This window comes from Narcine bancroftii, chromosome 13, assembly GCF_036971445.1.
Source record: "Narcine bancroftii isolate sNarBan1 chromosome 13, sNarBan1.hap1, whole genome shotgun sequence".
Lineage (NCBI taxonomy): Eukaryota > Metazoa > Chordata > Chondrichthyes > Torpediniformes > Narcinidae > Narcine > Narcine bancroftii.
The window spans coordinates 7534810-7606898 of NC_091481.1; the positions used below are offsets into that span (position 1 = coordinate 7534810).

General features: G+C 43.8%; 1 protein-coding gene and 1 long non-coding RNA gene across 3 annotated transcripts in view; one reads left to right on the top strand and one right to left on the bottom strand.

Moving 5' to 3' along the window:
• The first annotated feature begins 310 nt into the window (after positions 1 to 310).
• LOC138748655 (uncharacterized) lies at positions 311 to 25702 on the top strand. Its single transcript, XR_011348206.1, has 3 exons — positions 311 to 495; positions 1772 to 1903; positions 24917 to 25702. It is a non-coding gene; the product is annotated as an uncharacterized lncRNA (long non-coding RNA).
• A 28330-nt stretch (positions 25703 to 54032) lies between these two features.
• Positions 54033 to 72089, bottom strand: part of LOC138747953 (ankyrin repeat and SOCS box protein 13-like) — a 24630-nt gene continuing 6573 nt past the window's right edge. Inside the window, exons 2-7 of one of the 2 annotated variants that reach the window (XM_069907613.1) lie at positions 70635 to 70813; positions 67430 to 67617; positions 60092 to 60242; positions 57889 to 58023; positions 56978 to 57169; positions 54033 to 54537 (exon numbers count right to left, since the gene is read on the bottom strand). In XM_069907613.1, the coding sequence (XP_069763714.1) occupies positions 54410 to 54537; positions 56978 to 57169; positions 57889 to 58023; positions 60092 to 60242; positions 67430 to 67617; positions 70635 to 70674 (834 nt within the window). In that variant the 5' untranslated portion in view covers positions 70675 to 70813 and the 3' untranslated portion in view covers positions 54033 to 54409. The remainder of the gene's footprint in view (positions 54538 to 56977; positions 57170 to 57888; positions 58024 to 60091; positions 60243 to 67429; positions 67618 to 70634; positions 70814 to 72089) is intronic. The other variant, XM_069907612.1, reaches the window with a different exon arrangement.

The following is a 72089-nucleotide window of genomic DNA, read 5'->3' on the forward strand; positions in this document are numbered from 1 at the left end:
TGTGATGGTTTGTGGTCAGGCCATCGTGAGCTTGGATGGGTTGGTGGTCGGGGCCACAAATAGTGGGGGGGTGTCAACGTTTACACAAAATATACAGAAAATACACAATTTTGGAGCTAAAAAGGGGATTGACTTTTACATGGGATCAACTGTTGCATGAGTATATATGGTATAACTCCACCAGCAACAAAATGGTATAATAAATATCTTCAACCTGAGAAGTCCACTCTTTTTCTCTGTCCGCAGATGCAAGATGACCCACACAGAGCTTCCAGTAATTTTTAAATGTTTGTTTTTATTCCAGTATCTGCAGTCTTCAGTGGCATGGGTTTGGTCTTGCCATGGACAGGTTGGGATCAGATTTAAATTTTAGACCCAAGTGGACTTCTACAATATGGGATGCTTCAAAACCAGAAAAGTGAGATGGTAACTTTGAACCAGTGGATATATCTGCAAAGAAAGAATTACCAATGTTCTTGAAGCACAATGTTAAAGGTGATCAACTCTTATTACGTTAGTTCTCAGTTCATTCAGGAGTCCCGATGGTCATACAATTTGGCGATTAATTTATGCCTCTCCATCCTTTTGAAGATTTCAATGTTAAGGATATTGATCCTGCATTTAAAATACATTTCTCTTTTCCCCAGGGTGCTTTGGGCAAATAATTTTCTTTTTAAAAAAAAATTTAGACATACAACATGGTAACAGGCCCTTGTGTCCTACAAGCCTGTGCCACCCAATTGACCTAGAACCCCATACATTTTGTTTTTTCAAATGTTGGGAGGAAACCGGAGCACCTGGAGGAAACCCACGCAGACATGGGAGAACATACAAACTCCTTACAGACTGCGCCGGGTTCTAACCTGGGTCGCTGGCACTGTTTAGCGTCATGCTAACCGTGCCGGCCTTAGTAATCAATTAAAAACATCGGTTCATGTTTTGAAACCTGAACAATATATTGCGTCACATTTTACAATTTCATGCTAAAATTTATAAATTTTAGCAAAACTGGAAAAATAATGTGAAAATGTGAGCATCAAATCATACGTTTTGAACACTGAATGTTAAATCCATCAAACCAAATTAATCTGGCGCACAACTTACACCTGTGTACAAGACAATAACTCTTTCTGAGTTCCTTCCTAAAATGACTCAGAATATGGACTTGTACACATATTTTCACTGTGGAGATTTATGTTCTTTACAATTTTAACAGGCAGTAATATAATTAACATTTCTGCTTAGAAATCCACTTAGCAATTTTATACAGGTAACTTTCAATATTTATTGCATGACTGACAAATTTAATGCGCAACAAACAAACAAAGAATTGCTGGAGGAACTCAGCAGGTCAGACCGTACCCATGAGTAGGAATGGTCAGTCAGTGTTTCAGGTCAAAACAAAGATAAAATAGGTGAAATTATATATATATATATATATATATATATATATATATATATGTAAAGGGGGAAAGAAGCTGGGGGAATGGCCCGAGGAGACAGAGAAAATGACAGGAGGTGTGAGAGGTGGAGAGACCGTTCGGATACAGATTTGTGAGTGAAACACCCTGTTGTTAGTTAGACACCAGCTGAAATAAATCAAAGGTTGACCTGGCTGTTATAACAATACAGCATGGAGAAAGGGTCTTGGGTTTGTTGAGACTAAGACTAATATCAAATACATTTGCATTTATCCTACATACTAATCCCATTTTATTTTGTCCATATTTCCACCAATTTCCCACGGATTCTACCACTCACCCACCCACAGGGGGCAATTAACAGCAGACAATTCATCGATAAACTTACATGTCTTGGGATGCGGGACTGAAACTGAAGCACCCGGAGGAGACACAGGCAGTCACAAAGAGAATGTACAAACTCCACACATACAAGCCCAGAGGTTAGTACTGAACCCAGGATGCTGGAGTGATGAGGTACCACCTCTGTTCCACTGAGTTTGAAATGCAGTCAAATCAAGGGTCTGCTGCTCAGGAAATTAGGACCATAAAAGCATACTTCAAGAAGAGTTGTGCGATACTTCATTTTGGCTATGAAATTTTCTCCTTCAATTGCTCAATAGGTGCTGGAAAATCACGGTAGTTGAAGGTCACCTCAAATAACGGAAACTATGCATCAACCTTTAGAAGGAGTGGCTGATTGTCTATAAACTTTATCTGCTTCATTGGAGATAGGACATTTCGACCAAGCTGATGTTTCTCTCACTCCAGCCTTTCTACAGAACAAATCTGAAAAATGTCTTCCAAATGTGACCAGATTTGGATAAAAGAACTGGGGAAATATCAAAATTAGTCATAGAGGATGCAGGCCGTTGCATGGATTGGAGATGCTTTGATGGGCCGAGTTTTCATGAATATTTAGCTATGAAAGTAAAGTTCAGGTTTGACATCCATTTGTACAAGGGCAACCGACAAAACAGCGTTCTCCAGTCAAAACGTGTACAGTCATAACACACATACAGACAAATGATACATGTACATAGTGCATATGTACATATATTAAAGTAAATAAATATTCTTAATACATATTAGAGTCACAGAGAGTTGTTTTAGCGTCGTTCAACATTCTCACTGCCTGTGGGAAGAAGCTGTTCCTCGGCCTGGTGGTGCTGGCTCTGATCCTCTTTCCCAACAGGAGTAGCTGGAAGATACTGTGTGGGGTGGTAGGGATTCTCACTGATTTTGCAAGCCCTTATTGAAGAATGATCCCAGTAAATCACATTGATGGGTGGGGGGAAAGGCAACCCTCATGATCCCCTCTGCCACTTCCATGGTCCTATGAATTGATCTCCGGTCCATTTCTCTGTAGCCACCATACCACCCTGTAACATAGCCGGCCAGGACACTCTCAATAGAGCTCCTATAGAAGGATGACATAATGGTGGCCGGTAGCATGAGTGTATGGGGAGCACAGCAACTCGCTTGTGGGGGTGGAATGTCCATGTATTCCCCCCCTTGGCGCCAACCCTGTGTTCTCCACTTGCTCCAATACCAAGCTATTAATGTGTAGTGGATTGAATTGTGCGGCGAGCAGCTGCAGTTAGTGTAGCTATCTCATGGCTCCAATAAACCAGGCATAATCCTGACCTCAGGTGCTCTCTGTGAGGAGTTTGCGACCGTGAGGGTTTCCCACAGGTGCTTCTGTTTCCTTCGACACCCCAATACGGCCCTGCCTGGCTCCAGCACATCACAATATTGGTGTATCCGTACATTGTACTTATGTATATGACAATAAACTCTTAATCAGTAAAGCAATCAGTCAATTATGTTCTGGTTGGTGGGTCACTTGGCCATTGTAAATTATCCCTAGTGTCAGTGAGTTGGTGTAAAAGAGCATGTGGTGGAGAATAGAAAACAAGATAATACATGGGACCATGAGAATGCAATGCCAGGTGATGAAGACTTGATGGGCTGACATAACTAAATTTGAGCAGATAAGACAATATAGTAGAATTAATTTAATTTTAAATTTTAATTTAGACATACAACCTTTAGACCCTTTAGACATAGAGGGTCCATGAGGCCCTTCCGTTCAATGAGCCAGTGCTGCCCAATTACACCCAATTAACCTACACCTCCCGTACATTTTTAAAGGGTGGGTGGAAACCAGAGCACCCAGAAGAAACTCATGCAGACCTGGGGAGAATGACAAACTCCTTTCAGACAGTGCTGGATTCGAACCCGGGTCGCTGGTGCTGTAACAGCGAGGTGATAACCACTACACTAGCTCCTAAAGCTTGAATACACTTTCCTTTATATATTCATAGGACATGGGGTCACTTCCAAAGCCTCCATTGCCCCTATCATAATCACTTCAGAAGATGGTGGTGAGCTCCCATGTGGTCACAGAGTTATCCAACAGGGAAATAAGCCCTTCAGATGAACTTCTCCCTGCTGACCAAGTTGCCTACCTGAGCCAGTCCCATTAGCTTGCATTCAGCCTGTATCCTTCTAAACCTTATCTATCCATGTACCTGCCCAAATGTCTTTTAAATATTATGGTCCCTGGCTCTACAGTTTCTGTCTGGAAGCTGGTTCAATGCACGCACCATTCGCTGCATGAAAACCTTGCCCCTCTTGTTCCTTTTAAGCCTTTCCACTCTCTCCTTAAGCCTGTGCCAAATAGTTTTAGGCTCCTCTACCCTGGGGTGATCTTATTAGCCGGGGCTAATTTCTAAGTGCTATCTTTATTATTGTGAGGCTACTATAGTACCTGCTACCCCAGCCTGCATAGAGTACTTTGTAACTATGCTGGAGAAAGTTAGGCCTATTGTACACCTGTTCCTTTCCTCTGGAAGTGAGATGTGGGTATCAATCTTATTTAATTCACACCCAAAATAGTGTTCCCAGGTGCTACTACAGGAAATCCTGGACAAGACTAATTTCAGCTCATAGCCCTTAAAAACACAATGCTGGAAAAACTCTGCAAGTCGAACAGTGGACTTTATATAGCAAAGGTAATGATACATGACCAATGGTTCGGGCTTGAGCCCTTCATCAAGGGATGAAAAATTGTGGGCGGGCATCCGAACAAAATGGTGGGAGGAGGAGGGGGCAGGGGTAGGAGCACGGTCCAACAGGTAGGATGTAATAGGTGGATAAGGGAGAGAGGGCACTGCAGCTACAAGGAGAGGGGGATGGCTCTGTGAATGGAGAGGGAAGGGGGTGGAGAACTGAGGAAAGAAGGCAAATGGATGGGGAAGAGAGGGAGAACAGGGAGTAGATCAGCAGAAACCGGAGAAGTCAACATTAATGCCATCCTATTGGAGACTGCTCAGATGGAAGATTAGGTGTTGCTCCTCCATTATACAGGTGGTCATGGTTTGACAGTCCGTGAGGCCATGGACAGGCATGTCAGTGTGGGAATGGGATGCAGAATTGAAATGGTTGACCACTGGGAGATCCCTGTCACTGATGCAGAGAGATCAAAGGTTCTCAGAGAAGTAATCTCCCATTCCAGTCTCTCTGATGTAGAGCACTGGATCCAGTAGATGACTCCCGCAGATTCACAAGTGAAGTGTTGCTTCACTGGAAGGACGTTTTTTGTGGCCACAAATGGTGGTGATGGAGGAGGTGTGGGCTCAAGTATGCCACTTGCTGTGTCCACAGGGGAAGGTGCCTAGGGGGTGACGATTGTCGAGGGAATCACGGAAGGAGCGGTCCCTATGGAAGGCTGAGAGGGGAGGAGAGAGGAAGATGTATCTGGTGGTGGGATCATGTTGTAGGTGACGGAAATTACAGAGGATAATGTTGGATACGGAGGCTGGTGGGGTGGTAGGTGAAGACAAGGAGAATCCTGTTTTTGTTGCATCTGGGAGGGGGGAGAGGGGGACAGGGCAGACTAGTGGGAAATGGAGGTGATGTGGGTAAGGACTGAGTTGATGGTGGTGGTAGGGGAACTCTCAGGAAAGTGCACTTCTTTTTAAAATATTTTTATTGAGTTTAATAGAGAATGTAAACACATAATCATCTAAAAAATTATATAAACCATATCATACACATAAAATAGATAAATACATAGAATGCAGATCGTAAACATATCAATAATGCTTTTCCTAACTTATCTAAAACATTGAATCTAGGATTGAATTGAATTAACAATTTACACATTCTCCATTGCATATCTAAAGGTAATATTTAAAACTTGAGACAAAACTTTTAAAGTAAGTTATAAATACTTATCAAAAAAGGAAATTTATACCATAACCATATAACCCTCAGAAAAAAATCTTCAACTTGTTTCATATGATCTATCATTACAATTTTGTTAAACACATCTTTATAAACTGCACTTCTGAGAAGACTGAAGCGGCCAAGGCTACCGGCCACCATTATGTCAACCTCCTGTAGGAGCTCCATCGAGAGCATCCTTACCGGCTGCATCACAGTGTGGTACAGTTGCTGTAGAGAGCGGCAGATAGGATCCCTAGAGTCTCCCTTCCCCCATCGATGTGAGCTACTGGGATCGTTGTCTGAAAAGGGTGTGCAAAATCATTGAGGACCCCTTCCACCCTGCACATAGCAACTTTCAGCTGTTCCCAACAGGGAAGAGATACAGGAGGATCAAAGCCAGCATCACCAAGCTGTGGAACAGCTTCTTCCCACCGGCAGTGAGGATGCTGAACGACCAAAGGAACTGCTCACAATAACCATCCGAGACCTTCAGATTCATGAAACAATATTTATTTATTTATATGAATACTTGTCCCGCATATGGATTGTTTGCATGTGTGTTATGTCTGGTTATGTGTCTGCATGTTTTGCACCAAGGATCGGAGAAGGCTGTTTTGTCGGGTGGTACTTGTGTAATCAGATGACAATAAATTGGGCTTGACTTGAAGCCATGTTTTTGGAAGAAGGAGGACTTCTGTGTGTCATTCATTTGCTGCTCTTAAAGCACGACAAAGCCTTTAAGATCTCTGAAGTGTCCCAAATATACATAAAACAGAAGATAATTTCAATTTCTTCCTTTTTTAAAAAAATCAAAGGCCTAATTATTCAGCAGGAACAGGTGTATTTTCCACATTTTAGACTGATTCTGAGTATTGAGCACCATTTATTTTCTATCTGCGGTGATACGGTGGCACTGTTCCCCTTTTTGTACTTCTTGTTTTTTGACATCCGCTGCTACTTCATGTTCCTTGGTCAGACCAGTTCTTCAAATTCCAAACCATTTCCATTTTTATAAAACAAGCCCTTTTTTCGAAAGTTGAGTCATTTTTATGCTCATGGATGTAAAAGATAGTATTTTAAAGAAGGGCGAGGACCATGTCTTCGAGGTCCTAGGCAATATTTATGATGGTGTTATTAGTATATGTTTAAAAAAATTGGCACCGCTGCCGGAGATGCTGTATGGACAGCACTGCTGCTGGTGTGGGCCGGCGGGGAGCTGAGACTCAGTGCTCGGGTCAGACCGCCCAGTCCTAATGCCAACAGCCCTCTACAGGCTTTAAATGGTGCTTTGTTTTATAATCCTCCGACTTCAAGGACAGGGCCCAACATGGCGGTGCCTACGATTGGCAGCAGTCACAAGGGGTTGCAGACTCCAGGGAAGCAGAGGACTGGCGCAGGGCACCGGAAAACAGAGAGACCACCTCCTCCCCCGCCCCATTTGAGAAGGAGAAGCAGAGGACACGACCCACAGACTGGTGACCACGACGGCAGACAAACGAGGTACTCTGAGGCTGAAGAACACAAGGTCAAAAGACTCACACCAGGCTGTGGACTGCAGGAGACTGGGTCAAGACTGGTCGAAGGGGTACCAGATATCGGAACTGGGTCACGAGAGGGTGCCTAGGGCTCTGCAACCCTGACAGAGAGTCTGTGGGCCAACTCAGAATCGTAGTGGAAATAACTCCACCCTTGCTTCTGCACTAGTGATCCTGAGGGACTCCCCAAGAAGGAGGAGATCAATACAAGATTTTCTTTTGAGGAGATCAATGGAAGATTTTCTTTTGATGCTGTTGCAGTCCTGCAAATGCATAGAATCTATTTGCATCTGTTAAATAATGTATTATGTGATCACCAAAGAGGCTCAAAGCAAGAGGTTCCCAGGATACAGTTTATCTGTTTCGACTTGTATCAACCTTACCATTCTTTCATCAAAAACATTAAGAGCAGGAACCATTGTGTAAAAGGCTATCACCTATGACTGATTAGATATTAGGTGATTTTTTTTCCACTGTGAGTTAATGATCACAACCTTGTAAATCACTCTAGTCAAGGAGAAAAATACATAGAATGCAAACGCTTTTAAGACTAATTTATGAATCGCAGAATGGCAATTTCAATTTTACTGGGATAATTTACTCGGCAGCTGGCAATGGATTGTGGAGGAACAGCTCTCACCGTGTTGTCAAGCCAAAATGTAATAATTACAGTCTTGGTTTCCCATCACCTGAAAACTAATAATATATTCTGGGGTTCATTTAATCAACTCATTATTTGCTTTTGTGGCAGAAATACTTGAGGAACAAGCCAGGTATTTCTTTATAACATAGAAAGAGGCCATTCAGCCCATCACATCAATGCCAGTTCTCAGAGCAGTCCCATTCTTCAGGTTGCCCTACACTCACGTGCGCATCAACCTCCCAGTTACCCTGCCACTCACTGAGTCAAGGGGCATTTTGCAGTCAACAGCCGGTCTACTAGCCTGTCACTGGGAAGTGGTGGTGTGGGGGGAGGGGGGGCGAAAGCCAGAGCACCGACTGAAAACTCCCATGGTCATAGAAGATGCATGCAAACACCACATGTGCAAGATCCCAGGGCAGGATTGAATCTAGGGCACTGAAAGAGGGCAGAGAAGCATTAACATTGTATCATTGCGTCTCCCTGCATTCTCACAAGAAGGGAAAATGGGAACATCATAAAAACATAACAAATATTCATTGTTCTTTTTTTTTGTTTGGACTTCTACCGACATTTTGCTCACACCTTAATGAAGGGCTCAAGCCAGAAACGTTGGTCATGTATCTTTACTTTTGCTACATAGAGTACACTATTTGACCGGCTGAGTTTCCACTGGCATCACTAGGGAGGTCCAGAGTGGGGGATGCAGACCGCACCGGGTGACACCATCAGATGGGGTGACACCAAAATATCCAGTGTTTCAGCAGAAATTTATTATATTTTATAAAAAATATCCCTGCCATTAGTTATAACAACAAAAATATTTTTCGTTAGCCCATCTTACATGTATCAGTAGATCTACGAGGCTAAAACTCGATGCTCATTTACTTTTTGAACCTTCTAATGCACTGCAGTCCGAGCTGTCATTATTACCCAATGACAACGATACTTCGAATCACATGGTTTCATCTACTCGCGCCACCAGCACTCGCTGTTGTTTTCATTGTTGCTGGTGCTTTTATAGTCACTGCTTTTTGTAAAATTTTCTAGTGTTTTAGCTGCAACATTGCAGTAATTAGTATTTACGAATCTATATCAATAACTTTTTTGAGAGTGAAGTAGTAATTAAGAAGGAGAAAAATCAAAAAAAGGTTTCCGCATGGTTACTAATAATGTTGTAATTCAATGTTTATGGTGGGGGAAGGTGCGGGGGGGTGGGGGGGATCACTATGAGTTACTGTACTGGGTGGCACCAACCCCAGGGACTCCACTATGAGTTTCTCCAGCATTGTGTTTTTACTTCAACCATGGTGTCTGCAGACTTTCGTGTTCTACTCCTTTCTTTTAAAAATATTTTTTATTAATTTTCTTTTCTTTGGCTTGGCTTCGCGGACGAAGATTTATGGAGGGGGTAAAAGTCCACGTCAGCTGCAGGCTCGTTTGTGGCTGACAAGTCCGATGCGGGACAGGCAGACACGGTTGCAGCGGCTGCAGGGGAAAATTGGTTGGTTGGGGTTGGGTGTTGGGTTTTTCCTCCTTTGCCTTTTGTCAGTGAGGTGGGCTCTGCGGTCTTCTTCAAAGGAGGTTGCTGCCCGCCAAACTGTGAGGCGCCAAGATGCACGGTTTGAGGCGATATCAGCCCCCTGGCAGTGGTCAATGTGGCAGGCACCAAGAGATTTCTTTAGGCAGTCCTTGTACCTTTTCTTTGGTGCACTTCTGTCACGATGGCCAGTGGAGAGCTCGCCATATAACACGATTTTGGGAAGGCGATGGTCCTCCATTCTGGAGATGAGACCCACCCAGCGCAGCTGGATCTTCAGCAGCGTGGACTCGATGCTGTCGACCTCTGCCATCTCGAGTACTTCGACGTTAGGGATGAAAGCGCTCCAATGGATGTTGAGGATGGAGCGGAGACAACGCTGGTGGAAGCGTTCTAGGAGCCGTAGGTGATGCCGGTAGAGGACCCATGATTCGGAGCCGAACAGGAGTGTGGGTATGACAACGGCTCTGTATACGCTTATCTTTGTGAGGTTTTTCATTTGGTTGTTTTTCCAGACTCTTTTGTGTAGTCTTCCAAAGGCGCTATTTGCCTTGGCGAGTCTGTTGTCTATCTCATTGTCGATCCTTGCATCTGATGAAATGGTGCAGCCGAGATAGGTAAACTGGTTGACCGTTTTGAGTTTTGTGTGCCCGATGGAAATGTGGGGGGGCTGGTAGTCATGGTGGGGAGCTGGCTGATGGAGGACCTCAGTTTTCTTCAGGCTGACTTCCAGGCCAAACATTTTGGCAGTTTCCGCAAAGCAAGACGTCAAGGGCTGAAGAGCTGGCTCTGAATGGGCAACTAAAGCGGCATCGTCTGCAAAGAGTAGTTCACGGACAAGTTTCTCTTGTGTCTTGGTGTGAGCTTGCAGGCGCCTCAGATTGAAGAGACTGCCATCCGTGCGGTACCGGATGTAAACAGCGTCTTCATTATTGGGGTCTTTCATGGCTTGGTTCAGCATCATGCTGAAGAAGATTGAAAAGAGGGTTGGTGCGAGAACATAGCCTTGCTTCACACCATTGTTAATGGAGAAGGGTTCAGAGAGCTCATTGCTGTATCTGACCCGACCTTGTTGGTTTTCGTGCAGTTGGATAATCATGTTGAGGAACTTTGGGGGACATCCGATGCACTCTAGTATTTGCCAAAGCCCTTTCCTGCTCACGGTGTCGAAGGCTTTGGTGAGGTCAACAAAGGTGATGTAGAGTCCTTTGTTTTGTTCTCTGCACTTTTCTTGGAGCTGTCTGAGGGCAAAGACAATGTCAGTAGTTCCTCTGTTTGCGCGAAAGCGACACTAGGTATTATTCTATTTAGTAGAATCCTAGCGAAGATTTTGCCTGCAATGGAGAGCAGCGTGATTCCCCTGTAGTTTGAGCAGTCTGATTTCTCGCCTTTGTTTTTGTACAGGGTGATGATGGTGGCATCACGAAGATCCTGAGGCAGTTTTCCTTGGTCCCAACAAAGCTTGAAAAACTCATGCAGTTTGGCATGCAGAGTTTTGCCGCCAGCCTTCCAGACCTCTGGGGGGATTCCATCCATACCTGCTGCTTTGCCACTTTTCAGTTGTTTGATTTCCTTATATGTCACATCCAGGGTGAGGACTTCATCCAGCTCTAGCCTTAGGGGCTGTTGAGGGAGCTGGAGCAGGGCGGAATCTTGGACTGAGCGGTTGGCACTGAAAAGAGATTGGAAGTGTTCTGACCATCGGTTGAGGATGGAGATCTTGTCACTGAGGAGGACTTTGCCGTCTGAGCAGGATCCGGGCAGGAGCAATGGGGAGACGGCGGCCCCGGCCTCGGTCGAGTGAGGCAGGCAGAGGCCCCGATCCGGGCAGAGAGTGGGAGGCGGCGGCCCCAGTACGGGCACAGAGAGAGCAGCAGCGGCCCCGGCCCCGGTCCGGGCGAAGGGTAGGCGGCGGCGGCCCCGATCCGGGTTATTAATTTTAATTAAAAACAAAAGGTACAATTTAGTAAGATAAATATGAACAGTTACACAAACTAGATAAGACATTCTGTAGATCACTAACATACATAAATTGTAAATCATATCCATAATTCATATTCTAAATAATATATATCTTTTTAGAAAAAGCCTCTAATATGTAAAAAAAAATGAAAATAGTAGAGGAGAAAACTTTTAATATAGATTTAATACCGAATCCTTTAGCTCCTCTTCGTACAATGGGAGGGAATGATTTTTCTTTGTCTCCAGTTCAGAGTCATGCTACCTCTTTCACCACTCTTTTAGTGAGAAGGGCGATTTTACTGAAATGGAAGGATGCTGCCCCCCCACCTACTCGTGACCCAGCGAGACATCACGTCCTGTTTGAATTTGGAAAAGATTCGTTATTAATAATTTGTGTTTTATTCCATTTACGTTACGTGAGGTGAAAAGAAACGAAGGCTCTTTCGTAAATGTGCTGTGCCCCCCCCCCAGGGGTGGGGCCTCTGTTGAGAATTACTGCTCCAGGGCAAACAATGTCATTGAAATATGGGTGAACGTAAAAGTGGGCTGATTCAAAATAAAGCCAAACAAGAGCTAGGGAGATACTCAGAGAAGCACATGAGATGAAGTCAAAGGGGTTGGAGAGATTGTGTGCAGGTTTGTTTGCCCAGATGGTCATTCAGCTGGGAAATGGTGCAGAAAAGGGGATTCAGAAGACTGAAGGGCTTGAGCTATTGGGACAGACAGGATAGGTAAGGGTGTTTTATATCTGGAGCTTAGGAGCAAGAGGGGTGATCCTTGTGGAGTTGTATGAAATCGTAAGGGACATAGATAAAATGAATAATCCCAGCCATTTTTTTTGCAATTGTACTGTTGAAAAGGTGCTCAGTCAGGTACAGTAAAACCCTCATTATCTGGAATTCAAGTAACCGACAGCCTCAAGAGAGTGGCAAAAAAAAACTGTGAAAAATAAATAATTGAAAAAATATGGAAGTTTAAAATTGGTCCAACCTCCTATTGGTTCGCCAATCACGCAACACACAATCTCAAGCAACCGGAAAATTCACTTATCCAGCATCTACCAATCCCCATAGGTGCCGGATACTAGGGGTTTTACTGTACATCGATAGGATGGGTTTGGAGGGTATGGGCTGAGCGCAGACAAGCAGGACTACCTTGACTATACAACTTGGTCAGTATGGGCAAGTTGGGCCAAAGGGCCTGTTCCCATGCTGTATCTATGTGAAACTATGAACTCATTCATATATATTGAATTTTAATGTGTTTTAAGCCAAGCCCATTGACCACACAGATGGATAAAATCTTGACTCAGTTTATTGTATGATAATTCACAGTTGAGAGTGAAAATGTATGGATTTAATTTTCTATTGATTTGCTTTGTGGAGCATAAGAAACTGAAACAAAATTGGCAGTACTAAGAATTGTGCCTCCAACTCTTAGTGAGATCTTCTTGAGCCTTTAACAAAGTCCAGACATACCCCTACAAGGACTGATAACTGGAATCCAGGTCATGGGCCACTCAATCTTCCGCTAGCAGCACATTGAAGGCTACGTTAATTGTGGTGGGGGGTGGGGGGGGGGTTCCAAAGACAAAGGATGGCTCATGGAAAGAATAATATGATTTAACAAATATTCTGGTCAAAGGCATGCAGATGACAGGAAATGTAGATCATTGCTGTAACCATTTCAGACTAATTCATATGGTTATTTCTGGGGTACAAAGGCTTTTTTTTAAATTATTTTTCACAATATGAACCATATTAACCAAAATACACACAAACATTTCCCTCTTGAATATACACAGTGTCATTTTCTCCCCTTTACACCCCCTCCCTTCCCTCCCTCCTTCCCACCCCCCTCCAAACCCATTAAATGTTCAACATACACAATACAATAAACCGATTAAACAATGTCATCACACAATGGAAAATAAACAAGAAAATTGTGTCATCTACTTTTACACACTGGATCAGTTCATTTTGTCTTCTTCTCTTTCTGTCATTTTAGAGGGTGGAGGTCCGCTTATGTTCCATGTACGGTTCCCAAATTTGTTCAAATACTGTGACGTTATTTCTTAAACTATATGTTATTTTTTCCAATGGAATACATTTATTCATTTCTATGCAGTACAAAGGCTTGAGGACTTTCTTGTAAATGGATTCATAACACTAGACAACAATATTTTTCAAAACGTTTGATTCCAGAAAAAATTGGGGAATTTTGATAGACAACTTCAAGCTGATTTCAGATTTGCTGTTTCACGTAGGAAGTTGGAAAAACATTAAATGAACTTCTTGTGGCGCCCCACCGCGGTGGCAATCGAGCCGGCACTCGAGGCAGCGAGCGCAACCAAAGGCCAGCAGCCCACACAGCAGCACTGCCCCCAACAAGCGAACCGACGGTTGAATGGCAAGGGCAGCTTAAAGGCCAGCAACCCCAAAATGGCGCTGGCCTTGCTGCACAGCCAACTGACAGGGACAGTGTGGGGGAAGAAGGGCATTGTTATGCAGAAAAGTACCCGTGTGCAGGAAACCCGCTTTTGTTATGCATGTTGTGACGTTAGCCAAGGGGAGGGGGCCATGGCAGGAACAGTGCAAGTATAAAAGTCAAGCCTGAGCCCAAATAAAACTCAGAGCTTAACCTGACTACACTACGTGTGTGTGTCTTCTTTCGAGTAGCACCCGGCTACATTCTATTAAATTTAGTGTGTTTAATCACATAAAGATACTGACATGTTGCGTTAGTTCAACTGACCTAAAAATGTTTTGCCGCTGATCTTCCTTTGTACTCAGCATCTGACGCCTGGTCCAACAATGGATGGCCACCATTGATGGATTCCAGTTGCCCTGATACGGCTTCTCCATGGCCGCAATGTCCTGGTGAAATCTTTCACCAAGATCAGCAGGGAAGAAGTTCAAGTGCGAATAGAGAAAATGAATTTTCAACGACATGTTGCTTTTCATGATTTTGTCTGCTTGTCGAAATCACCAAAAAATAGGTTACACCTAAAAAAAAGGTGTGTGATAGGAAGGTTTTACGGCAATTTTTGTGACCAGCAGCCCCAAATCCATAAAATACACCCAAAAGTGTTCAGGAAGCAAAATCTTCATTGTCCAGTGTAATTAGAAAAATAATCAGTTACCCGCCCTCTGCCCAAAGATGTAAATGGAACCTGATCCGTCAGCATGTTATTTGACGCATTAATCAGATTCAGCTCTCCGGCTGCAGAAACCATTGCCTGTGCTCCTGCAACCTCAAACCTGATTGTCCTACCACCCTCCTCTCTTGAACCTCTGGTCCCATGTCCGAAACGAGGCCCCTTTCAGCTCTTTGCTTCTATGAGCTATGTTAAGCAGCTTTTTCATTTTCAAAATCCCTTTTTCATCGTCCCTATCTATTCCTGTCGTCTCCTCCAGCCCAATAACCCTCCTGATTGCCATACTCGTCTGATTCTGGTCCATTCCAGAGTTCATCTCTCCATCACTGGGCAGCCATGTCATCGGCTTCCACTACATAGTTTGATCTAAATTTGTGAACCTCTTGACGTCTCTCTTTTTTTCCCAAGACACTTGTCATAACCTCTCCAAATGACTTTTGGTTGTCAGCCCAAATAGGCAGCTCTGTGTCAAATCTTAAATTTTCCAGCTGTCCTCCAAATCTCCATTGGATATTGTAGGTGTGATCTAAATGCCAATTATTGTTATATAGTTTGTTAATGTGCAGCACAGAAGATATGGCAGAGATATATCTTGGTGCAGGCACAGGCTCTTTACCCATGAGGCATTGCCCAACCTAATGCTCAAATTAAACTGAAGCTTGCTGCTTGCACAGTATTTCACTGAAGAGACATTTTCTGAAAGGGCTTTTTTCTCTTAGCTTCATATTTTTTCTTTGGAGGTGAAGGAATATAATGCAAATGGTTCTATCAAAATATAAACATGCACACCTTCCACAGGAACAGCACCAAGATTTTGGTCTGTTACTTGAGGTCTTTGCAAAGTCCCTGATGTGGACCAGCTGGTACACACTCAGGCTTGCTCCTGGTGTTTGTTTAGATGGGAGGATAATTCAAAGTGTTTTGATTTATTGCTGAAACCGCTCCAATTTTTGAACATGTAATTAAAGGGATCTTTCATGGCCATCCAACTGCAAAACATTCATTCCTTGACCTTGCCATAGAGTTTAAGGTGAAAATGACTCTGGTGAGTTTTGACTATCAAGAAAGTCCACTCCTTGGGCTGTGTGGGTACTAAAAGAGTGTCAGCCAAAATCCTATCTGGTTTCTTTCCCTCGTTCTGCGACCATTTTCTTGGAACTTTTCCTAACATTGTTTTCTAAAATTGTCATGAATACTGTGCCTGAACACACTATCTTTTAACCAAAAAATAGACTTAATTCTCAATAAATAATGTACAAAAGGAAAACTATTCAATGTCTCTAAACACACCGAAATGCTGGAGGAACTCAGCCAGACTTTTCAGTGTCTATAGGAGACAAAGATATTTTGCTAACGTTTCAGGCCTGAGGCCTTCTTCAGGGAAAGATCAGAAAAGGCAGAAGAAGGATGTATCAGAAATTCTCGGAATTCAAGCCAAGGGGGATGAATCCAGACTGTCACTTCCCACCCTTAGTTTCGATACCATACATTTCCATCACTGTACATTGTTACGTTCATTTCTATTTACACCTTTACCACAGATTGCACAGGAATTTGTGTCATCTGTCATTATTCTCCCCTCTGTTGTTTGAGGGGCTTCCTCTCAGTCTCAGCCCCTCAATGCCCAGTAATTGAAGGATTCTAACACTCACAGACCAGTGAGTGGCTATCATTGATACTGCAAATTCAGCAAGGAAGTTGTGGTAATGTGGGGCAGTCATCACAGCTCTGTGTGACATTGCCTTTATTCAACGTTAAAGCACAACCCACACACTTTAGTTTTCCCCTACCCTCAAGCTCCTTGGGTGTTGTAAAGTTTTTAAGTTGTCACACCCTGTTGTGATCGTTTCAGCTAACACCAAGAACCTCACGGAGTACCTGCAAGGAGGGCTCCCGAATGACCTCAGGCTTCCTGATCATGTCGGAGGTTTCGATCTGGAGCTCAGGTTGCCAATGGATCGCACAGCGGTCTGTGCGGCTGCAGGGGCTATCAGAGCCCTGGAGGTGAATCCACGGACACACAGTGACTCTGAAGGAGCACTTTTGCTTCCCTTTCTCTCATACTGTAAGGGGCCCTGGGCGACGCTAATGTTAGACAGAAGGCAATTTCCTGTAATGTTATTGTGATAGTACAGATCTATCACCAATGTACATAGTGTATATAGTTACTGTATCTAGACTGTGCTTACAGCGATTGGCTGAGAGCTAAGCCACGCCTATTGTCTGGGCCTTAAAGGGTTGTGTCCCTCGCCAGGTCGGATCATTCCGGACTGGTCGGCCACCTGTGAAGAGCTCCTGTCTTTTGCTAATAAAAGCCTTGGTTTGGATCAACAAGTCTTTGGTTCTTTCGAAGAGCTCTACAGTTACATGTTCTTTGCTATATGACGATAAAGGAATCATTTTCACCTTGAACTGTACAGCCAATGGAGGAACCTCAGTGACCTCCCTTCCTTTCTGCAGGGTGGATTCCTTCAACTTGCTTTCCTTTCCAAAGTTTTCTAGAGAACATGGACATTGTGTGAGGTGACACTCATCAGATTGAGAGTCCTTCCTGCTGTTTCACAATGGACATGTATCACAGATCTACAATTACCTCCAGAAACCTATGGAAGTAATATGTAGTTCTTGTTTAAATTCAAATATTCAATCCTGACTTTAATACAACTTTCTCCCTTCAAAATTCATTGTCAGGAGCTGAAAGGTTGTGTTGATTCCAAAGTCTTTGATCTGATTCATATCTGGACTGCTCCAATGATTGTAAACCCAGTGAGGTGCTATGTTTTCTCCTTGTACATTATTCCCTACCTGTATGCTGTTGTATGTATGAGGTTGGCCTGCCCACTAGTGACTCATCTCCTATGTCTCCTCCCCTTATGACCTGGCCATAAAGGTCGACCTCCCTCCCCCCTTCTGGGCATTCCTGTACCCGGATTCAGGCCAGCCAAAGTAGATCATTCCCCCTGATCTCTACTTCGTGGTTATTGATAGAGCCTATCACTCAGCCAGTGCCATCACTGGCATGAGTCTTCACTCCATTCAGGACATCTACAAGAGCTGGTGCCTCAAGAAAGCAACCTCTATGATCAAGGACCCTCATCACCCAGGCCATGTCCTCTTCTCACTGCTACCATCAGGAAGGAGGTACAGGAGTCTGAAGTCACCCACCCAAAGTTACAAAAACAGCTTCTTCCCCTCTGATGGACAATGACCCACAGACACCACCTCACATTTTCTCTTTTGAGTTATTTATTTTTAAAATCTTGCATTTACAAAATTGTAATTTATAGTAATATGTGCACCTTGTTCCGCACAATACAGCTGTTCACAAAACAACAAATTTCATGAGACATGTTTATGACAATAAACCTGATTCAGAGTCTAATTTAAACTCCACACTTTAAAATATAAGGAGAGATTGCACAAACCAATTGCATTCCCTGGATTGAGAGGGTTAATAGACAACCTGATTGAATTCTGAAAAATGTTAAGTGGAACTAATGTTTCCAGATTAGTAACTGAATATAAACACCCAGCATGGTGTCTGTGGAATTTCAGTTCAGTTGCTTGTCTGGAATTTAAAACCAAACTGATCTTAATAAACGATATCTACAAACCTACTGGAATATTGTTAAAATCCTGGAAGACTGATGTCCTTTGGGGTGGAAATTTGCCATTTTTATCCAGCCTGGTCTAGATTTTAATCCAATGCAAGTGACTTTTAAATTCCTTCTGAAATATTGCTGTATGCCACTCCACTCAAGGGCTGTGGAGATGGATTATGAATAATTAGATTTTCCAGAAATGCCCAAACTCTAAAAACTGAATAAATGAACTTCTGCCATGAATGTTTTTGATTACACTGGACAATAGCATTTTTTTCAACAGATTTCTTCCTGAGAAGTTGAGGATTATGAAAGGCAACTTTAAGATGAATACAAAGATAATTTCAGATTTGTTGCATCACACAGGAAGTTGAAGAAACATTAAATTAACTTTTATTGAATTGAGCATGTTCAGTCACATAGACACTGACACGTTGCGTTAGTTCGACCGACCTAAAAATGTTTCGCTGCTGATTTTCGTTTGTACTCAGCATCTGATGCCTCTCATGTCAGTTTCATATAATAATCATCAATCATTGATGGATTTCAGTTGCCCTGATACTGCTTTTCCACGGTCGCAATGTTCTGGTGAAACCTTTCACCGTGTTCATCACTGACTGAACCGAGATGAGCAGGGAAGACGTCCAAGTGAGAAGGCAGAAAAATGAATTTTCAGTGACATGCTACACTTGATTCTTTTTTGTATGCTTGAAGTAGACTTAAAATATGACAAGAAATTATAAAAAATAGGTTATATTTTAAACAAGCTGCATGTGATAGAAAAATTTTAAGGTGAATTTTGTGATCATTATTCCAAAATCCATAAAACACACCCAAAGGTGTTCAGGAAACAAAATCCTCGTTGTTCAGTGTTACCAAAAGTGTTAAAGGATATGGGTTGGTTTGTGGTGTTAAGTCACAACTTGGCCATTCGATGCCAGAATAAGCTCAGAGGGCAGAATGGCCTCCTTCTGTCTCCCTATTCATCCGAGGAGAGTGAGCATTTGGCCGTGTTGCTGGACAGTATTCGAGCATAGTGGAAGAGGGCCAGGGAATCAGAATATCACACCAGGCAGATGACAAACTGTTGCTAGAGGAATTTGACCAAATGGCCATTGAAAGATTTCTGGTCTGGATTGCTGCAACAGATGTTCGATGCTTCGACCAACAAGATCTCTGAAGAGCGAAAGGCAAATAATGAGCAAAAGGACAAATCCCATACAGAAAACACTAAAGAATCAAGGACAGATTTTTTTAAAGCTAATTACAAATAGAATATATTAAAATTAGGAGTAAAACAAATGTCTGCTGACATCATGATTGAAGTAAAAACCCAATGCTTGAGAAACTCAGCAGGTCAAACAGTGGACTTGATATAGCAAAGGTAAAGATACAGAACCAATGTTTCGGGCTCGAGCCCTTCATCCAGGTATGAACAAAATGTGGGCAGTCACCAGAACATTTCCTCAAACCTTGATGAATGGCTCAAGCCCAAAATGTTGGTCATGTATCTTTATCTTTGCGACATCAAGGACACTGTTTGACCTGATGAGTTTTTCCAGCATTGGGATTTTATTAAAATTAGGAATCAGTTGATCTAAACTCTGAAGATATACCACTAATTTAGGTACCTGCTGCTCCTTTTTGAATATTCTTTCAACTTTTCCTCTTGATTTTTTAAAAATTCTAGTTCCATCTGAGAGCATACGTCTTAATAGAGGTGTCACTGTTCAAGTGAATATCGACAAGCTTGGTAAAAACAATTTATGTTGTACAGTAAAATTCCTGATATCTTAAATTCAAGCAATTGGCAGCCTCAATAAATTGACTAAAATAAATTTTAAAAATTTAAATAACAATGAAAAAATAGGTTAAAACTACATAAGTTTAAAATTGTAAAAGTCAATGTCCTCTGAAGTAACATGTAAACCTTTGGTGAAGATGGGAGCAAATATTCAGCCAGTGGTGCCTTGCTTGGGCTTTGCTCATAGCAGCTGTTTGAATAAAGTTGTGTGGAACAGCAACGGCGTCGACCAGGACGAAGAGCTGGTCGATGCTGCTCACCGTTGGGGTAACTCTCTTAAAGTGTCTCCTTATCCCCGCTTAATAAGAATCAGCCCAGTCAAAGGCTTTATCTGTAAATCTGGGGGAATGGGGGAGGGGGGGGTTTAATTACCTCTAATGCGGCTCCATGGAAGGGGAGGAACCTGCAGATGCAGCGACGGTTAAATATTTTCAAAGAATGAGACTGAAAATAAAATAAAATGCTTTAAAATTTATACATCCATGCAAGTGAAATTTGTTCAATGGTTTATTCTTAATTCAGATGTATTAGTTAAGCATTCTAAGAGTAAGTTTCAAGAAACCAGAAAATACACTTATCCAGCATCTACCAATCCCATAGGTGTCAGATACCAGGGACTTCACTGCATTTGAAAGCAGCCTGTAAAAGGCTTCCAGATGAGCTCATTAATATTGCAGGGATGGAGGGAAATGTAGCAAGTACAAGCAGCAAAGTAAGTTGTAGTATAAATTGGGCACCATGCTTGGTGCAGGCATTGTGGGCAAAAGGGCCTGTCCTGTTCTACATTTTGTGTTTGCAGCTATTTAACTGAGATGCAATTCACCCAACTTACCAATGAAGTACACTGGAAAGCCATCAGGGATACTGACAGAGCTGTGGATGCTACGACCCCTTTTAGCATCAAATCCTTACCGAGACTGAGATTATCTGATTTAGTCATGACTAAACTGTGAACCAGGAGCTTCTGTAATCTTTAAGACAGTACTTTTTAGACTAAAGCAATTAGTCTGAAATCAAGAAGTGGGTGAGGCAGCAGATAGGAAACTATAGACCAGTTAACCTGTCATCTGTGGTTAGGAAGATGTTGGAGTCAATTGTAAAGGATGAGTTTACGGAGTACTTGGAGCCACATGACAGGATAGACCAAACCCAGCATGGATTCCTTAAGGGAAAATCTTACTTGACAATCGGATTGGAATTCTTTGAGGAAGCAACAAACCGACGTGATAAGGAGATGCTATGGATATTGTGTATTTAAATTTTCAGAAGGCATTTGACAAGGTGCTGCACATTAGGTTACTCAACAAGATAAAAGTCCATGATATAACAGGAAACGTACTAGCATAGGTAGAGCATTGACTGATTGGCAGGGAGCAGAGTGTTGGAATACAAGGATCATGCTCTGATTGGCTGCCATTTGCTGGTGGTGTTGGGCCTGCTTCTTTTTATGCTCTATATTAATGGTTTGGATTACGAATGAATGACTTTGTGGACAAGCTTACAGATGATGTGAAGGTGGGTGGAGGAGCTAGTGTAGAGGAAACACAAAGGGTGCAGAAGGATTTAGATAGATTAGGAGAATGGGCAGAGAAGTGTCAAATGAAATACCTTGCTTTACGAAACTAGAGCGTTGCTGTGAAACCTTTCGTAAGCCGAAATGCTGCAAAGTGAAGACCCATTCACTACTATTGAAGGCTATTTTCGGAAAAGCGAAAACCCATTCAAATCCTTTTGTAAAAGTGAACACAGATTTCTTTGTAAAAGTGAATTTTCATAAAGCGAGTATTTATAAAACAGGGTATACCTGTATGACGTCAGAAAGTGTATGGTCGGGCACTCTCATAGAAAAAAATAAACAGGCAGACTATTTTTTAAATGGGAAGAAAATTGAAAGCTGCCAGATGCAAAGGGACCTGGGATTCCTCGTGCAGGAGGACCTGAAGATAAACTTGCAGGTTGAGTCAGTGGTGAAGAAGCAAATGCAAAGCTGGCATTCATTTCAAGAGAAATAGATGCGACGTTGAGACACTGGTGAGACCTCATATGTATTGTGAGCAATTTTGGGCTCCTCATTTAAGAAAGAATGTGATGACTTTGGAGGGGGTTCAGAGGAGGTTCACAAGGATGATTCCAGGAATGAAAGGCTTATTATCTGTACATGAGGAACATTTGACAGCTCTTGGCCTGAACTGGGTGGAATTTAGAAGGATCTAATTGAAACCTTTTGAATGTTGAAAGGCATGGACAGAGTAGAAAGGTTGTTTCCCATGGAGGGAGAGTCTGGTGGATGCCGCTTGCCATTGGGGTGACTCTGGCACAACTTCAGGATTGAAGGGGGTCCACTTAAAACAGAGGAATTTCTTCAGCCAGAGGGTGGTGCATCTGTGGAATTTGCTGCCGCAGGCGGTCATGGAGGCCAGGTCATTGGGTGTATTTAAGGCAGAGATTGATAAGTTCTTGATTAGCCAGGGCACCAAAGTTATGGGGAGAAGGTCAGGCAGTGGAATTGAGTGGGAAAATGGATCAGCTCATGATGAAATAACAGGGCAAACTCAATGGGCAGAATCTGCCCAGTCTTATGTTGGAAAACTTGAAGGGAGAGCCACGGGCAGCTTTTTGGGACAGATCATAGAGGAGCTTCTAGGGCTGGCCACAGCTAACATTTATTTTCACAGGTATATTTAAAAAGTCTCCCTTCCAAAATCATTCTCATTAGCACCAGACATTTCTGTGGAAATACTTAACGTGGCAAGGAAATGACATGGATCTTGGCCACGAATTTGGGGTGAATGTGTTGAAGCAGGAGACCTGAGCTTCTTCACACACGTAGGGAGACTACGTCTGCAGCTCAGCATGGAATTTTCCAAGCGAGCTCCAGCCCAAAGTATATTTTAGTGATACAAACCATTAGTATTGTAATAGCTCTGCTGTGCTTTATTGTATTTGAATTTGCCAATGCAAATATACGTAGTTCACCCCTAATCTAGACATAAAACAAATAAGTAAAATGGTACCTTACAGGACTTAGTAAAAACACACAGAGGAATGCTGGAGGAACTTAGCTGGTCTCACAGCGTCAATAGGAAGGAAAGATATATTACCGACGTTTCAGGCCTGAGCCCTTCTTCAAGGTATAAACAAAAAAAGAGGAAGGTATCTGAATAAAGATTGAAGAGAAAAAAGGGGGAGAATGGGAGCGGGGAGTACAGACGAAAAGCTGTGAATTGGATGTGATAAGAGGAAAGGTGAAAATTGATTTTGGCGTCATGAAAGGAGAAAGGGAAAGGGAAAAAGGAAGAGAGAAAGACAGAGAGAGAGAGAGAAAAACAGAGACAGAGACAGAGAGAGATAAAAACAGAGATAGACAGAGAGAGTGAGAGAGAGAGAGAGGAGAGAGAGAGCTGGGAGAAAGGTGACATGGGAATGAAGAAGAGGGGAGGTTTAATGGAAAGTGGAGAAGTCGATGTCAATGCCATCCAGTTGGAGGGTTCACAGCTGGAAGAAGTGGTGTTGTTCCTCCAATTTACAGGTGGTCTCAGTCTGGGAGTACATGAGACCATGGACAGACATGTCAGCAAGGGAATGGGGAGGAGAATTGAAAAAGGTGGCTACTGGAAGATCCACGCTATTGTGATGGATAGAGCCAAGGTCCTCAAGTCTCTCTGATGTAGAGGGTTTGTCAACTTAATTCACCACTGCCAACTTCCACCCCGATCTCAAATTCAGCTGGTCAATCTCTGGCAACACTCTCCCATTTTCTGATCTCTCTGCCTCTATCTCAGGAGACAAGCTTTCCATAGACATATTTTACAATTCCCATAAACACACCGACTACACTTCTTCAACTGCCCCCTGCAAGGATTCTATTTCCTTTTTGCAATATCTCCATCTTTGCCACATCTGTTCCCTAGATGAGGTCTTCTAGTCCAGATCGTCTGAAATGTTGACCTCCTTCCACAAACGTGGCTTCCCCTCCACCACCATCAACTCAGCCCTCACCTTCTCATATCTTCTCCTTTTCCTGCTCATCTTTCCTGATCCCCTCTGCCCCCAGACATTACAAATGTCCTTACCTACCACCCCACCACCCTCTGCATCCAAAACATTATCCTCCATAATTTCTGCCACCTACAACATGATCCCACTACTAGACACATCTTCCCCCTCTCCTCCACTCTCTACCATCTGTAGAGTCCGCTCCCTCTGTGACTCCCTCGTCTACTTATCCTTCCCCACCAATCGCCCCCTTGGCATGTTTCCACTCTTAGGCCCACACCTCCTCCCTCACACTATTTGGGGCCAAAAACAGGTCTTTCAAGTGCATCAACACTTCACGTGTATCCATGAGAGTTATCTACTGCATCCGGTACTTCCTTTGTGGCCTTTACACCAGAGAGACTGGGTGCAGACTGGGAGATCGGTTCACTGAGCACCTTCGCTCTGTTCACACCAGTGACAGGGACCTCCCAGTGACCAATTATTTCAGTTCTGTGTCACACTCCCATGCTCACATGTCTTCCCATGGCCTCGTGTACTATCTCACCAAGACTACCCATAAAATTGGAGGAGCAACACTTGATTTTCCACCTGGGCACCCTCCAACTGGATGGCATTAATGTAAATTCCCCGGTTTCCACTAGCCTACTCTCCATCCTCCTTCCCTTCCATTTGCCTTCTTTCCTCCAACTCTCCACTCTTCTGTATTCCCAGAGCCATCCCACCTCCCCCCGCTTGCTGCTGTACCCTCCCTCCTTTCTCCACCTACTACCTTTTGCCTTTGGGACCGTGCTCCTCCCCCTGCCCCTCCTCCTCCTCCATTTTGTTCCGGCGCTTACTGATATTTTTCATACTTTGAGGAAGGGCTCAAGCCCGAAATGTTGGTTTCTTTGCTACTTAAAGTGCCCTGCTTGACCTGCTGAGTTTCTCCAGCATTCAGTCGTGGTGTCCTCAGACTTTGCGTGTTTTTCTTATTTCTCTATGCAGGGTTATATTCGTACTGAGAGACTTAAGCTCTGAAAGAGTTAAAAGTGGATGTGAAAACAAGCACAGCCTAGGAGCTCTGTCCATCTAGACTTCATAACCTTTTGCAAGTAAGGTTTACAAGAAACGTTGAAATATCAAGACTGCTGGAATTGTGATCTCGCCACGAACAGCAGCCTATTCTGCGCAAGCTGGGGGTAATTTTCTGTCGCGGCAGAGCCAAAAATATTCCTTCAGTTGCGATATGGGAGCAAATTATTATTGTTTCCACAGCTGTAAAGATATTTCAGAAATAAGCAGCACCTAGACAGGAAACCAGGAGAACGTGGGTCTGGCAGAACATAGTTTGTGGAGAAACCTTCAGACAGGACTTCTGGCTGAGAGAATTCAAACATTATTATTGTGAGTGCTTTCTTCCATTCTGCTCCCCTGTGCATTCCTGACTTTCTTTCCTTTATCATTAAGGCTCTGCCTTCAGCTGCTGAGGTACTAAATTCTGGGATTCCCTTCCGAAACCTTCTCCACATCCCATAGTCTTATCCAACTTTATTTTCTTGCAACTCTCGGCCCATGCTGAGTTTCAGAACCATCCTGTTGATTGCATTCTCTCGGTTATTCTCTGCAGTCCGCTGCTTCTGGCATGCCTCCTTGTCCCACCCTGATTGTCCTGACACCCACTTCACTGGAGGCCGTTTATCCCAATCCGCCGGCCTTTGGGAAGAGGGAGGAAACTGCAGCATCCGGGAGAAAGCCATAGGGTCATCCGGAGCAAGCACCAACTCCACACAGGAAGCACCAGAGATTAGGATCGAACCAGGGTCGCTGGAGCTGTGTGTGCGCAGTGTGTACAGAGAGTGAGCTGTGTGAGTAGAGCCGGGCCCAGGGCGTGCGCAGAGCCGGGTCCAGAGGGTGAGCACAGTGTGAGCAGTGTGTGAACAGTGTGTGAGGAGTGTGAGCAGAGCTGGGTCCACAGTGCATCTGGGGCTGGGGTTGGGATTCGGGGTCAGGGGTGAGAGAAGCAGCACTATCTGGCGTGACACTGCCCCACTCCTCTCAACTTGCTTCAAGATGCTTGTTAGAATGACCAGTTTTCTGGTGACCTGTATTATCAGTCCCATTACATCCTAACATTGATGTGATCCAGTAAAAACACAAAGCTGGAGAAACTCAGCAGGTCTGAAATCAAACCTCAAAGAAGAGGGGCTCAGGCCCGAAACATTGGTAATCTATCTTTACCTCCTATGGATACTGTGACTCCAGCTGAGCTCCTCCGGCATTTCTGTGTGCTTTTACTACAATCACAGCATCTGCAGATTTTTGGTGTTTCACTCAAACCCAGCAGATCAAGCAGGGTACATTATCTAGCAAAGATAAAGATACACAACCCACGTTTTGGTCTTGAGCTCTTCAACGAGGTATTGAATGTGGCCAACATTGATTTAGTTCATTTCATATTAATAGATAATGGAGACTGGCCAGGAGTGCATTGCAATCGTCTATTGTAGATGTAACAAAGCCTTGGATGAGTCATGTCTGGGAAAGACCTGAACCTTTGCCAGAAGGAACATTTGTATAATATTACCACTTTCCTCACTGCAGTATTCTCCTTCATTTCAGATTTCCTGCAACTGCTATCCTTTGCATCTTGCAGCTCCAGTGTGGTTTTCTTTTCTCTGTTACTCCTCCTCCTCTGGACAGATTAGCCGACATTAAGAAGCTGTCACCACTCTGTCCCAGTGCATACCCTAGTCTCCTTCCTATCCCAGATATTTCCTTTGTTCTTCCAGGCCTTCCCCATCTTTTCAAATTATAACGTACCTCGTTTCTAATTGTAGCAAGAGGTCATCGACCTGACACATGATCTCTTCTTCAATTGTTGAAGATGTTCAGCATTATCTTCTTTTACTTCAGGTTTAAAGCACATGGAGTGTTTTGCTTTTCATTGTGACGGAGTGGCAGTGTTCCCTTTCATTCATTTCTAGGATGTCAGACAAGGTTACTTACAAGGCCGAGATTTATCTTGCAAATTCACTTCAGAGAGAATTTGAGGGGTTAACCGGGGGGGGGGGGGGCAGTGGCAGAGTTTCTTTCCCGGAGGATGCTCATGAGTTGGATTTTAACGGAACCCTAACAATTTTCTAGTTGCCATGACTTTTCTTTTTAAACTCCACATTGAGTTGATCAGCATGGTCTGGCATCTGGCTCATACATTCATCTGGAATGTGAACTGAGATCCAGAGTGCAAGTAGAGATGGACCCCAGTATGCGAGCAGTGTGTGCAGAGGTGGGGTCCAGAGAACATCCGGGACTGGGGGCCAGTCAGCATTCGGGGTGAGGTGAGTGCCTGGAACCAGGGTGAGTATTATGAACAGGATCATAGCCAGAATCAGAGAGTAGAGTGTTTGTAAACTTCTGCTTCCCTTAAATTCACTGGGTTCACTGGGAATCTTACTGCATGGCAATATAGGAGTGCGGTGTAATAGGTACAACAGAAACTTTGGTTGCAGAGTGACCATGGTTACGTGCTCAGTATTTCAGCTCATCCACTGTTCCTGAAGCACAGGACAACAGGAAGAGCGGAGGGGGTGGGGTTTTTAACGAGGAAGGTACTAGGACATTGTTGGGACGTAGATATGATGTGGAAATGGTTTGGATTAAAATCAAGATCAAAAGGATAAGAAAGACATGGGAAGGAGTCATCTGTAGATCCCAAAATGACCCCTCAATATGTCAGGGGTATGTTTGAAGGGAACTGCAAATATGGGCCAGGGAACTTGGAAAATCTTCACCAGATTCCCTTGAATACTTTTACAGAACCCCTTATTATTAAAAATGTAGACATACAGCATGGTAACAGGCCCTTTCGGCCCAGGAACCTGTGCCGCCAAATTACACCCAATCCGGATTTGAGACATTTTTGAACGGTGAGAGGAAATTGGAGCCCCTGGACAAAACCTATGGAGACACAGGGAGAACGTACAAACTCCTTACAAACAGCATCAGATTTGAACATTGGTCGCTGTCGCTGTAACAGCATTTGCACTAACTGCTACGCTAATCGTGCCGCCTTCTGGAGGATGCAAGACTGGATTTTAATAGTCCATCCAAAATATGGCATCTGCAATAATATAGCACTCCCTCAATGTCATATTGAAGAAGTGTCTTAAATTATTAATTCAAGTAATTTAAATGAACTTTAAATCTAGATGAGAACTTGAATTAGAGATGGTGTTTAAACAAAGCCTCTTTAAAATAGGCACATCATTAAATGTACAAGTTATTCAAACGATTTAATACATTTGCTATATAGTCTTCAGAATTTATATGTTCAGATGCTGTATTAATAGTGAAACTGATCTCCAGGCCATGGACTCTGGGTGATGAAATAAAACATAAATTACGTCGATAATTCACCATGATACTTACCTGTGGAGTGACCGTTCACACAGGAAGCACATTTACACCGACTTCCTCTGTTGCAGTGATTGTCGGAGGGTGTATGTGGGTCGACGTTGACACGCCATCATTGACGCCATTAACCTGCATCCCAAAAAACCTGCAGAAAGAAGAGTAAAATGACTCTCGGTCCACAGATCCTGTTAACGGTGGCAGCGTGTATGTTTAGCATTATGTGAATGAAACTTTTAATGAAACTGTTTAATGTAGTTCCATCCTTTTTTTTGGTGTGTATTTGTTTTTATATGAGATGACTTGTTATGTGCTTTTCTTAAAATTTTGTATGTAAGTTTATATGTTAAATTCAATAAAAATATTTTAAAAACAAGTCGAATATCTCCTTGTCTTGCTGCAGATTTAAAACTCCCATGTTGCCCGTCGCGAGCTGAATGCGTCATTGGCGTGTCATCAGAAATGTCATATTCATTAGCCCATTTTTGCAGACTGCCTGCAGTTTAGCAGCCTGTAAAAATATCTAGGGCTCCTGAAGGTAAAATGTCGAGACAGAAATTAGCTACTAACTTCCGTCCTGATGTCTTACACAGCCTGCGATATGGGAATTTGCACAAACTTCCCGCTTCTCATCTTCTCACAAGAGAAGATGTTTCACGTTGATGTGTGTGAAACATAAAAATCTGCAGACGTGGTGATTGTAGCTAAAAAAAGTGCCTGCATTGGTGTAGTCTAATTAACACCATTCGTCTGTTGGTCTGTACTCCTTCCCCTGTCCTTCTTCCCACTTTCTTTCCTCAGTCTCTAATTCAGAGACCCTGATTATTTCCACTCACACCTTGAGGAAAGACTCAGGCCCAGAATGTCAGAAATATATCTTTACTGAGATCCTCCATCATTTCTGTGTTTTGACCTTTTATTGGTGTTGGAAGATACTCGTTCCACAAGGCTGATCTTCGACTTCTAGTCACTTGTTACGTTAATTCTGACTCACTCTCAACCCTTCTGTCCTCACTCACCCACGCTATTGTAAGCTCAAGGATCAAGGCAGTAGAGTTAGTGCGACTCTGTGACAGCGCCAGCGACCTGGGTTCGAATCTGGCACTGTTTGTAAGGAGTTTGTACGTTCTTGCGGTGTCTGCGTGGGTTTCCTCATGTAGGTTAATTGGGTGTAATTGGGGCAGCACGGGTTTCAATGGGCAGATTTGGCCATGCTTTAAGCAAAATTTTAAAAATTAAAAATCAGCTTTCATCTGGTACTTTCCTGACTCATTGTTAAGGTAAACAATATGTGATTATTCTGCTATTCTCATTTCCACACCCTCTACGCCCAAATTTACACACCCCACTACAAATTTCTCAGTCTTGCAATGTCATTCCCTTTCCACTTAATGATTCCTGGCTCCCACCCTTTCACCAACTTTACCTTTCCATCTTTCCATTTCCTTCCTCTCTGCAGTTTGAAGCCTGCTTTTATCTCCAGCCCTGAGACTCGAGGACACTCACAGTTCTAAATTAAAATTTAGACATACAGCAGGGTAACAGGCCCTCTCAGTCCATGAGACCGTGGGGCACAATTGCACCCAATTTACCTACAACCCCCAATACGTTTCGAAAGGTGGGAGGAAACTGGGGGGGAAACAGGGAGAAGGTACAAATTCCTTACAGACAGCGCTGGATTCGAACCCCCATCCTGATTGTGGCGCTGTCTGCTACGGTCAGCGTACCGCTCCATTCTGATAGAATGCTACTGACAGGAAACATTAACTTTGTTTGTCTTTCAACAAATAATGTCTGGCCTCCGGATTGGTTCTGGTATTTTCTGGTTGTGTGGCCTTTGGAACAGTTCTCTTTTTATTTCCTCTAAAGGCATAGTTTTACCAGCTGTGACTTATGGGAAGGAGGTGATTGATAATGAATGAGACTCTAATTAAGTTTATCAAGGGCAATAACAAACATTTTGTAACGCAAAGTGAAAAGTGAGTTGGAATAGCAGGAAACAAACCGTGATCTTTGGGCAGCATGGTTGGCGCAGCAGTCAGTTCAACTCCTTTACAGCGCCAGCGATTGGGACCGGTTGGAATCCCACGCTGTCTGTATGGAGTTTGTAGATTGTTACCGTGTCTACGTGGGTTTTCTCTGGGGAGCTACGGTTTTCTCCCACTCTTCAAAAACATACCGGGGTGTAGGTTAATGGGGTGTAATTTGGGCGGCAAGGACTTGTAGGGCTGAATTGGCCTTTTGCAGTGCTGTATATCTAATTTAATTTTTTTTTAAACTTTGCTGGTTCAATGTGAAGTATTGTGTTGGGATTAGCCTGGCCAGTTTTAGCTACATTTCTTTTGGTAACATTTTTACATTGGATGCTGTTGGTTCAAATCCTACTTTGCAATAATTTATTTTGATCACAAGATCACAAGATATAGGAGCAGAAGGAGGCCCATCAGCCCATCAAGTCCGCTCCGCCATTCTAATCATGAGCTGTTCCATCCTCCCACTCACCTCCGCTCCCCATCTTTCTCACCATAACCCCGATGCCCTGACTAATCAAATACTTGTTAATCTCTGCCTTAAATACACCCAACAACCTTGCTTCCAAAGCCTCATGACCTACAGACTAAAGATTTTTTTTTCTGCATTTCTGTTTTAAATTGATGCCCTTTTATCCTGGTGTTATGCCCTCTTGTCTTAGACTCCATACCAGGGAAAATATTCTTATCACATCTCTGCTGTCCAGGCCATTCAGCATTTGAAATGCCTCTATGAGGCCCCATTCATCCTTCTGTCTCCAACGAGTACAGTCTAAGAGCCAACAATCGTTCCTCATGTACTAACCCTTTCATTCATGGTTTCATTCTTTCAGATGAGATGCTTATGGCGACAGGAAGACTCTCAAAAACTTCTACAGGAGAGCATTCTGGCTGGTTGTTGCATCACTGCCTGATAGGGACGTTCCAACTTTCAAAACAAAAAAAACTCCAGAGTTGTTAACTCGGCCTGCGATATCATGGGCACTGGTCTTCACTCCATTGAGGACATCTATAAGAGGCGGTGGCTTAAGAAAGCTGCCTCCACCCTCAAGGTCTCCCCCACCCCCCCCACCCCACCACTCAGATCATAACCTCTTCACTCTGCTTTCATTGGGGTAAAGATAGAGGTGCCTGGACAAGCACTCAGCAGGAAAGGACAGCTTCTTCCCCTCTGCCATCAGATTCCTGAATGATCAATGAACCAAAGACACGGCCTCACTTTGACTTTTCGTGAATTATCTTTATTCTTTTTTGTAAGGTGGTTTTATATAAATGTCTGCCCTGTAATGCTGATGCAAAGAAACAGATTTCGTGACACATTCATGACAATAAATTCTGATTCTTATATGGATATTGGAGTTACAGCTCCAGTGACCGAGGTTCAAATCCCATGCTGTCTGTAAGGAGTTTGCACGTACTCGTCGTGTTTGCTTGTGTTTCCTCTGGGCACAGGTTTAAATGGCCGGAAAAGGCTTCAACCTTGCTGTAAAATTTAAATTTATTGTACAACTGCAAAATAATTCATGGGTCTAGTTGACAAAAAAGGGCAGGGACAATGTAAAGTAATGAACCAACAAGGTTATATTTCACAATTTCATCGTGTTGGGAAGTTTCAGTGTACAAATTCCCTGACAATAGCAACAATGTTCCACTAAAGATGTTGATTAACAGCTGCAAAAGCATTTTTGGATATCCTAAGAACATTTTGAAATAATTATTTTTCCCCCTGTTTAGGATAGAGTGATTATATATGAAGATGCTGTCATCACATTATCACAAGATCATAAGATACGGGAGCAGAAGTCGACCAATCAGCCCATCTAGTCTGCTCTGCCATTCTATCATGAGCTGATCCATTGTCCCCCCTCAGCTCTATTCCCAGCCCTTCACAAAGTGAAATTTCTTCCTTTAATTTGGTGTTGCTCTTTGGTAGGTTAAACCCAGACAGGACATCATTTTAATTTTAAAATATGAATCCATACAGCAGGTAACAGGGCCTTTCGGCCCACAAGCCCATGCCACCCAGTTACACCCAAATGACCTAAAACCCTGGTACATTTTGAAGGGTGGGAGGAAACCCATGCAGGCATGGGGAGAATGTACAAACTCCTTACAGATAGCATGGGATTCGAACCACGGTCTCGGTTGCTGGCACTGTAACAATGTTGTCTTAACCACTACACTAACCGTGCCTTCCAATATATACATTGCATAGTGATTGACAGGATCCTACAGAGCGTTGTAGAACACAGAGCTAGTGCTACGGTCACGTGGTTCCACGAAAGGGCAACACTAGTAGAGAGCATGGTGATGAAGGTGTGTGGCCTACTTGGCAGCGTTAGTCAGGAAATTGAGTATAGGAGGCGGGACATCATCTGGTCTTGGTGAAACTACACTTGGAGTATTGTACACAGTTCAAAGAAGGATATTGATCCACTGGAAAGGTACACGAGAATGTTGCCCAGACCTTGGGCTTAAGAAGCTGGATAGGTTGGGAATTTTCTCTCTGGAGCGTAGGGGTCCAGGAGTAGAGGGGAGAGAGAAAACCTTATAACAACATAACAGACTAGATCAGGTGAATAGCCATGGAAGGAAAGTTAAAGTTAAATTTAGACATACAGCAGGGTAGCAGGCTCTTTTGGCCCATGAGCCCATGCCACCCAATTACACCTGATTGACCAACAACTATCTGTAGTGTTTGGTGATACACTGAACCAGAGCCATAAAGTTTTACAGCACAGGGTGGGAGGAAGCCAGAACCCCCAGGGAAAACCCACACAGACACAGGGAGAACGTAGAAACTCCTTACAGACAGTTTGGGATTTGAACCCAAGTCCCAATCGTTGGCGCCGTAACAGCGTTCCGATAACTGTTACACTAACCATGCCACCCAAAGGGGAGACATCATGCATAAGTATTTTACACAGAGAGTTATGGTGCTTGGAATGCATTGCCAGGAATGGTGGTGGAGGCTGGAACAATGGGGGCATTTAAGAGATTCTTAGACACGTGGATGAATGAAAATTAGAGGGTTACAAAGTAGAATGGGTTTTCTTTGGTAGGAGTCTATAAGTTGGCACAACATCGAGGGCTGAAGGGCAGTCACTGTGCTGTAATATTCCACGGTCTTGTTCCTAGAGTAGGGAAGTCTAAAATTAGAGGGCACGAATTTAAGGGGAGAGAGGAAAGATTTAAAAGGGACCTGAGGGGCACCTGTTTTTTCCCAGAGGGTGATTGGTAAGAGGAATGAGCTGTCACAGGAAGTGGTGGGTGCAATTGTCATGTTTGAAGGAGAATTAAGGCAGGTGCAAGGAGTGAAAAGGTTTTAGAAAGATCTGCCCCAAACTCAGTCAAATGGGACTACGTTAACTGGGACGGCTCGGACAAGATAGGCTGAAGGATGAGATTCTGGGCTGTAAAACTTTATGGCCCTGGTTCAGTGTGTAGCCACATGCTATAGAGGGTTAAAGAACATTGCTCAGTCACTCTCAAGTGGATGACTTGAACAACTGGCTGTTCAAAGGGCAATCATCTTGCAATAAATGAGGTTGAGCCAAGATTTTGCTGTGCTGATAAATGGCCCTTATGTCAGTCTGTGCAATGAAAGGCAGTCCACTTCATTAGTCATGTTGTAAATATGCTTGGGGGAAGGGTGTGACTCAAAAGATGTAAGGAGAGTAGCCCAGTCTAACACTCTACCTCTTTATCTTGAACAACTTATCTTGGGTTTGTTTTTGGCTACATTTGGCACCTGTACAGCACACGCATAGATACACACGTGCGCATAGACACACATACACGCAAGCCTGTGCACACGCACACATGTCAGCTTGCACACATGTGCTCAATGCATATACTATGTACAACACACACACACACACACACACACACACACACACACACACACACACACACTTCCGACCACACCGAGAAGACCTCACACAGATATGAGCTAAATTAATGTTTCGTTAAGATTTATTAAAAGATTATTGACTTCAAGAAAAAATTAGTTCTGCATTCTCTATCACATTGATGAGTTGTAAACTTGTCAAATTATGTCAATGGGTTACTTGTGTGGGATATCTTCACAGAGGAAAAGACACAAAATATCTCTGTTTCTGTCTAAGACCACTCGTTGTAAATGCAGCCAAAATACCTTTCCTTATACTCATTCCTAATTTTCATTGACCCCCATACCATCCCTTCACATGTCCCGAATTCTTCGACACACAGGGTGGTGATGTTTGGGCAGAAAGGTAGGTGCCTCTATGAAACAGGAAGGTTCTTGTTGCATTTCAGAAATAGTCAAATGGTTCCCTTCCCCCCCCCCACCCCAAGTCTCTCACCGTTATTTTGAGGGACCTCTGTGTAGAATCTCAGAAGAAAACGGTGAGTGGTCTTTTCCACTGAACCCCTGTATAAGTTCCGACTCCTGATTTTTTTTTGTGTGGAAGTGTATAACACAACCATTTCCGAATATTTTCAACCTCTCACCAGCAATCTGTGTGATGGAAGTGATGGGACAACTGGCCGTTGAAAATGACTGGTGGAGATTACCAGGGGCCCCTCCTGGTGGATTGTCCCAGATGATTGAATACCCAAGATACCAGTGTTTCAAGCTACTGGGGAGAACCTAATTATTAGATTCTGGCTGCTAATTCATCGAAATAGGTACAATTTTCAGTTACTGTTTAGTAAAAAATCTGCCTGGCCCACAGTAAGAAGGATCTCAGGGTTGTATGTGATGTCATGAGCGTGGATCACCCATTTCAAAGCTCCGTCCCATTCTTTTGATGGCACATCTGTCCATGGACTCTTGCACTGCCAGACTGAGACCACCCACAAAGTGGAGGAACAACACCCCATCTTCTGCCTGCGGACCCTCCAACCAGATTGCATTAACATCGACTTCTCAGGTTTCTATTAAAACAAACCCCCCACCCAATTTTCTTCTATCCGTCTCATTTCCCCTAGCACTCTCTCTTTCTCTCTCTCTCTCTCTCTTCCCTTTTCCCTCTGTCTCCTTTCACGGAGCCAAAATCAATTCTCACCTTTCCTCTTATCATATCCAATTAACACCCTTTCTCGGTTGGTCTCTACTTTTCCCCCTCCCATTCTTCCCCCTCTCTCTCCCCAATCTTTAATTCAGATCCCTATCTTTTTTCACTCATACCTTGAAGAAGGGCTGAGACCGGAAACGGTGGTAATATATCTTTACCTCCTACAGACACTAAGTAATCCCTTCCTAATCACAGAGCACCAATGGCATAGGGATTACTTAAGGTGGTTTGTGAGTGGAAAGAAAAAGTTTGAAAGCCACTGGTTTCAAGGGATACAGGCCAAACACAGGCAGGTGGGACTAGTGTGGTGGGACAATTTTGGTCAGCGTGTGCAAGTTGGGCCTGTTTCCACACTGTATGACTCTATGCCTCCATAATTGGTCTGCAGCTGGAGTCTAGATGGTAGTTGAGTGATCATTCCGCAGAAATGTGGTAATGCGAAGAATCCTCACAAGCAGGTCAACCAAATGCTCCTAAAGCCAGTGTGTTTATCAAGGAAGAACCTTCTCATTAAAAAAACTTGTTACATAGACTCTCATGTCATTATTCATTGCCATTTGCAGGCAGCATTGGAAGAGGGATCAGAAGGAAGAGGGGAAGGGGTGAAAGGACCAGGGGAGGTAGAAGAACAGAAAAGGGAAAGGAAGAAAAGATGGTTGAGTACAAGGAAGAGGTGTGTGGATAGGTCAGTGACAGAGAACTCTGGATGCAGAGATTGGTGCACACACAGGAGAGATGAGGACACCTGGACAGAGGGATGGGTGGAGAGGAGTGATGGAGAACATCTGGGTGTATGGGTGAGAGCACACTCAGGTGCGACAGAGAGACACCTGGATGTAGGAATGAGTGTATGGGTCTGTCTAGTTTAGACTGATGCTAATTAATACAACTTATTTAATCCTTGCATGGGACAGGTGTGAAGGACATTTGTAGATGCCCAAGGCCAGAGGGGACCCTATGATGCATGCTGCCTGGCAACAACAGCCTGACTGGTAAATTTGCACCAGCCCCGATTGCTTCAAAATCATGTCACTTCCATGAGCTCGAGGAATTAAAACTGTGAAAGGAGGGGGACAGGTCTCTATGATTCGTCCACAATGTGGTGCAAAATGCAGATGGACATTGCGTGGCGTAATGTGGATATTTACTACATGGAGTGGGAGGGGGGGAGAGAGACAGTTTTGAGATTGGTTAACGTCAGATAGAGTTGGAGAATGTAAACCCATGCATTTGTATTTTTGGGGAGCTCCTCAATCCTCTGTGGAAGTGATGGACATCCCATAGGCTTGTGTATCAAATAAAGGGAAGTGACTGAAGAAGGAAAGTAGACTGCTGATTGAGATCTTACCCCAGAACCTGGACCAGGTACTGATACCAATCCTCCACAGGTGGACACTCAGATGTGACAGAGAACATGTGGATGGATGGACGGGAGTGATGGAGGACACATGCATATAGGGATGAGTGGATGTAGGGGTGAAGGAAAAGAGTGAGTGGAAAAGACAGTGCCAGATGGGGAGCAGGGCATGGCTTGGGGAGCGGTGTCGTCAGTGTGGGTACAGGGAGAAGTGGAGAAGGAGGACAAGGAAAAGGGATGTTAAATGGTTGGCCGGAAGTGGATGAAGGACAGAGTTGAGCGGGGAGAGGAGCAGATGAAGCAAGGATGATGGGCTAGTGGGGATTGGGGAGAAGTGGAAGTGAAAGATGGGACATTTCTTCTCAAGGTTTTTAAAGAGATAAGATCAGTGAGAAAGAAACATCTTTGACTGGTTCCTGGAAAATAGGTCAGTTCACTTCCTTTGGAATTTACCAGATTTATTTCCATCTCCATCAAACATGAGGAATAAAAACTGTGTGATGAAAAGAAAGCTCCAGGATGAAAGAAGAGGCTGGTGGAAGCAATTTCAGGAAGGAAGAGGACCAGCTTCCTTTCCTGCAATACAAAATATTTTACAAATAGCACGGCCATGACCAAAATTCTGAAAATCTATGGTGGTGTTAGAAGGGGAATTCCACGCTGCCATATTTCTGTTGTGGGAACACAGGGGCTGAGGCGTCAGTATAAATATCCTATTTCTATAAAATGCAGGACCGAGCAGATCTTTAGATAAATTTTAGTTTCCAGTTTATCATCACCATTTCCCTTACATTCTCGACACCTCTCCTTAGAGTTTAACGGTTTACATTGGCTAATAATCTTCCCAACACATACGTCTTTGCAATATGGGAGGAAACTGGAGCACCCAGGGGACATCCATGCAGCCACGTGGAGAACATGCAATCTCCGTACAGACAGCACCGGGTGTCAGAAATGTCGCTGGAGGGAGAAGCACCAGCTGTACCAATGCTGCACGCTGTGAATAAACAGCTTATTTTATTGCTTTTCCCTGGTAAAAAAAAAATAACACCAGCTCAGAATCTGCTTTGTCAGTGATCTGACCCAAGGAGCAAATTTTTGAACCCTGGTTGACATTAACGAACAAGATTCCACCTCTAGACACACATTCCCCTATACTCAATATTTCAAAGGGAAAAGTTGAGAGCAACCCTTTATTTTCCATCCGGGCACTCTCCAACCAGATGGAATTAACAGCGACTTCTCCGGTTTCCACTAGCCCACTCTCCGTTCTCCCTCCCTTCCCTTTCCCTTCCTCTTCTTTCCTCCAGCTCTCCACCCCCTTCCTTCTCCATTCACAGAGCCATTCCTTCTCCCCCTGTTTGCTGCTGTGCCCTCCCTCCCTATCCACCTATTACCTCCTGCCTGTGGGACTGTGCTCTTTCCCCCGCCCCTCCCTGCCACCATTATGATCAGGTGCCTGCCTACATTTTTTCATACCTTAATGAAGGGTTCAAGCCCAAAACATTGATTATCTTTGCTCTATATCTTTCCTCTACCGGCACCACCTACGGCTCCTAGAACGCTTCCACCAGCGTTGTCTCCGCTCCATCCTCAACATCCATTGGAGCGCTCACACCCCTAACGTCGAGGTACTCGAGATGGCAGAGGTCGACAGCATCGAGTCCACGCTGCTGAAGATCCAGCTGCGCTGGATGGGTCACGTCTCCAGAATGGAGGACCATCGCCTTCCCAAGATCGTATTATATGGCGAGCTCTCCACTGGCCACCGTGACAGAGGTGCACCAAAGAAAAGGTACAAGGACTGCCTAAAGAAATCCCTTGGTGCCTGCCACATTGACCACCGCCAGTGGGCTGATAACGCCTCAAACCGTGCATCTTGGCGCCTCACAGTTTGGCGGGCAGCAGCCTCCTTTGAAGAAGACCGCAGAGCCCACCTCACTGTCAAAAGGCAAAGGAGGAAAAACCCAACACCCAACCCCAACCAACCAATTTTCCCTTGCAACCGCTGCAATCGTGTCTGCCTGTCCCGCATCGGACTGGTCAGCCACAAACGAGCCTGCAGCTGACGTGGACTTTTTACCCCCTCCATAAATCTTCGTCCGCGAAGCCAAGCCAAAGAAAAGAAATATCTTTCCTATCTTTGGGTGGCACGGTTGGTGTAGCGGAGGTGCGTGAGATGCTCCAGATCGCAGGACCGTGACAAAGCAGAGACGGAGCACAAGTGCCATGATCTACACTCAGATTGTGAGGAGAGATTGAGGGCAAGGCAAGGGAGGCAGAAGTGTCTGCCTGTGAGGTGGACAGACGTATCTGGGTTTGGGAACACGTTCGAAAAGGGAATGCAGAAACCAGAGCTCCATCATGATGAATCTGTTTGCATTCTCTGCTCGTCTGCAGCAACCTCCTGTCCTAATGCCAGAAACTCCCATCCGGCAGGTACGACCCTAAGCAATCCCAGAGCATATGAATCCTTTCATCATTCTTTTCCTCATCTTTCCCCTGCCATTTTCAGTTCAGTGACTCGTTGAAGAGGTCATTTATGAGTGTTGCCTATTGCACATTAGTAACTGCAGTTGAGTGAAGGTTCGACATTTGAACATTTGTAATATTTGCACATTATAAAAGCTTTAAATGCAGTTGAATTAACGATTCAATATTTGCACAATCTGAATGCATTAAATGCTGTTGTGGTAAACGTCATTGTTTGCACATATGTATGCTTTAAATGCGTTTGAAATAAATGTTTTTATTTAAATTCACAGGTCTGCTCTTCTCTACTTCCCTACATCTAATGAAGGCCATCATGCACAGTTTAAGCTCCTACAGAAAGACAAGAGTACAAGATGCCAGTATTCTAACTATTCTTGTGTAAGTGTCCCAGCTACATCTACTGAAGCAGTCACGCAAAGCACATAAATTCTTACAGAAAGTTGGAGGGTACAAGATGCAAGTGTTCCACCTTTTCTCTTACAAGTGAACCATGAACATTTACTCAATGCAAACATTTAAGTTCAAGCTGTGCATTTACCAAAAAATCTTTTGCATCTGTGCATGATACAAGCACCACAGGCAGTCATTACCTCTATTCATTTCTTACAGAATCGTCTCTCCTATCTCTTGGGAACTAGGTATCTATCCATCCCCATAGAGAACCCGCTTGGGCTCCTCAGGGAGATCACGTTGATCGATGCACCATTCGTGCAAGAAGTGTTCCTTGTTGATCTCACATATATTGTGCAGAACACCACAGGCAACAACAACATATGATCCAAAAGTTATACAATTATCAACTCGCTTGTCAAAGGCCCTCCGATGACCTTTGAGACGTCCAAATACATTTTCCGCCACAATCCTGGCAGAGTTCAAATGTTGGCTGTAGCTACACAGATGTTGATTGAGTGCATTGTGGTTAGTGAGTCCTTTCATCAACCACTTCCTGAGAGGGTACGTTGGGTCTCCAATTAGATGCCTGGGGATCTCCACTCCATTAACAACTTTAGATGTCTGTGGGCATAACAGTGAGCACGTATCAGCGGCTTTTGCACCCTCTGAGATTGACAGAACAGTATTGACATTAACTTACTTCACGTAGGAAGAGGCAACCTCCTTGTTCCTCAGCCTTTCTGTCGAGGCAGGAGTTCGATAAAACTCGAGCACCATGGATACACAAACACATCTATGAAGCTAGAACAACCAGAAATTGGTGTTTAGAAAGACATAAGATTCACAAAATATTTACAAAGCGCAAGCTCAGGACATCATTCTTACCAGTAGTTGTGATCTACAAAACAATCGCGTGCCATCCTTTCCTATTGCAGTAGGCAATAGGATCATAACTGGGGGCTCTGATGGGCATATGTGCACCATCAAAGCCACCACCGCACATTGGTTACCACCGTCCTGCAAATGCATCGATGATCCCCTGGAGTTGGGCACCACTTGGCTGTTCACAAAATCACAAAATGATTAAATAGGCCCTTCCTAAATGCTCCAGTGACTTGGTGTGCCAACACACAGCCAGTGGCCACACCAATACCAAAAATACAACATATGGATTGATATTCACATGAGGTGGCATACCACCACAATGCAATAGTGAGTCTAATCAATTGTGAGTCAAATGGTTCTTGCCATTTGGCTGTCTTGTGCCTGAGATGTGGGTCAATGAGTCCCAGACCAAAATCAAAAGTGCCCCAAGGCATACGGAAATGAGACCTCCATTCATTATCATTGAAATGGCTTTGGACATTGGACCAGAACACGGGCCCGCTATCTCTCTCTCTCTATCCGACATTAGCACGAATTGACTCACAATAAAGAAACGTCTCCATTGGTGGCATTTACAATCTTTGTGCATTTCTTCTTCAAACTACTCCCTGCCTCTCCTCAAATTCTCCTCCAAAGCATTTCGTATCGCACAAATTTGTTGCTTGCACGGGTTCTGGCCCCATCTGCGCATCATGAAGCAAGGTGCGTTTGTATAGTGCTAAACATAACCGTTCCTTGCACTAAAGGCATCTGGGGATCAAAAGCCATTTTGCTCCTCTGTCTGTTGGATATTTTAGACACATTTGATTCACTTCACTGTCAACGTCGCTCGTAGGTTATACGACACGATCAACATCAATGCAGTGGCGATCCATGTCTTCTTCTTTGGCTTGGCTTCGCGGACGAAGATTTATGGAGGGGGTAAAAAGTCCACGTCAGCTGCAGGCTCGTTTGTGGCTGACAAGTCCGATGCGGGACAGGCAGACACGATTGCAGCGGTTGCAGGGGAAAATTGGTTGGTTGGGGTTGGGTGTTGGGTTTTTCCTCCTTTGCCTTTTGTCAGTGAGGTGGGCTCTGCGGTAAATACCGCTCCTCAGGTACTTAGTCTAAACCCGCGGTGAAATCTGGAATTTTGGAGTTTTGGTCGTTCCTGTGTAACAATTGCCAATGGGGAAAAATCCGTTAGTTATATGTAAAAAACATTTAAGAGAGGGAAATGCATGCTTGTCAATTAGAACTGATCTATCTGGAAGAGCTTGGGGGAGAGGAAGGGGCGTAACCAAGAAACGAAGGCATTCTGCAAATCTGAGAGAAAAATAATGCTGCAAATGGATGATCTTGCAGTCAGAGTCGGCCAGTTCTGATGCAAACTGGAATGGCTAGTTATCTGAAATGGTTGAATTCAGTATTGTTTACTCTGGGCTTCATTGGAAGTGTGCCGAGAGGTTATAGAGCTAGCATTGTTTTGTTGGTTTCACTTGAGCCTGACATCAGATAAAATGTTCATCTTTTAATCTGTTTTTTTGAGAATGTGTGTATTATATCAGTTACAGTTCCTGTAGTTCTGTCATCACGGGAATAATAAATGTGTCGATCAAAAGGTGGCCATTCTGAAAGGAGGACATGGTCATAGGTTAGCATATATGTTGTTTCAAAATAAATTATATTTTTTATAAGATTTAAACAGTATTGCAAAAACAACAAATGCAAACACACTGTGTGTGCAGATATATGGGGTAACCTATGGCCACGTCCTCCTTTCGGAACGGCCACTCTAGAGATAGTGAGATGCAAGTGTCTGTTCATAAATTTATTCTCTTCCCTTTTGGTTTGCTTTCTTCCTTTCTCCCTCAATTGTAACTGCTGCCATCACCCACCCCCCCCCACCCCCCACCCCCATCGACATGATCTACCATTGTCCACTCTGAAGAGGCCTCGTAAAATCTTTGAGGCCTCCTACCACTCCTCACACACCATCTTTCAGCTGCTCCTGACACGGGAGGATCAGAGCCAGCCCCCCCAGGCTGAGGAACAGCTTCTTCCCACGGGCAGTGAGAAGGATGAACAGCTCGTGCGAACCATCTGAGACTCTTCTATGGATTAAGCAACAATTTTTATGTTGATACATGTACTGCACATGTATCGTTTGTATGCGTGCTGTTTGGTTGTGTGTTCGCGTGCTTTTGCACCATGGAGCAGAGAAAGCTGTTTTGTCAGGATGAATAATAAACTTGAACTTGAATATTTAGTTCCGGAGATAGAATCAAATGCAGTGGGTGATGTTCAAAATATCTAATCAGAAATTAAACAAGGTGAGCTTTTGTTCAGTATGTACTACACAACTTGCTGTGTTTGGAAGTGGTTTCATTGATCAAATTACCGGTTATCAGATTATTCGTTTTTAGGCAAGGCTAGAACAGTTCGGAGATTCAGACCCAAGGATACAGTTCATAAAACTAATAAATATGGGAAGCAATCCAGGAGTAACCTGTGCAGTTATCTGCTAAATTCATTGAATCACTGCAAAGAAACAATATTTCCAAAGTCTGACATGCATCAATATAGATGACAAATGAGCCAGTACCTTACATCAGTGCCTGATTCACAGTGCCCCACTCACACGTTTGTTTGGGTTAAAGTGTTCCATCTGTTTGGTGCTACTCCCCTAACTGATTCAAAGGGATAAATAATACATTCCGACAATCTTCACCAAAATGAAACCTGAGGTTTAATTTTACATGTCGACAAGTGACCACTTTTAACATGCGTCGAAGGAGTCCACACCCAAGTTGGTCTGATTTGTCCATGCCTTTAGATTAGACAGAACATTACGGCATACTACAGACCCTTCAGCCCACGATATTGTGTCAACTGATGTTCAAAAGATTCAATGTATTGTCATGTAATAAAGACAGTGCAATATTACACAGAATTTGTTTTGGTCTACCATCGGACAAATCACCTCTTATGGTCAGCGAAAGAGAAGCAAAAGAGAGTCTGTCACCATCCATGGATTCGCCCCCCCCCCCACCCCCCACCGCAGGCACACAGCTCAAACCATTGGCAACCTGAGCTCCAGATCCAAACCGCTGTCACGATCAGGAACCCCCTTCAGCGCCCTCAACACCCTCTCGCATCCCGGTTCTGGTACCCCTTCAGCCAATCTCGAGCCAGCCTCCAGCAGTCCGCCACCTGCTGTGAATCCCTTGACCGCAGTCACCAGCAGCCCTCAGCCTGCACAGGCTTTTATTTAAATTTACACATCTGCTTACAAGTGCACCATGTACATCTAATGAAGGCATAGTTTGTCCTACAGCCCACAGCGTGTGTGCTTCTTCAACTGCAGGACTCTTCACTGGTCACTTTTATGGTCACCGTACCTTCTCTACAATAATCTATTCCTTCCCTCTATCACAGCCCGCAACCCTCCATTTTTTTTGCATCTATGTGCCTGTCTAAGAGTCTTTTAAATGTCCCTATTATACCAGCCTCCACCACCACCCCCGGCAATGTATTTCAACCACCCTACATTCTTTATGTAGGTAAACAACCTACATTTTCTACCATCACCCCTGCTGATGGCAACTCCAAGATGATCAGGACTGATCCACAAGTGTCCACTCCGAATAGTTCTTAAATTTTGTGTACCTATTTTTCAGGGTTAGGAACGGCTCCATTTGGTCCACCAAATCTATATCAAGTCTCAAAGGTGTCCCATCAATTCCATTCCCCAACGTTTCCATGCAGGTTCTTCTTTCTGACATGCCCAGTGACTTCCTCTGGAACTGCCCAGCCACTCACCTCTGTTGGAATGAGTGCCTGCAGAAAATCCACGTGGATGAAAGGCAAACATGCACACTCCACAAAGGCAGCGCCTGGGACTTGGATCGAACTTGGGTCACCAGAGGTGCGAGGCAGAAGCGTTACCTGCTGCACCACTGCCCCTGCAGCCCATGACTGACAATCCAGAGGGATGAATTCAAAATTCCACCCTGACTGCTGTGAAACATAAATTAACAAAAATAATTTCAGTTAGCATAATTTGGACAACCCCAGAGAAGAAAATCTGCTGTCCTTTCCCAGTCTGGCCCAAATGTGAATCCAGACCCCTGACTATCAATATCCTTCACTTCTAACTGCCCTTTGAAGTGGCTTTAGAGCAAATTTATCTCCATTTATAGGAGATCACCCTGTTAGACTGGAACATCATGCACAATGCACATTGTCTCCGAGATGTCTGCAGACGCCCTCCCCTTTGCTGTATGCAGGTTCGCTAAGGGTGTGTGGAGACGGATGCAAGGGTCCTTGTCACAGTTCATCCCCAGCGCCTGTGTGACAGAGGACTCTCTGATCTACGGGTTTTTCCTGCGGACGCACGCAGAGACAGACCTCCAGATCCACTGGGAGATCAACCCATTGGTCTGCCCGAAACCTGTTGGTCTTCCAGCACATGGAGATGTTGGTGAGGGAACACTGCCGACAGGCACATTCCAAGCAGTTGGAGTACGCGCCGGGGGACAGACACACTGAGGCTTGGCGCAGCCAATGCGAGGGTGTTGTAGGGAAGGATCACAGTTTGGCTACCAGACATTGAGACCAGTAAAGAAGCCCCTCACACAATGGAGGGGGTAGTTTACCCAGGGGCCATATTTGTAGCAACAATGTTAAGTGGTAAAATTAATAACACTACAATGTGCAATAACAAAATGTAAACATGCGTATGACACTATTTTATTTTGTATATTTATTATTTCTATCATTTGTGTTTATTATTTCTTTTTAATTTAATGTATACCATTGCAGAGTCCTTTTAATGTAGTACCTGTTCGGCCAGAGTGCTCAATCAACACAACATCTGGACCTCCACAAAGCTGAAAGTCTACAGAGCTGTGGTCATCCCTTCTTTCCTATATGGATGTGAGACCTGGACTCTGAACATCGAACAACTGGAGAAATTGCACGCCCTCCGTTCCATCCTTGGCGTCAGTTGGCAAGATCGTGTCTCCAACCTGGAGCCCTTTGATTGTGCAAAGTCCACCAACATGATGATCAGAACCCAGTGGTGGGTGGGACACGTCATCAGAATGGACGACCACTGTATGCCTCGTCAGCTGCTCTATGGTGAACTGGAGACCTCAAGGTCGTCCACGCAAGCGCTCTAAAGACGCTGTGAAGGAAGCCTTATGCTACTGTGACAAGAGAACTAGAAGCTGCGGCTGCTGACAGGTCTTGTTGGCGAGCCCTGTCCTATGAAGCCTCCACCAGTTTTGAAGGCAGGCGCTGCCAAAAACTGATGGAAAACCATGAACGGCATCACAAAGCAGCAGCCACAGTTGTTACAACAATAGACTTCCAGTGCCCCCATTGTGCTAGACTCTGCGCTTCCAGACTGGGACTGCAGTCGCCTTCATGTCCACAGATGATCTGTTCAAAACATGTCTTATTCGAACCGAAGGATGACCGATATATAAATATATAAACCTGTTTGGCCACAGCAAGTAAGAATTTCAATCCATGTCTACATTGTACAATGTCTACGACAATAAACTACGACATTGTCATACAAGTTTAATTGTAAATAAAGTATAATTTTGGGGGAAAAAACTACTCTATTGAAAAAGATTGCAAAGTTGTGTTCCCACCATCTTCGGAAGATCAGTTAGAAGTGATAATGTCTGTCTTGCCAGGATGGTCAGATCTGAAAGTTTGAATGAGTTCACACAAAATGAGGTTGATGATGTTACACATTAGGTATCCCCACCAATCAGGTTGGAGGAGAAGAACTGGTTATTCTGCTTTGGTGCTCATTAAGATCAAATTTGTCAACTGGTTACAAACATTTTGTTGAATGCAGTGCCTTACTGCAGGCAAAAGGTATTTATCGTGTAATATTACGTCCGGTACCATTACATGACAATAAAGGGATCTTGAATCTTTAACCTTGAATCGTGAATGTGATAGAATGTCATAAGAAAATGTGTGAAAAAAGAAACTATGCAATACAAACGTGCTGGAGAAACTCAGCAGATCACGTGGCATCCATGGGAAGTATAGATTACCCTTTACTTCCTCCGGACGCTGAGTGGCCTGCTGAGTTTCTCTAGCACATGTGAGCCCAGTACCTGCAGATTTTCTTGGTTAATTGCAAAGTAAACAAGATCCACAAATTCTTCATTAATGCTGCATTTAATAATGGAAACAAAAGTGATAAGCTCTACTGCAAATAAACATAGCCAATTTAAAAGTAGTTTTGGATGCACACAATAAAAGTTTAGAGATTCAAGTAATATTGCTTTGAAAACAAATAATAGATGAAGTGTATATTTCCATATTTCACAGCTGCTCTAATGGGTTTGTAAGCCCTGCTAATACTTCATTCTTTTATACCCTGGCTTTCCGTCTGGGTAGCGCACTTGGCCCAGCTCGCAGGGCTGGGGTTAGTGGAGTTCATCCCTGACTTCTGGTGCTGCCCAGGCAGAGTTTGCAAGGGAGGCACAGCCTGAGAGACACAGACTGGTAGTTTAAGTGGCCACTGTAAATGTCCCTTGTGGACGAGTGAATGATAGAATCGGAGGCGGGGTTGTGGGTGGGTGAAACTGATGGGAATGAGCGGAGAATAACTGGTGTAAACTGGGCTGCAAGGATCCTCATCTGGCTGCATATTTCTAATATAGAGAGTACACAGCAAAATAAACCAGGAAATGGAATGAACACTGATAAAAGCAGCATTATAACTGTCAGGTCCTTACGGAGAGACCCCGGCATGCAACAGCATGGACCTCTGGAGGTGGATGAGAGATTTGGATTTTTACTGAATTTTTTTTTTGTTTCAGCTCTCACCCTGCCTTCCCAGTTACCTTCCATCTAATTTTACAAGCCTTTATTGTCTCTCAAGCTTCGACATTTAATATCCATGGGACTGGGAAGAGTACGGCTGCCTTGCAAATCTGGCTGTTCACTGTAAAGTTAAAACAAAGGGTAAATCCAAAAGGTGACCTTTTTCCTATGTCAGATTAAGTTACAGCTTTGTGCGGCTTGATTAAAAAATGAAAAATGCTTCCACCGCTCTGAGTTGATCTTACATCATCAGCTTCTCTAGGTTAATGGAACATTATGGCAGCTACAATCCCTTTGGCCCACAATGCTGTGCTGACCAGTGGAAACCTACTCCACAGCAATTCAATCCTTCCCTACTGCACACCAATAACCCTCTATTTCTTTACATCCATGTGCCTGTCTAAGAGTCTTTTGAATTCCCCTTTAGTTCCAGCCTCCACCATCACCTCCAGCAATACGCTCAAGGCACCCACCACTCACTGTGTAAAAAAACTTACCTCTGATGACCCCCCCTAAACTTTCCTTCACTCTCCCTTAAACAACTATCACCAGGGATAAAAGGTGCCGACTGTCCTCCCTATCGAAACCCCCTCCATAACCTTATACTGCATGCCTCTATGTTGCTCTATGTTGCTCCAAAGAGAAAAGCTCTGTCAACCTTGCTTTTTGAGGCATGCTCCCCAATCCAGGCAACATCCTGGTAAATATCCTCCACACCCTCTCCAAAGCATCTATCTACTTCCTGCACAAGACTCTTGAACCTTACCGTTGAACACTAATCATGGACTATCTGCAGCCTTCCAAGTCACATTCTTCACACTACTGGTGAATATTTATTGCAATATATTGTTTTTTAAATTAATTTAATTAGTTTACTATATATTTTTTTTCTTAATAAGTATTTGTTCTGCTGCAGCAAGGAAGAATTTCAGGTATATGCACATTCTACAAACCTCATATCAATGCACCATATTTGGAGAATGGGTGGAGGGGACGGGATGTAAAGGTTTGAGTATTTATGAATTGAAAGATGCAAGGACAGAATCTTTGCTTGCAGCAATTTCCTAATTATCGACACACATCACCCTCTGCACCTCGTTCCAACGTGGAAACAAGCAACGAGAAATTGACCATATTCATGACCACTTTAGGGCAATGCAATTGGCCATAATGACTGATTGAAAATGTTTGTGTGGCATGCAGGGACAATCACGCACGCGCACGCACGCACGCACACACACACACACACACACACACACACACACACACACACACACACAATCACACACACACGCACGCGCACGCACACACACGCACACACACACACGCACACACACGCGCACACACACAATCACACACACACGCACGCGCACACACACACACACACACACAATCACACACACACACACGCACGCACGCACACACACACACAATCACACACACACACACGCACACACGCGCACACACACAATCACACACACACGCACGCGCACACACACACACACACACACAATCACACACACACACACGCACGCACGCACACACACACACACAATCACACACACACACACACACACACACACACACACACACACACTTACATAGGCACACATACACACCCCAGAGGCCACATAGGTTATTTATTCAACGACAGCTGATTGAAATCAGCTCTCCCTTCATGGATACAAGGTGACAGAGGACATGCCTTGGTTAGGATCGAAGGCCTCCTTTCCCTTTCCTTGCAGACACTCTGCGTCATCTTATGAATCATGGAGGTGCGGGGTCAACAGCTGCCAAGAAGCCTCCCTTCTGCCACAGCCTGTAGTTGGAAGACCTTGGACCTTCCCCTCACACATTTGTTCCTGCATGAGTTGTTGCATTCAGAATTTCCTGCTTTCCTCTCTATCACAGATTCCATGTTTACTTTCTAACTTTTCCAGATCTGACATGCAAAGCATTAAGTCAACTTCTTTCTCATTTGATGCTGATCCGTTGGTGGATCCTTACACTCTCCATTTTAATTACACAAGCAGCCCTGTATCTGCAGTTTGCTTTTATCTGTCTCACCATTCTTTATTGCAAACTTTTCTTATTTACATCTTTCCCTGATGTCACATTTATTGCTCCATTGCCTTGACAGTAACACAGTTACTGATTCGCAGCTCCAGTGACCTCTAGAGCCAGCTGCATGGAGTGTCCAAGTTCTTTTGCTCCATCTCAGGCTGTCTGACTTCAGTGGGTTAGAATGTGCCAACACAGCCCTGGAACATGAGGGAAAATTGAAATGCAACACATGAAAATCCAGCAGGACTGTTTAGCTCCTGGTTGCCATCTTGTGGCTATTGTTGGAAGTACCATATGGCTGAGCATTGGACTGTGTCTGCTGAGTATCAGAATCAGAATTCATTGTCATGAACAAGCCATGAAATTCGGTGTTTTGTGGCAGCATCACAGAGTAAACATTCATACATGAACCATCTTACAAAACTAATATATATATTAAAAAAATATCAGTGCACGGAAAGTAAGGCGGTGTCTTTGGTTCATTGATTATTCAGGAATCTGATGGCAGCGGGGAAGTTGCCAAAGCCTGCGGCCTGTGTGTTCTTCAGCTTTGGAGCCCCTCTCTAGCCCGCCGCTGTTGTCACCGTCCCGTAGGGTCATCTCCTCCACTTCTCCTTCTCAAACGGGGTTGATCGCGCCGTTTTCTGTGGCCCTGAGCCAATCCTCTGCTTCCCTGGAGTCGGCAACCCCTCAAGGCCATTACCAAAGAGAGGCGCCGCCATCTTGGGCCCAGACCCTGTGGTTGCAGGATTTTAAAATAAACCACCGTCGACTCCTTTAACAGATCGTTTAAAGCCTGTATGTAGTTAAACTGGCTGGAAGAACCCAGCGGAGCAGCGCTGCGTTTCCTTTCCTTGCTCTCCACACCAGCAGCTTCAGTAGTGCTGCCATTTTTTAAAAAACCCTCATTCCCCAGTTGTTCAGAAGCCAATAAGAGATAGGAGGAGAATTAGACCAACTGGCCCATCGAGACTGCTCTGCCATTCAAATCATCCCTTTCTTCCTTTCAAACCCATTTTCCTTCCATTTCTCCATAATCTTTGATGCCCATACTAATCTAGAACCTATCAACCTCCACTTTAGACATACTTAATGACTGTCTCCACTGCCATTTGTGGCAAAAGGTCCAGATTTACCACCCTCTGTTCTAAAGGGACTTTCTTTCATTCAAGTTTATTGTCATCTTACTGCACAAGTACAACTCAACGAAACAGCGTTCTCCGATCCTCAGTGCACAACACCCAGGCACACAACCAGACATAACACACATAGAGACAAACACAACAAATGCAAGACAAATATTCATGTATACAAATAAATGAATATTCCTAAGTATGAGAGTTTTGATTCCAAAGCTATGCCTCATTAATATAAATTAGTGTAAATTCCTGGTTGAAAACAAAATGCCTATTTGAAGCTTATCCTTGCATGTACACATGAAAATCTAGAGTGGCCTTGAATAAGCACTCATCAGACATTGTCTGAGGCAGAATTGCTTTGAGAGAGCGAACATTCAAAATAAAAAATTTAATTAAAAAAAAAAGAGAGAGCGAACATTCTGAAAGAAGGCCGAGACCCTGACAAGATGTAAACATTGGGTGACACAGTTAACACTGATGTTAGCGCCACGCTGTTACAGCGCCACCAATCGGGACCGGGATTCGAATCCACGTTGACTATAAGGAGTTTGTATGTTCTCCCCGTGTCTGCGTGGGTTTTCCCCGGGGGCTCCAATTTCCTCCCACTGTTCAAAACATAGCAGGGGTGTTGGTTAATTGGGTATAAATAAGCAGCACGGGCTTGTGGCCTGTTACTGTGCTGTATGTCTAAATTATAACTATTTACAGAAGTACGAGCCTGCAGACGCTGGATTGTGGAGACTAAGACAAACTGCTGGAGGAGTTTTATGTTTTTACTTCAATCAAGGTGTCCACAAACTCTTGTGTTTTACTGCTGGAGGAACTCGGTGGGTCAAGGAGTGAGAGGAATGGTTGATGTTTTGGGTCAAGATGATGCATCAGAACTCAACACACCAGTTATTGATTGCATTTCAAGTGGAAGACAGGAAGGAGATTGAGAGCCCAGTGACCAAGATTAAAAAAAAACACCACAGTGAGTCAAGAAAGCTGATCATGGACTACATGGGAGGTGAGTGGATCCCATCCCCCTGTCCATATCAATGACACTGAAGTGGAGACAGTAGGTAGATTTAAGTCCTTGGGAGAAAACATCTCCAGTGACTGAACCTGGTCAACATGATGGTCAAGAAAGCGCCCGATGCCTGTACTTGGAAGCCTAAGGAAGTTCGCGTCCTCCCTGTCCCTTTACAACATCTACAGATGCACCCTCAAATGCATCGTGCCTGGATGCAACACCTGTTGGGTGAACCACTCCGTCCAATATCCTTAGGTGGTGGTGAATGCAACTCACTTCTACCCTCCCCCATCAACTCCGCCTACATCTACAGCTAACATGCTGATGGACCCAACCCCTGTCTGGACACACTCTTTGCTCTGGCTAGAATTTAGATGAATGACTCGCTAGAACTTAGAAGAATGAGAGGGGTTCTTATAGATAGAGGTAGGCAAGATGGGGGAGACCTGACTCAAAATTCAGGGTGGTAAATTTAGGATGGAGATGAGGAGGAACTGCTTTACCCAGAGGGTGGTGAATCAATGGAATTCGCTGCCCGTTGAAGCAGTGGAAGCTGCCTCAGTAAATATCGCCAGGACAAGGTTGAATACATTTTTACATTGATCGGGAATTAAAAGATATGGGAAAAAGGCAGGTAGGTGGAGCTTATGGATCAGATCAGCCATGATCTCATTGAATAGCAGAGTAGGCTGGGTGGCCATCTCCTGCTCTTGCTTATAATGTTCACTCTCCCATCAGAATGATCTTGCCTTCTTTTACCCAGACATGGGTCAGTCACATGGCTATTTAAAATCCCACCGCAGCACTGTTCTCTCTCTTGACCAAGAGAAGCAGCAAAGTGGCCATCCTTTCCAATGTAATTCTGCGTTCCTCCCTTGTCAAAGAGAACAGTACAACACGAACAGTACCTCTCTGACCAGAGGCTACTGTATTTCTGACCCCAGATGTATCCTGGCGCAATATTAAAATGCAGCTTTTTTTGGCGGGTCAAAATCACCTGACATCACTGTTGTCTTTAAAGTTTCCTCAAACCACTTCAAAAGTATGAATGTTGACCATTCTCTTTCCCCCACGATGCTGCTTGACCAGAGTTCTTTAGCAGAGTGCATTTAGATTCAGATTCTACAGTGTCTGGTGTGTTTTTGGAGAACACACTGATTGATTTTGCCCAATTTTCATCCTCCATAGCTATCCAACAACTCACTGTATTTTGTCTTTGGTGGGGTGGGGGAAAAACTGATTTAATCAAGGGTCCTAATGATAAGTTTCGGCTCAAAGCCTCAAGCATTCTTTTTCTCCCACTGAGTTCCTCCAGCTGGTTGTTTGGATTGGGAAGACACAACCCATTCTGCGGCAGGCCAGAGCTTTTAAATAAACTCCCAAAATAGACTTTGTTTGCTTTGCTATTTCTGAAGAGGGAAAACTCTGTTTATATATTGCCTGCAGTGAGCACTCCCTGTTTCTAATTTATTTAACAGACACGGTGCTGGCGAGAGAGTAAAGTGAAAGGAGCAGAATTCAATGATGAAAAGTTTTTAAACTTCTTAAAAATTATGCCAGAATTATGTGTTCAGCAGAAGGTTAAGGTTTCTTTTTTCCCACATCAACTGGAAAAATCACAGACACTAAAACCCCTGGTATCTGGCACCAGTAGGGATACGTGTATTTTCGAGTTGCTTGAGACTTACTCTTACAAGGCCTAACTAATAACCCTGAATTAAGAATAAACAGTTTAAAAGACAAACATACTATACTGCAGTTATACTGAACAAACAAACTTCACTTGCATGAATATATAAAACTCAGGGTTTTATTTTATTTTCAGTCACATTCTTTGAAAACATTTAACCATTGCTTCCCTTCCACGGAGGTGCTCGAAAGATGAACAATAACATTAGAGATATTTACTACCCCCCACCCCCCCCCCACCAAGTTTACAGATAAAGCCTCTGGCCGGGGTGACTCTTTCTAAGCAGGGATAAGGAGACACTTTAAGAGAGCCACCCCAATGACGAGCGGCATCAACCATCTCTTCATCCTGGGCGACGCCACCGCTGTTCCACACAACTTTATTCAAACAGCTGCTACGAGCAAAGCCCGACCAAGGCCCTCCGCTGGCTGAATACAGTAAAATCCCCATTATCCGGCATTCAATCGATGGGAAACTCAAACAAATGGCAAAAAAAAAATCAATGGCTACAATACTGATTTTTTTTTCAAATTACTTTACATTTTGCACTGTCCTTTGTCTTTTAAACTGTGCATTCTTAATGCAGGTGTATTAATTATTCATTGGAAGTCTCAGTCAACTGGAAAATTCGCAAGTCCAACATCCACAATCCCCGTAGATGCTGGATAATCCAGATTTCTATTGTATTTGCTCCCATCTTCACCAAAGGTTTAAATGTTACCTCAGAGAACATTTACAATCGTAAACATATTTTTAATCCATTATTTTATTCTTAATTATTTTAATTTTTACAATGTATTTTCCTCCATTTTTTGTTGCTGGTTGCTTGAGGCTGCTGGTTGCTTTAATTCCAGATACCAGCTGTTTAACTGGAAGGCAAAACAGATTTCACTTTTTAAACTGTTGAGGGGATGATTCATGGAGATTACTTTGTAGTTCCTGCTGAGCTCGATGCCCAGAGAAAATGGGATATCCCTCACACAGCTGAATAGGCCCAAATGGCCTCTTTCCGTCGACAATTTCGATGCTTCTATAAAGCATTCAAATGTCTTTATAATTCAAAACACCCATGTGCCAGTTCAGTCTCAGTAATGTTCCTCATATTTTTGAAATGGAATTTTGGGTTCAGTCATAGCAGAGATAGCTGATGAGTCTTGGGGCTATGTTTAACTGATGGATTTCATGTAATCTTCGAGGACCAAGCACTCTCCTCAGGGTCAGCCTGCAGTGGTGTTTCAAGCTCATTGGTGTACCTAAAGTCAAAACAAATCCTTTAATATCCCTGGTTAAAAGACAGACAGTTCTCTTTGTATAATTACATATTTTACGCCATTCTCTTTAGTTATAGCTCTCACTCCATTACATTGGGCAATGAAGATTTTGCTTCCTAAATATTTTTGGGTACGTTTTATGAAAATCACCTTAAATGATATAACCTATTTTTGTGATTTCCAGTCATATTTTTAATGTAAACTTGGTGGGGGGGGTAGTAAATATCTCTAATGTTATTGTTCATCTTTCAAGCACCTCCGTGGAGGGGAAGCAATGGTTAAATGTTTTCAAAGAATGTGACTGAAAATAAAATAAAACTCTTTGAGCTTTATATATTCATGCAAGTGAAGTTTGTTCAGTATAACTGCAGTATAGTATGTTTGTCTTTTAAACTGTTTAAGCAGACAAAACCATGAGGTGCAACATGTCATTGAAAATTAATTTTCTGCATTCGCTCTTGGACGTCTTCCCCGCTGATCCTGGTGCGGTCAGTGACGAACACGGTGAAAGGTTTCACCAGGACATTGCGACCATGGAAAAACGGTATCAGGGCAACTGGAATCCATCCATGCTGGCCGACTATTGTCAGAAACTGACATGAGAGGCATCAGATGCTGAGTACAAATGAAAATCAGCAGCAAAACGTTTTTAGGTCGGTCGAACTAACGCAACGTGTCAGCGTCATTATGTGATTAAACACGTTAAATTCAATAAAAGTTAATTTAATGTTTATCCAACCTCCCACATGATACAGCAAATCTGAAATGATCTTTGAGTTCAGCTTGAAGTTGTTTATCATAATCCTCAATTTTATTTCAGGAAGCAAATCTTTTAAAAAAAGTTGTTGCCCAGTGTAATTTATAATTTCCCAAAATTTAACTTAAATTTAATGTCAGATGTTCGGTTTTCTGCTGCATCACTATCTGGACCTCTTCAAATTCTCTAAGTTTTCCCTGAATGGATGAAAATGGCAGATGGAGTTCAATCCAGCTAAGTGTGGAGGTGATACATTTTGGAAGGACTAACCAGCAGGCTGAGTAAAGAGTTTACTTAAGAGTGTGGGACCTTGGGGTGCAAATCCATTCATCCGTCAAGGTCACCACACAGGTTGATAGGATGGTTAAGAAGGCCTATGGGAAGCTGGGATTCATTAATAGGGGGATTTAATTCAGGAGTAGAGAGGTCATGTTACAATACTACAAATCTCTGGTAAAGACCACACAGAGAATTGTGTTCATCTCATTATAAGAAAGATCTGGAAGCTATGGAAAGGGTGCAGAGGAGATTTATCAGGATGTTGCTTGGTATGGGAAACAACTCTTATGAGGCAAGGTTAGCAGAGCTGGGACTTTTCACTTTAGAGGGTAGAAGGATGAGAGGAGACTTCATAGAGGTCTATGAGAGTCATAGATAGGATGAACAGCCAGCACCTGTTTCCTAGGGCAGGATCACCAAACACCAGAGGACATATGTACAAAGTTAAGGGAGGGAAGTTTAGGGAAGACAAGAGAGGTTTTTTTACACAAGAGAGTTGTGGGTGCCTGGAATGCCACGCCAGGGATGGTGGTAGGAGGCTGAAACATTAGGAGCATTTAAGAGCTCTTGACTAGACAATTGGGTTTAAAAAAAAGGTTTATGGAGTAGGGAGGATTTAGTCCTTTTTTTTAGGAAGGGATATATGGGTCAGCACATCATCGAGGGCTGAAGGGCCTGGATGGTGTTGTACTGTTCTAATTATTTTGCTCCATTTCTATCATGGAAAAACTAAGCATGTGGTTGACAGTCCTGACCTTTCACTTTGGCGATTGTCTATTAACCACACCAATCACTATCCCGGTGCAGCATCTGATCGAAGCCGAGTTTCTCGGCACCTTGCAGGGTTCTGATTTTCGACTCCAAAATCTGTCAGCAACCGTAGACCCCATCCGTATATGCCGTTGCATTGGATGTTCCTCGAAACTTAAACATTTCACCTTAAAATCTGGTCGTCTTATACACTGGGTCTAAAATTCTTACCTTGACGATAAAGTTGCAACACCATCTCCATCTTCCTGTCGGCTACAACTCAATCTCGTACATGCCCTGCTAATTATTTGCCAAGTCTCAGCGCTCCTCCACAGGGTCCATCTGCCTGGTCAAACTACTGTCGGCTCTGTCCAGTCTTTAAATGGCCTGCTGCAGGAGCCGACAGTGGTTTATTTTAAAACATTCAAATAAAATGATAACGTTATTAAAATATTGTGATTTGCTTTTAACTGCAACCACTGGCCAGATTTTGGGGAGTTGTCTTATACAAAGGATATTGCTCAAAACCAACATTTTAGGTGAAAATTCCGGGATATGGTGGACCATGTGTGCAGAGGTGGAGGGGTTAATTGGGCACCGTCACCTTTACTGAGTACTTTGTGAGAGAGCTCTTACTCTGGTAATACTTCAGGCACTCTGCAGAGCAGGATCCCAACTGAGTGTAGTCCAAAGGTAACCGTCCCCGATTGTCCGCTGCATAAACATTGGCTCCGTAGTCAATGAGCATTTGGATCAAATCCACATCCTTTGCTTTGGCAGCAAGATGTAGGGCAGTTTCGTGGAGTTTAGCCCCATTCACGTTTGCCCCTGCAGAACAAAGATAAAACACACTTGAAGAAAGTGATGAGCAAAGTTGCCATTACATAAGCTCCCAGCACATCTTCCAAAGCCAGGTTACAACTTCCCGCATAAGAAGCCTCAAAACAGGGAGGATGTTAAAGAAGAAAGTCTGCAGGTGCCGTGATTGCAGTTCAATACACTGAAGAGCTGGAGAAACTCAGCAGGTCACACAGCGTTCTTTATGTCGCAAAGATATGTAACCAAAGTTTTGGGCCTGAGCCCTTGGTCAAGGTATGAGCAAAGAGGAAGGCAGGTGGATTCAGAGAGGATTGGAGGAGATGGGGCAGGGTGTAGTAGTCTAAGTGCCATTTTGTGGTTGAGATAGGGTGGACGGCCAGCAACTTTCCTCTGGGGCGGCCATAATAAATACCGGAGGACACTGGCTTAAGGTGAGTGGAGGTAAGTTTACGGGAGCCTACAAATGTATGTTTTTTTTTTACCCAGAGAATGGAGGGTGCCTGGAATGCATTGCTGGGGATGGTGGTGGAGGCTGGCACAAAAAGGACATTCAAAAGACAAAAGATAGGCACATGCATGAGAGAAAAATAGGGGGTCCTGTGTGTGGGGGAGGTAAGGATTAGATTATTGTGGAGTGGGTTTACATAGGTCGGTACAACATTGTGGGGTGAAGGGTCTGTGCTGTGCTATGATTTTCCAAGAACCCTTTATGTTCCAAAGAAGCATACCTGCATTAAGCAAAACCTTTGCACAATCAATGTGCGGCTTTGTACAAGCCACGTGCAACGGCGTTCCAAAGTGGCAGTCGTAAGCCTCCAGGTTTGCCCCAACGTCAATGAGCACTTTCATACACTCTGCACTACCTGGAGCAGAGGAAACGTGTGTTAAAGCCAACCCGTCAGAGCTCCCTGACTCTCATCCCTGCCTCACCCCTTTGAATGGAGGCGCCTCGCTTGACAACGAGATTCTAGGTTCTTTTATTATCATGTAATAGTCCACAGCACATAATATTATGTAAAATTGTCTTCTGGTTGTCGTAAGGCAGACTGAGTCGCCATTAGGGTCGCCCAGCACTCTTTACAGTACAAGAGAAAGAAAGAAGAGTCCTTTCAGTCACTGAGTTTCCCCGGATTCATCTCCAGCCCTCCCACTGCCTCTGCAGCCGTGCAGACAGACTCCTGTTCGATCCATCTGCAATCTGAGCTCCAGGTCGGAAGCCTTCAGCCCCTGAGGCCCTTTGGGAGCCCTTCTTGCCCTCAGCGCACTCTCGAATCCTGGCTCCGATACCTGGCTCTCAGGAGCCAGTGTTCCAGCAGCCCATTCAGATCCTCTAGAAGCAGTGGCGTCCTAGAGCTGCCATTGACATGGGCCCCTCCCCTCTGTTAAAGAAAACTCACAAAATACTGCCACACGCTAAACGTGCCACTGTTGTCTAATATAGTTTCCATTTTCAACGCCCCTCACCATCACCACACACACACAAGTCGTAGATACAGGTTGTGAGACACTAATATGTCTTTACCCCTTCCTTCCTCCTGATCACTGGGAGCCCACATGACATTCCGGCAATGGAAGTCTGTCAGAAGTTTATTTGGGGACAGGCTGCAGGGAGACCAGCGAGGTATTCATTGGAAAATCTCTGCACGTGGCTGGGGCAGGTAGTCGGTGGGGCTGTCAGTGCCGTGGCTGGTGGAAGGTGGGGCCATCAGCGAACAGCCGGGGCGGGTTGTAACAGCCCCATCGGTGCCCAGCCTCCGGCACCTCACCAGGCCACTCCGGCCACCAGGGCTGCTTGTGGTCCTAGCAGCTCGATGTGGGATCAATGGCCTACCATCTGCAGAGTGGTCCCAGCTGCATGGGAGATTATGGGTAGGGAAGGTGACCATTTTGCCCTTTGACCCCACATTGTGCCGCCGCCAGGTGCTGCTTGCATGCAGGAATGGCCCTGACGCGGCCCGTACTGGGCAGGTAAGTGGTGCCGCCCCCTGCAAGTGGCACCCTTGTTCTGTGCCCCACCTGCCATACCCAGATATGCCTATAGGGTCTCCTGACCGCAAGTTGCCTGCAACCTGTGTGGGCCCCTCAGCCACTGGGCCCCTTGCTGATCCGCTGCTGTGGTCACCGTCCTACAGGTCATCTGAAGACCTTCTTGTTTAACATCAAATGGAGTGAAACAAGAAAGTCTGCATACACTGTGTAATAGTAGCTGGAGAAACTCTGGTCCCGCAACGCCCAGAGGAGGCAAAGACATCCTTGACAAAGGTTTCAGTCCCAAAATGTTGCCATCTATCTTTACCTCCTGTGTACGCCCTGGGACTCGCGGAATTTTGGGAATTTACTTATTTAATGTCCAACTGGGCTTCTGGTATTTTAACTGAACCGGCAAGTCGGAGTCATTCCCAGTTGATTCCCTCCACTCCAGAGCTGCTCCTCAGTTCAAGGTGGCTGGGTAGGAATGCAGCACAAAGCATTGCTCTCAATCATACCCATGGTATGAGAGGTTCATTTCATTTTTACTCTAGACAAATCCAATCATCCAAGTTACTCTGGCTGTGGTTGGGTTAGAACTCATGACACTGTATTATTAATTCCAAACAACCCTGTCTCAGATCCACCCAAAAAAATTAGAGCGAGGGTATTATCAGCTAGTATCCAGGACAACATTTATCCATCAGTCAACATCTCTATAAATAGATTCCCACAGTACGCAGAACCTCACAATGCGCAGATTTCTTCTGCTACCATTTTGTTAAAAATGTTTATTCAGTGTGAATCTCTTCAGGACTCCCTGAGATGGATGCAAATTCTTTGTTGGTGCTGATAAATGCAAGTTGTGATTGTATACCTTAGAGAAAGCTCAGCGAAGTGTGCGCTTTATCACGGACGCAAGGCAACAGGCCAGTAAGAAAACTTGCAGGACTTGCGGCTCACCGATCATACAGGCTTCATGGAGTGGCGATGCTGTGAAGTTGAGTGGGTTCACGTTTGCTCCATAGGTCAACAGCAACTTCACACATTCAATGCTACCAACAGCACAGGCGTCACAAAGTGGAGTGCTCCCATCGATATTTCTTGCTTCGATCTGAGAGACAGATGGTGAAGAGGTGAATACGTTATCATTTCACTGTCTGAAAGCAGAATTCTGTCAGAATCGCAACCCAGCAAGTCAAAACTGCTTCATCGTTTGACCCCAGGGACAATCCTGAGAGAGTACAGTGGTTAAGCAACACAAATGAATACTGAACAGGATATTGATGTAGGTTCCCCTTTATGCATTCAACAGGTAGTTTGAGATAATAAGGCCTAAGATACTCAACAAATTTAAATTCCATGATCACACTGGACAAGGAAGATTTTACTTCTGATTTGATGGATTTTTGCAATGCTGATCATGAAAAATGCCTTAAAATATTCCTTTCACATACCTTTTATTTAGATATCACCTGTTTTTGTGATTTCCGGTCATACTTTAAGTCCAAAACCATGTAGTGCAACATGTCGTTGAAAATTCTGCATTCGCACTTGGACATCTTCCCTGCTGATCTTGGTGCCGTCAGTGACAGACACGGTGAAAGGTTTCACCAGGACATAACGACTATGGAAAAGTGGTTTTAGGGCAACTGGCTGACTATTGTTGGACACTGACACTAAGAATCATCAGATGCTGAGTACAAACGAACATCAGCGGCAAAACATTTTTTGGTCATTTGAACTAATGCAATGTGTCAGCGTCATTATATGATTAAACATGTTAAATCAGGAATGCCAGGCTGGAAAGTAGCTTCTACCTTCAGGCTGTGAGATTGATGAGAAGTACCCTGTTTCTTACAAATGAAATGAGTAAATATATATATATACAGTGTAAACACATACAGACACTCACACATCTTTTATTGTACCTTTATGAAAATATGTGAGTATTATGCGCTGTTCATTGTGTGTGTATGTGTATGTGCGTTCACTGTGGTCTGGAGAAACATGGTTTCATCCGGTTGTAGATGTATTGAGAGATGATAACAAACTTCAACTTGATATCAAGGCTCTGAAATCTGTCACCACATCCAACTCTGTTCTACATAACGATTTACAGATCATTTACTAATCTTGATAAAGGAACATTTTTCATTCCCATCATTTAAGGTAACGTGATACCCTGGGTATATTGTTGTTATTCTTTGAACAGTTAAAAGTGAAAATACCTAGATGCAAAGGGACCTGGGAGTCCTCGTGCAGGAGGGCCTGAAGGCAAACCTGCTGTTGAGTTGGTGGTGAAGAAGGCAAATGCAAAGCTGGCGTTCGTTTCAAGCTAAAATTTCTCTGGTGTTGCTGAAGACTTGGCTTTGGGAGTTGTCACGGCAAGAGCCCAAGCAGAGGGAATGCATTTGAAAGGGAGTGAGGAGGAAACAGAGGCTGCGGAGAGGCTTAGGTAGATTGGGAGAATGGCAGAGAAGCAGCAAATGAAAGGCAATATTGGAAAGTTTTCAGTCATGGACTTTGGTAGAAGGAATAAAAGGGCAAGTTATTATTTGAATGGAGATAAAATTCAAAATTTGGAAATGCAAAAGGACTTGGTAGTCCTTGGACAGGACAGCCTAAAGTTAACCTCCAGGTTGAGTTAGTGGTGAAGAGGTAAATGCAATGTTGCCATTTGTATCTTCAGGAATAAGATATAAGGGATGTGGTGTCGAGGCTTAATAAGGCATTGGTGAGGCCTCACTAGGAGTATGGGGTACAGTTTTGGATTTCTTATCTAAGAAAGGATATGCATGTATTGGAGAGGATTCAGAGAAGAATGATTCCTGGAATGAAGGGATCAGCACATGAGGAACGTTTGGCAGCTCTTGGACTGGACTCCTTGGGGTTCAGAAGGAGGAGGGAGGGACCTCATAGAAGCATTTTGAATTTTAAAAGGACTGGATGGGAGTAGATGTGCAAAGTTGTTTCTCACGGTGGGGGAAGTTAAGGACAAGAAGGCACAACTTCAGTATTGAAGGGCACCTGTTTAAAACAAATGCGGAGGGATTTCTTTGGCCAGAGAGTGGTGAACCTCTGGAATTTTCTAGCACGGGCGGCTGTGAAGGCCAAGTCGTTGGGTGTATTTAAGGCAGAGATTGATAGGATTCTGAATAGTCAGGGTATCAAAGGTTATGGGGAGAAGGCAGGGGAGTGGGAGAATGGATCAACTCATGATGGAATGGCAGACTCCGTGGGCCAAATAGACTACTTTTGCTCCTATATCTTATGGTCTTTAAATTTAAATTAAATTTAGTCAAGCAGCACGGTAACAGGCCATTTCGGCCCATGAGCTCATGCTGCCCAATTACACCCAAGAGAAATACACCCCCTGGTAAGTTTTGAAAGGTGGGAGGAAATCGGAGCCCCCGGTGAAGACTCATGCAGGTGGAAGCAGGTAAACAAAGGATGAACGTTTCCGTGTTAACCCTTTATACTCTCTGAAAGCAGCACAAATTTGCTGACAAAGGCACAGGAGCAAAACAGCTGTAGTGTATCCTGCGATGTCCATCTCTGCTGCCCCATAATAATTAACACTTTTCCCAGCGACTACTAGATGCCACCACTGACAATTTCATCTCCAAGTTCCAGTCCCACTCCAGAAATTTGCACACATATTCTAGTGGGGCCCTGGCCGTTGAGAGAGCACTGCACTGTTGGAGTGGGGATTATTTGGGTGTGAGTAATACTTTCCAAGTGTGAGGGAAACTTTCCAGATGAAAGCAGAAGACTCCATCTTGGTGCCACGACTGTTTCCTGGCCATTTCTATCTCTCAGTCAGCAAGCAGATGATTGGTTACCAGCAGGCGGTTACTTGGAGAAACAAGCCTTCAAATTGGTAAATGGATAAAGAGAGCAGACAGTTCAAAGTACAGGGACACAGATTTAAAATTTGGGGCAAAACAATGCCGGATTTGTGAGAAAAGATAGCAAGCAGCTCTGGCCTGGAATTCACTACCTTTTGGAGATTGAAAGCAATATTGTTGAGGGAATTGAAAAAAATATGGCAGATTATTTTCTAAATGGGGAGAAAAGTGAAAATACCCAGATGCAAAGGGACTTGGGAGTCCTGTGCAAGTTAGGCTGAAGGTAAACTTACAGGTTGAGTCAGTGGTGAAGAAGGCAAATGCAATGCTGGCGTTCATTTCAAGAGGAATAGAATCTAAGGGCAGGGTTATTGATGCTTTATAAGGCACCGCAAGGCTTCACTTGAGTGTTGTGAGCAGTTTTGGACTCCTGATTTAAGAAAAGATGAGCTGACGTTGGAGAGGTTCAGAGGAGGTTCACCAGAATGATTCCGGAAACGAACGGGCTACACATGAGGAGTGTGATACTTGGCCTATACTTCTTGGAATTTAGGAGAATGGTGGGGGGGGGGGGGGGGGGGGAAGGAACTCAATTAAACATTTTGAATGTTGAAAGGGATGCTCAGAGTAGATGTTGAAAGGTTTTTTTCTCATGGAGGGAGCGTCTAGGACAAGAGGGCACAACTTCAGGATTGAAGAGCGATGCTTAGAACAGATGCTTATGAATTTCTTTAGCAAGAGGGTGGTAAATCTGTGGAATTTGTTGCCACAGGCAGCTGAGGAGGCCGGGTCATTGGGTGTATTTGAGGCAAAGATTGATAGCTTCTTGATTAGCTGGAGCATCAAAGGTTAAGGGCAGAAGGCAGGCAGTGGGGCTGAGTGGGGAAATGATGGGCTATTTCTGCTTCAGAGGGCACGTTTCACAATTTTTCCCAATCCTCCCACAATATCCTTTCTCTCATATTAGATACCATAGCAAGTCCTACACCTTGCAAATGGACAGAAGACTTTTCAGCTCAAAACAAAATAGATGGAGGAGAACTTTAGTTCTGTATTGCAAAATTTCTGTTCAAACAAAATAAAGCAGCCAGCTTTACTATTCCTCCAGTGTTCCAGGAGTTGTGCTGCATGGATCGATATACAGTAGAAGTCTGAAAATCCGGACTGCTCAGGGATTAGGTTGGTCCAAATTTTCGGATTCTCAGGCAGTACATTTAAATTTTAAATTTAAGGAGGAATACAGAAGAGATGGACAGGTAGATTTTGATAGATTATTAATTAGCAAACAGAGCACGCTTCATTTATCAAAATGAGCAGTTTTAAAGAAAAATAAAAATGCTCCTGTGTATCTGTGATGCCTACACACCCACGCACACACATACACAGAAGCCTGCTAAGTTTAAGAGTTTTCGAAAAGTCTGCATTCTCGGGTGTTCTGGATTTTTGGACTTCTACTGGATCTACAGCACATGTCAAATACAAGGTTTATGGTCTGAACTCAGTACCCACAAAACACTAGAGTGAAACATGAATGTCTGCTGACACTTTGATTGTAGTCGAAACACAGAATTGCTGGAGAAATGCAGCTGGTCTCACTACATCCTAGGAGGCAAAGATTTAATTTAGACATACAGCACGGTTACAGGCATTTTGGCCCATGAGTCTGTGCCGTCCAATGTACACCTTATTAACCTATACCCCCTGGTACGTTTCGAATAGTGGAAGGAAACTGTGGGGGAAAAACCCACAGACATGGGGAGAATGTACAAACTCCTTACAGACAGTGCGGGATTCAAACCCTGGTCCAGATTGCTGGCGGTGTAAAGGCGTTGCACTAACTGCTACGCAAACTGTGCCAACCCACCAATGTTTCGAGCCTGAGCCCTTCTTCAAGAAACACAGCGTCCGAATTAAAGGTTGGGGAAAGAAAGAGGGAAGAATGGGAGGGGAGGATGGACCAACAGACAAAAGGTGTTAATTGGATATGATGAGGAAAGGTAAGAATTTTGGCTCTGGGAAAAGGGAAGGGAGAGAGAGAGAGAGAGAGACAGAGCTAGAGGAACGGAGATGGGGGAAGAAGATGAGTGGGTGGAGGGTTTGTTTTAATGGAAACCAGAGAAGTCAATGTTAACGCCATCCAGTTGGTAACACCATGAAACATTACTTCCCTTTAAACACATGCCAGACTGGAGTTCAGTACATCTCAATGATTTATCAAGTTCACACAAAAAAGTTATTGTTCATACTTGTGGTCATGCTTGCACTCAATAATATTTAACCTGACCCTTCCGTCAGGGTCCCGATGAGGCATGATTTAATCTTGATGTTTGTACACATTTCTGATTCAGCAGGCCTGCTTCACTGCAGGTCTAATGGTTCCGGAATGGTGACCTTGGCAAGACTTTTCTCAGTACCTTGTGCAAGGCCTGATGATTCAGAAGCTGCGAACGATGCAGTGCCTCTGACATCGTTGAGTTTCCAATCCTCCTCTTTCCTATGGCCTCTAAATGGCTGCTCACGGCCTCACTGTCACAGCAACCCAGGTTCAATCCTGACCCTCAGTGCTCCCTGTGTGGAGTTTGCACATTCCCTGTGGCTCTGGTTTCTTTTCACTTCCTAAAGACACATGGATGATGGGGTAATTGGCCACTGTAAATGGTTTCCAATGAGAAGCAGAATCTGGAGAGGGGGGGGTGGGGGGTGAAGTTAAAGGGATGTGGGAAAATGATTAAAATGGGATTACACAAGATGACTCATAAGTGGGTGCTTGATGTTTGGCATGGACTGAGTAGGCCAGTAAGCTCTCTAGAATGCAAGACTTCCTGACTGCGTACAAAGAAAGATGTGCATTTATACAGCATCATGGGAACCAGACACTTTGCAGCCTTCTATGAGTTCCTACAAGCAAGTTACCCTTGGAGACAACCGCTGACTGCAGATCCCTATGAGAAGGTCAGACAGAAGATGTTGTTGGATCATTTTAGTAAGTAAGAATGCTTCAGTGTAGCAACAGCTCTTACACAGAACTGGAGCAAATTGTGTACAGCGCACTACCACAAATTAAAATATTTTACCAGTGATGAAGACTTGCCCTTTAACTTCACCCCCCCCCAACTCTCTGCAGAAACTTTTCACTTTCAAATATTAACAAGTTCAACTTTATTTTTGCAATTCAAAGGGCCCACATGACCAAACTCAAATGATCTCGTTTTTACTCAGATATAAGCCCTTATTGTGATAAATGCAAAATAGATGATGCTTCTTTAATTCATATGCTCTGGATGTGCCCCAGTTTGGAAAAATATTGGAGTGAAGTTTTTCAAGCATTATCGGTGATTCTCAATTTAATATTAGAACCAAATCCCTTAGTTGTTCTACTTGGAACTCTTGGAGAAGATGATGTTTTACTAACTCCAATTAAATGTCACATTTTATTGTTGCTGGCCAGATGAGCTATTTTGATTATCAGTAAGTGGAAAGATAATACCTCACCTAAGGGATGCCATGTTCTGTTTAAATTTGGTAAAAATTAGATACGCAATTAATGATTCAAACATTAGATTCTAAATGTTATGGGGCCCGTTCATGGACTATTATCCTAATCTCTAGGTTCAGTGTTGATACAGAATCTTGGCCCTGTGTTCTCCCACTTCAGAGTGAGCTACTTTGTTTCATCAACACTAACTTTCAACCTTGTTTAGGGTCAGGAGTTTGGAACATTTAAATTTATTATGTCCATTCTTTATTATTATGGGTGTGCTTTGGGAATTCATATACATGATCATTCTTGCAGTGCTTTTTTTTCCCCTGTAACACATCCCATAATTGTACTGTACAAATTTATTATTACTGAAAATTAATACAAATATTTTAAAAAGAAAGTTTATTTTCACCGTACCCCCGCATGCACAACTAGGCTTGCTTTGCGCATTATCATACACAATTAGAGCAAATAATATGGAAAACAGAGAGTAGATTTGCAGTGAGGGGTGTCCTAGGACCCGTTAAGTTCGCATGAGGAAACAGGAGGTGCAAGGACTTCTGCATTTAATTTCCTGTTGAGAAACAGGGACCTTTTGTTAGAAGGAGGAGCACCAAGTTTGCTATAACCCAAAGAATCGAAGATCTATGGGTGGTGTAGTGTAACTGCACCACTTTGATTGGCTACAAGTCCTCCACGGTTAGTACAACACTGTCTGCTTGGGTTTCCTCCATGTGCTCCAGTTTCCTCCCACACTACAAAACATTTAGGGGTTGTAGGTTAATTGGGGTATTTGGGTGGCATGGGCTTGTGGGCCAAAGAGGCTGTATGTCTCAATTTTAAAATTTTCAAATCCAGGTAATTCTTTACACTACAGTACTTTGAACGCCCAGACTTCTGGAAACAGAAGCCTACGTCTCTGCTGAGGAGTAGATAATCTGTGGCAGCCAGCCTCAGTAAAGATTATACCTCTGCACCTGCAGCCAGCAGCATCTGTGCACACTGGAGTTGCCCCCGGAGGCTTGCCTCATGCAGTGGAGTTATAGAATCCACAGTAACCACATTTACACAGGCTCCATTTTCAATGAGTTGTTTCAGCTTACACACATGGCCTGCTTTTACTGCTTCATGGACAGGGGTACGGTCAGCCCAGAAACCTACAACAAAATTAGGACACAAAGTTACTTTGCAAAACAAATCTCTGAATTTTACTTCTCTTTTTTTCATTGAGAACAGGGGAAAAATATTTACATTAATGACAATCCTTTAATTTCTATTTATTTGATAATGATCATGAGTTTATTGTCATATACACAAGTACAATGTACAAATGCACTGTAATTCTTACGATGCAGCTAAATAGGTATGCATGATACATCAACTACAACAGTGTACATTCAATTGCCCCAGTAAGGAAAGAGATAGTAAATCTAAAGAATAGGTAAAGAATAAATGAAGGGTGCAAGAGGAAGGGAAAGACAAAGGAGATGCCGGAGGGAGAGAGAGCAAGATATGCATACACTACTGGAAAAAGGGTTGGGGAGTAGAGAAAGGGAGGAACAGGATGAGAAAGAAAAGAAATGAGGAAGAAGAGAAAGAAAGTGAAAATGAGGAAGCAAGAGGGGAAGTGAGAATGAGGGAGAAAGGAATAAAAATTAGAAAGAGAAATGTAAATAAATTCTCCCAACTCACAAATAGCTAAACAGGAAAAAAAAAGAATCTGCTTAAAAATTGCCCCTTTAAGCAAAATCTACCTGAGGAATAATTTAAAATTCATAAGGAATTGCAGATTGACTAATCTCACCATCGGAGAAAGGTATCCATAGAAGTTCACACTTAGGCTGGCCTACTGCCTAAATTCGCACACCACTCTCAGCTAGTCCTGCAGTGTGTAACACGACTGAATGCACTCAGAGACAAGCAAGGAGTACAAGCACGCTTTAAATAGCTTACAATCAAAGGCAAATAGACCTAATAGTCCTCAGGTGAATCCGAGGTAAGGCGGGAAAACCAGGGTTTATATTGGGGTAGGTGAGGGGGAGCCAGCCATCTGAACAACACATAGACAGTGAGTTCCAGTTCACTACACAGTGTAATTCCACAAAGAATCCAGTCTGGAGAGATTGAAGGGCCACAGATATGGATCTAGTTGGGTCCTTTCCACAGCCTCACCTCCAGGGCTCAACCCAAACAGCAAGCCCTTGCTGGAGAAAAGCACCCCCTATCTGTTCTTCCACGTACAATCAAATTATCGGTCCATGTAACAGCTTGGAGGAGATTCAATTATTTGTCAAGATAATGCAGTCAATTTCTTGTTTGCAATTCTACATCAGAGTTGAGAAACTACCCAATAGTAGAGAAGGTGGATGAGGACTGTACAGGAAATGTTTATGATTGGTTGAGTCCAAATAGTTTTAACATGGTATTTAACAGCACAATCAAAGCTTAATGGTTTGAGCAATGATTTGTTCATAATAAAAAAACGAGGCTGGAGAAACTCAGCAGGTCAAACAGGGATAAAAATACAGAACCAATGTTTCGGACTTGAGCCCTTCATCAAATTATTTGTTCAGTTATCAATTCATCAATGATTTGTTCATGGTCAGGTGGTTGGTCTTGTCCAGCAGAGTGGACTGAAACCATCCCTCCATTTGGAAACTAACTTGCATGGGTCTGTTCCTCAGTTCTGATGAAGGTTCACAGACGCAAATGTTGACTGATTTTCATTGGTAAATGTCAAAGTTCATGCTGGGCAGATGCAGTGATGTCGGACTTTGCCTCTGCAGGCTTTTCCTTGGGGCTTAAACTGAAATAAATCTCAGCTGTTGCTAGGAAACTACTGTTGTGCTACAAGCTGGCTTCTTTAGAAGGTTCAGGACTGCACAACCCAGAGAACAATGCAGCGCATGAAACGCAACGCCCAATTTTAACTAAATATTTGCTGTTTGTGGATAATTACGTATCGTTCTATTACACATATTCATGTCTATTGAAGAGCCTCACAAACACTACTATTGTATCTGATCCACCGCTAATTCTGACATTACATTCTGAGCACCTACCACTCTCTGTACAAAAAAAAACCTCCTCCACCCCCTTAACTGAAAAGCATGTCCTCTCTTTTTACTCTGGTAAAAAAAAGATTTTGACTGTCTACCTTTCATAACTACATGAAGTAGAAAATCTGCCTGGCCCTCAGGGAAAAGAATCTCAGGGTTGTATATGATGCCATGTCATTGTGACAAATTTGAACTTCTACTTTGACTCCGAGGCTCAAGAGAAAGCAACCCAAGTTTGTTCAACCTCTTCTCTTTACAATGGAAGGGGAGTCTAAGACAAGAGGACACAACTTCAGGATTGAAGGGCGCCTGTAGAAAACAGAGATGCGGAGGAATTTCTGTAGCCAGTAAGTGGTGAATCTCTGGAATCTGCTACCACAGGCGGCTGTGGAGGTCAAGTCGTTGGGTGTATTTAAGGTAAGTATCTGAATAGGCAGGGGAGTGGAGTGGAGCTGAGTGGGAGAAGGGATCAGCTCACTATGGAATGGCAGAGTGGACTCGATGGGCTGAATGGCTGACTTCTTCTACATCTTATGGTCTTATAGCTCATACCTTCTAACCCAGGCAACATCCCAGTTAATCTCTTCTATACTCTTTCCAAAACCTCCATGTTTTCATGTCATGGGACAACTAGAATTGCACACTATATTGCGTTCAAAGTTTTATGCAGATGCATTGTGACTTCCTTTCCTTGTACATGCTGAAGGTGGATATAACCACTTCAAGGCTCTTTAGGGATGGTTTATGATTGACCTTGTATCGTACACTGACTTGTTGAAATTTGTGTTAAACTCCAATGAACTACTTAATAGGGTAAATTAACAGCTGAACTACAAATCTAAATAATGGAATAACATGTCATTACAATGTGAACAGTCTGTGTTAGGTTTCAAAATTTATAAAGGCATTTATTGCCACAGAAATGCCTTGACAGGTATTTCCAGGCTGAACCAGCTGTCAAAATTATCAGTCTCCAAATTTTCTTTTACACTTAAGATGATTAAAAATGTAATTGATTTATTACAAATGGAAAGTTTAAGAAAAAACTTTTTATAAAAATTAAAATAAATTTCAATTATATAAATTAGCCAACAATATTAAAAAAAAGTAATTACTTGTCATTTGCCAATTCCCCTTGCAGCTGTCACTCTTCATTGTGAGGGAAAGGGCTACTGATCCTGTGTCAGATCTAAACCAGCAGACTGTCCAGCCGTTGATCAGCGGTCTGAGTACAGTCACATAGTGCGCAGTTCCATTCGCCAAGCTGTCAGAAGGACCATCTGCAGTTCTTGCACTAAGAAGGAGAGGGTGCAGAAGAGGTTCACTGGGATGTGGCCTGGTTTGGACTGCATCATCTATAATGAGAGGTTGGACAGACCTGGACTGCTCTCTCTGAAGCATCAGAGGCTGTGCAACTGTTACAAGCCCAAAGGACTCCAAATCCTAGCAGCAAGACAAGTGGCTTTCAAAATAAAAGTTATTTTTAATTAACTTCAAACATGAAAATAGAATCAAACATGAACTTAACTCTATACTTAACTAACCCAAATTAACCCCATTCTAATTCTAATGTGTGTATAAAAGTTCTTTGGTTCACAGTTCAATCTCACTTCTCCTTCTTCCAAGTTCCCTGGTTGCAGGCAATCACCATACTGTGCACAGAATTGAACATGTATAAAGTTCACCAGTGTAGAGCTCGTCGAAAGAACCAAAGACTTGTTGATCCAAACCAAGGCTTTTATTAGCAAAAGACCGGAGCTCTTCACAGGTGGCCGACCAGTCCGGAATGATCCGACCTGGCTAGGGACACAACCCTTTAAGGCCCAAACAATAGGTGTGGCTTAGCTCTCAGCCAATCGCTGTAAGCACAGTCTAGATACAGTAACTATATACACTATGTACATTGGTGATAGATCTGTACTATCACATTCACCCCTTCTTGGAGAATTGACCCGGGGAAAAAAAAAACAAAAACGAGGGAGAGAATGAAAAGGGGTAGGTCAAGGACTGTAGCGGTCAGGGGGTCTGACCATCCGGCGTGACCGCCGTGGTGCCGGGATTGGGGTCGCTGGAGTGGTGTCACCAGCGGGCTCATCGGGTGCGACTGCTCCGTCGCTCAATTCCCCAGTCGTTTTGTCGGCAGGGTGGCCCGAGTCATTGGGGTGCTGTTGGTCCTTCTGTTGCGGCACGGGGCCTGGAGCATAAGGAGTTGGGGGGTTTGCTGGGTCTACCGCGTCCTGAGCTAGGTCCCGCACCGAAACAGTGTCCTCCCGCCCGTCTGGGAACTCCACGTATGCGTAATGTGGGTTCGCGTGGAGTAGAGTCACTCGGTCGACCAAGGGGTCATTCTTTGAGTGCCGGACGTGGCGTCGCAAAAGGACGGGGCCAGGGACGGTGAGCCATGCCGGTACAGTGGTTCCCGATTCGGATTTCCTCGGGAAAAGGAACATCCTTTCGTGGGGGGTGGCATTTGTTGCAGTACATAGGAGGGAGCGGATGGAGTGTAAGGCACTAGTGAGAACCTCCTGCCAGTGAGAGGTGGGGAGACCTTTAGACCGGAGAGCCAGTGT